The sequence below is a fragment of the Thunnus albacares genome, chromosome 18 (assembly GCF_914725855.1).
Source record: "Thunnus albacares chromosome 18, fThuAlb1.1, whole genome shotgun sequence".
Lineage (NCBI taxonomy): Eukaryota > Metazoa > Chordata > Actinopteri > Scombriformes > Scombridae > Thunnus > Thunnus albacares.
The window spans coordinates 17,035,973-17,108,061 of NC_058123.1; the positions used below are offsets into that span (position 1 = coordinate 17,035,973).

At 39.8% G+C, this 72,089-nt stretch overlaps 1 protein-coding gene across 1 annotated transcript; it reads left to right on the forward strand.

The window, feature by feature from the left end:
* Positions 1 to 11,430: 11,430 nt before the first annotated feature.
* On the forward strand, positions 11,431 to 31,443 carry fgf10a (fibroblast growth factor 10a). The gene is made up of 3 exons (XM_044334609.1): positions 11,431 to 12,186; positions 27,217 to 27,320; positions 30,598 to 31,443. The coding sequence occupies exons 1-3, from the start codon at positions 11,748 to 11,750 to the stop codon at positions 30,796 to 30,798; spliced, it is 744 nt and encodes a 247-aa protein (XP_044190544.1). The 5' UTR covers positions 11,431 to 11,747; the 3' UTR covers positions 30,799 to 31,443.
* The last annotated feature ends 40,646 nt before the right edge of the window (positions 31,444 to 72,089 follow it).

Genomic DNA, 72,089 nt, shown 5'->3' on the forward strand with positions numbered 1-72,089 from the left:
TTAGTCCTGAGGTAAGTGTTTGTTGTGGTTTTGAAAACCGCAGGTTCATGTGTGTGTTTTATGTGCGTCTCTGCCATCTCTGGTAGCAGCGCTTCTTCTTCTTCTCATGGTGTGATTGTTGTTGTGCGCCCCAGCGTGGAATCAAAGCAAGTTACAGCGCACAATCGCAGGTGTTCACACTAGCCTTGTAAAAACGTGAAACACAGTTATTACAGACAAATGACAACTTGTATCATCAATCAACCATCACAAACACATTGAAGCGTGAAGGGAGACTGCAGTGTTCATGTGAATGTGAAAATACATCACTTTTCTACAATGGAAACAGACACAATATTTTGACTGTATAGATTATTGTAGATTTAGTCACAGTTTGCACATTGTGCTACATCAGCAGAGTGGGACTTTTCATGGACTCTTTCTGGGGTTTGAGTGCACAAAGTTCTGTGAAGGCAAAGTTTATAATAGTTATGCAGTGGAATTTGAGAAAGTAAGCATAGGATTTCGGGATGATTTACAGTGCAATAAAGAAATATTCCACTGACTATATTTTAAGATCATCAGTGGACTACTTGTCACTTTTGAAAAGTTTGTAGCTTGCTCTTTCAAGGAGGAGGGCAGCTGTAGTCAGTTTCAAATGACAACAATTACAATGGATTCCAATCACAGGAAAAAAGAAAACTGTAAAACTGTCATCCATTCCTGCAGCATAATCTGCTTTTCTTCAGTGTTTCAATATGTACTTCATTGAAAAGTAATATGTTTTTACTGGTTGTCCAATTTGGATAAGTAATTTGCATTCCCCATTTGTCAATCTACCTGCATAAGACAGTAATGTAAGTGGTGGATAACACAGATGAACATGTCAAGAAAAAAACAACTTAAGGCTTTGAGTTGTCTCTGTATCTAATCTGCTCTAAGCATAAAGAAATCTGTAAAACAATCTTTCTTGACTGATCTTTTAAGTGGAGTGCCATTACTGAGACAAGTGCTCGACAAGTTAATTAAAGTGCTTCAAAAGTACTTTCAAAGCATTTTCAGCTCAACTTTTTTTTCTATTTTTTATTGTGTCTTCATCTTCTCTGTATGAACTCTTTTTGCTTTGGTTCGTTCGCGTGTCTAGACAGAATGCATTTCGCAGTGCTTTGAGTTTGCCGTCTATTGTCTACCTGTGTACCTGGGGACGGTTGGATGGCTTCACCACATCACAGCCCTTTGTGTGCCTCAGTTTGTTCTCTCATCAGAGACTAGACGTAATTGCCTTTCAACTCCTGTCGCCCTCTCTTCTCCTCACTAATGTGTCGGGCAGGGGGAGGTAGTGGGGGAAGGTCCCTAACTGCCGTGCGTATACATGTATGTAGAGGATACATGATGCTAAATGAGCGTGTGCAGAGAGGTTGGGGAAAGGGGAGGGAGGGGGGTTATTGGCACATTTAAACCTGACACCTGAAATCCAACCTCAGTACATGGAACAGTACAGGTGTCTGGTTCCAACTATGGCCAAAGTAATGGACCGGGGTGGTGGTGATGGGGGGGTGGGCTGGTGCGTCTTTATCTATGTGTGTGTTTGTGTGTATTGTGAGCTTACAAAATCCTCTGTAACATTAGGAAGGAGCTGAACTTCCCATGTCTCACTCTTTCCTCTGACCTCTCACCCTTATCTGACCCTTTTGCAAACGCGTGTGTACATGACTGCACCTGTATGTTTGTGTTTATGTGTCAGTAAGGTGCATTTGTGTCAGCGTCAAGGTCAAAAGAGCTCTGAAAGCTATCTTTAAAGTCAAATAAGGTGCTGCACTGTGTTGTCTAAAGCAGGACATTCTTCGTCCCTGAAAGGTCTGGGAGCATTTTGGCCAAATAACCCTCGAGTTTCTGCTCACAAATGCACACCTGGCCTCCATTTTACCTCCTGCCTGACGCAATGCTGCACGTCATGGCAGTCGCTCCATAGACGTGTCCCCTACAGAGGATTTCTCAAGTAAACTTTTGTTACTGTGAAGCATGGTGGCACAGATAAAACCTGAAGAAACAAACAAATATTGTAGCACTGAATGTGTTTCCTTCCCCTAAACTGCTGTTCAACAAGGATGTATCATTCACATTTCCGGGTCTATATTTTTATTCTGGGGCTCTACTGATGTATCTTTGCATGATTTACAGTTCAAAAAAGTCCTTATTTGTCTTATACTGGCCCTTTATGTAGCCCCTCAGTTCAGCCTCTGTGTGAAACAGGCTGTTTTAGCTCCTGTCTCTTTAAGACTCCCTCTCCATGAGCCCAATCTGCTCTGATTGGTTAGCGAACATTAGCACTTAGATTTAGCTTCTTTTCTCGTTCTTTACTCAAAATATAAACTTTTCAAATATATCCGTACATGTTCAAGCCCAAACCTGACCCAAAATATGCAAGTACACAATGTCAACAACACATGGAACAACTGTACCAAACACCTCAGCAACAACGGCGACAGAACAGACAGTCATTTGTGGGCATGCACGAATAATGTTACGACAATTCGATGGGGGAACTTTGGTATCTTAGGTAACTTTGCAAACAGAGTGTTCAGAGCAGGCTAAAGTCTGGGATTTTGACAGGGAGCATTTTTACACACATTCACCTCAAGTTTTGAAACTTTGACCATGTTTAACATAGACATCCAACAACATAACAGTATAAAAATAACGGAAAATCACAAGAAGCATGATATGTCCCCTTTAAATGTGAAAGAAGGTGTAAGACAGCTTCTGTTTCTGATATTAAACACAGTCAGGACGTATGTATGGAGTTTGACTTGAAAACAAAAGGGCCTTCTAAGAAAATACTGTCTAGGAATTTGTTTTAGTGATGAAAGTGAATCAATCCAGTAAGAAAGTTGCAACTATCACAATGAATATTTACATCATTGAAAGTGTAGAAAGAAACTTAAAAGCGTTAACTACCTGTTTTGACAACAGGCTTATAAAACTATTGCATTTGACAAATGCAGGTTTGGTTTAATGTCACATGTCTGTTTGCCTGCCTGACAGCAAGTCTGCCTCGCTCTTGTTCTGCCTCCTAATGAACCAGCCGATGATTGGTTCTGGCACTCATCCTGCCTTTTAATGATGACCACTGATTGGTCACAGACCTACTTTGCTTTCAACCTCCCGCCTGTTGAAATAAACAAGAACACCATGAGAATCATCAATCATCAAAGACAATTATCTCTTTCCGTCCTTTTCTGTTTTTCTCTCCGTCTCCTCCCAAAACCTCCCCCTTCTCACCCGTCTTGTATACCTCTTTCTTTTTGTCTCTCTTTAACTACATACATGTCTGGACTGTGACAGATGGACCAGTGTATGCAGAATGTCAAACTTCATTATGGTCACATTAAAGGTGCTCACTTAAGTCAGTTAAATGTGATGTTGCAAATCATCGCTGGGCTTTAAAGGCAGTCAGCTACAATAGATTTAAGAATACAATACTTCCATGATATTTAAGGTCTTTACAACACTTAAGTCATGGAAACTGAGGCACACAAAGGGCTGTTAGTTACATTACATATATTACATACACTACCAGTCAAAAATTTGGACACACTTTCTCATTCAAACAAAGGGGAAGGTGTGTCCAAACTTTTGACTTGTACTATACATAAAGGCTCCAGGTCCAAAATTTGACAGAAGACAGATCTTGAAGGTTTTATTTTGGTTAGATTTCACTTTTGAAAAGTTACTTTTTATATTCTGTGTGTTAAATTGTAAATTCGTGTGATCACCCTTTTCTTTCTTTTCCTTTCCCCCCCCTTTAATCTTCTTAGAGAGATGGATGGAAGGAGCTATGATCATTAATTTATTCATCTGCTCGCTCTCTCTGAAACCAGAACTAATCCACCTGTTGCATTATTCACCCGGAACCAACACTCCCAGTCCCCACATCAATATTTCAGTGAAGACCATGCACCTCCACTGAGCTCTGCCCACACAGTATTATGAGATAGATGTGGATGTTGGTGAGGTGTGTGGACAGAATCTAAGGATTTTGTTCAAAATGAACATAGTAGAGTTGCAGTATGAAAGTTTTATTTTGTCTTATTTTTTATGTCCAAAGTCTAACAGAAGAGATTCACTGAATACTAAGAGATGATGTGGATGATAACAAACTAAAGATATGCACCAATTTGTAAGTTATAAATAGATGTTAACATAATTCATTAATCCCTTCAAAGGGTAACTTAATTTGTCTTGCCTGTGTGACGACATTTTTACATTTTTAAACAAAAATCTTATACAAACGATGGGATGAGATCTACTGTAACTACTCTATTCAGCTAAACAAGTCTAAATCTAAATATCTAAATCTTTTTTTCAAGTTTGTCTTATGTAAAGAAGACACATCCAGCAGCACACAGTAAAAGGAGGCTGGGAGTGGATAATGTAAGCATCATTTATGGATCTGAAAGCAGCTCTCCAGGTCAGCGAGTTCATTTCATCGACACTAAGATGGCTGCCAGTAAGTTAACATCCAGCCAAGTGATGGAAATGAACATCACTTTACTGCACAAGGGGCTGAAAATTAATTTGTAACCAAGGCAAATGTATCATCAGAATTAGCATTCCAGTGGCTATAGTGTTTAACATTCCAGCTCCTGCAGTCTCCTGCACGGGCCAAGCAGTAATTAAACATTTTTAAAATATAAACTTAAAAGCAGGACAGGCACCATCTGATTTGGGGAATAGCAGTTTGAAATTTAAGCCAGTAGTTGACAAATTAAGTATGAAACTGACTGCAGACGGATCCTATTTTGTGATGTCAGATTTAAGAGTTGAGTCTGGTCCAATCTTGAGTGCACTCACCGCTTAAACATAACTGCTTCTGCATTTGGACCATGAAGGTTTTGCCATAAAAACCAGGTGAGGCCGGTTGCATCCATTTAAATTCGATGATTGAATCCTGCCTTGTTGGCACTGTGTTTCCATTGACAGCGATTCTAAACCACATCAAGCACTAACGATGATGTTAGTTTATACTGACCGAACCGAGCCATCACACAAAAGAAGCAACAAATACTTCCGATCGAGGAGGTCATTAATAAAATCAACACCTGCCGTGCACACTTCCTATGTGCTCTGTGAAGTTTATGTTTCTGAGTGTTGTTTGTTTGACTGCATAGCTCATTATGGAATCAGTGCAGTTGGTGTATAGATATATCTGTAGGGCAGATGTCAGCGGGTTATGTCTGCTTCACAGATGCTAGGTTTGGTGTCTGAAAACCAAAATATGGCAGCACTTTCCTTCAAATGTATAATTAGGTCCGTTATGACTTCATATTGAGTCATAATTTTCGGCGAGGCCCTCAGAAATAAACTATTCCTTCTCTCTGTCGATTTCAGAGGACAGTTGCGGATGAAGAAGAACAGCAGCCCAGCACCAGACTGCTCTGTGTCGCTTGTTTCCATTGGAAATGACCCTTTAGCCCTTCGACCTTCATTTGCTCTGAGTGATCACAGTCAATTTCGACAAATTCCCTTATGAAAAACTGGATGTGATATCTTCATTCAATAATCATCTGGATCAGCCCTGACAGCCACACGTACTCACCCCACAAAAATACTCATGTGTGATTCACATGATGTTGCATAATTTAATTTCCAAACAACAACACATTCCAGTCACTGACAGAAACCAGATCGTCAGGAGTCTAATATGTGATGATAGTGACATTAACTGTAAAACAGTGCAGAAGACAGTGCTGCCTTTATGTGTTGTGTGTAGCTTTTGTTCGTGATAATAAACCAGCTTTTTTGGAAAATCAGCATACTGAGACCATCGGAAATACTGCGGTGTGTGAATCATAAAACATCCTGAAACCAAAGCATCAGTCTTATTGTTCTATGTGACAGTCTCAGAAGATCTTTGTTTATGCGATCTGAAGGTCGTTTCTCTTCGCACAGGAGTCTGGCGTACCTTCTGAGGCTTCCTGAGAAAGAGGCGTTTACTCATATTTCTCTTATTGCTGCAGTTAACACACTGGTCCGTGTTTGTTTCCATTTCGAGTGCGTGTAGTACATTCCAATGGAATGACAAAAATAATGTGCTCAGCGTGGAGAGGAGTAAAACAGTGCTTTAAAAAGCACTCAGTACTGATTAATTTAAAATCGAGACTAGATCTTTCATGCTTCGAAATGAAAAGCTTCTTCAGAACAGACTGTAATCAAAGCGCTTTGGATTATTAAGATTGTCACTGATGCTCTGCATTCACCGAGAATTATCCATTCAGCAGCTTGACCGTAACTGTAGTGTATCTGTAAGTTAGCTTAGAGTAAGACCTCCTTTTTGTCCATAAGTGCTTTAATGTGTCTGTAATTTAACTTAACTGCCAGGGCCATTTCTGGAGAGCCGGTTTGAAGACTGTAATGTGTTCAAAGCCACCAGCTCAACCGCAATGAAACAATTAGAATCACTGAGCCGAACTGCTGGTCCCTAATGGTGTTTCTCCTTCTAGGCATGAGCAATCAAGACTTATCCAAGGCATGACCAACGGAGCTAGAGGAGACCCATGTCAGCTCATCTAGCCTGGAATCTGCAGAGACCCCTCACATATACTGACCTCAAAATCTGTGTCGCTCTGTGGGAATAAATAAGATCATTTGCTTTGGGTGCTGACCCCAGATCAGCACTTCCACTCTGCAGGACTTTGAAGTCGGGCCTCAGATTGCAACAGCAGGTTAAGCCAAAACCACGAGACAATGAGACTGACTCATTTCTTTCCTACGAGGGGAAAAAAAAAGATTTAGAGAAACGTGCCCACATCTAAAAAAATGATATATTCATCATTAGACAGGCATTATTTTTGCATTACGACCTAAATGTACAAGACTTACAACTGTAATGATGTATTACTGGCCACATGAGTCACGTTTTTTTTGTATTTTTTAAAATTTTTAAATCATGTCATGCTGTGTAATATTGTTAAAATATTTTTTCAGTTGCTGCATCATCAATTTTGAATTGTGTGTTACTTATTTTAAAGCAAACAACATTTCAATGACAATCCTTTCCAGAGAGGGAAGCCCCTACAGCCTTCCTAAGTAGTTCAGAGAAAAAAAAAAGCTGAATATGTGGTGCTTCACTGCATCCAACAAATTGTTTTCTGGTGTGACCAAACATTTTTTTCCCCTCATGGACGACCGACTTCCAACATCTGAGTCTTGTTAGGACTGTTATACAGAATAACAAGACTGTAGGGCGAGGCAATGAAGAGATCAGGCAGTAATTGATCAGTAACTGATAATTAGCTCAACAGCCATTCGTGCTTACTTGTACAACACAATGATTAAACAGTCTGATAATTCAAGTCTGTTAAAAAGAGGGTCAGGGACATACTGTGAGTGTTTGTTTGTGTGTGTGTGTGTGTGTGTGTGTGTGTGTGTGTGTGTGTGTGTGTGTGTGTGTGTTGTCATTCTACACCCAAAATTCAAGCCACTGACCAGATGTTTTTTGTCTTTCTCCTCCTCTCTCTATCTCTTGATATTTTCCTGTCTCTTCTTCTCACTCCTGTTATTTCCCAAAGAGTTTTATTGCTTCACAGAGGCCAATTTTTAAATTTATTTAGTCATTGTTTTGTCTTTAAACAAAGCTGCCATATTATGCTCAGTGAACTTCTGTGATAAACACTATCCTGTAGAAAACTACTTATATTCAGGATTTACATACAGACTTTCAATGAATGAAAAGATAATATTTTTCCATTTCATTGCAGTAGTTATATAATTTGGCATGCATTAGCATGTACATGAAGGAGAAATGAATGTGAACGAAAATCTACACACTGCCGAGGTTTTTCCTTCTACCTTGATGTATTCACGTGTCGCACTGAATCAACACTGTCCTAGCTGCTTCTTCAGAAAGGATCATGTCCGTACATGTACTGCACATGCTGCCACAGAGGAGCTCCTCACACCAGACTCAATACAAAAAAAGTCAAACATCTTGACACAAAGGAAAGTTAACGACGTCTAAGGTGAGGGTCTTCAATTACATGCAGCATGTTGAGGAACCGCATCGTAAAGTGCTGTCCGTGGTGCTGAATTTGATCAGCAGGTGTTGACATGTAAATGTACCACTGACACTTGGACATATGATCATACTGTGAATAATCGGCAACTATTTGGAGCCATTTCTCTCCAGTTTTAATTGTAAGGCTTTCCTTTGTCTGGTGTGATAGTGATTTGAGTATCTTCGTTGGTTGGACAAAAGAAGAAATTTGAAGACAACATATTGGGCTTTAGGAAACATTTTTCATAATTTTTTGAGAAAAATTGAGAATTGAGAATTGAGACTAACTAATAAACATTACTTGCAGTTCTATTTGTAAATCTTAGATATTTAGAGCAGAGAAATTAAAAACACTCACTTGTACACACACAGTATTTTTACTTCTTGATCCCAGTGCCATTTACCAAACTAAGAACTAAAATTACCAATTTAGTATCATCAGTGCATCAAGAAAAGGATGTCATGAATCACTGATGACCCATTACACATCCTGTTAAATTCAGCACAGTAGTTGGTCTTTCACCAATACATCATCAAATCAATCTCTGCCATCTGCAAAGTCAGGCTCTCAGCGGGAAATAGAAAGCTGTAAAGTTGACATGACTGACAGATTGTTGGCAGCACTCAACATCTGTATAATCTCAGTTAGATTTAACCGCCTTAGAGGGACATGCTGGCTGACTGAGTGTACAGGTCTTTCTTTTTTGCAGGGCTATTGCTATGCTGGTGCATCCCAAAAAGGAATTGTTTAAAAAAAAACACACACAGAGGTGCTAATGCATGATAGATCGACAATGGTGGACAAAATGAAGGAAGAAACGCAGAAGACGAAGATATCTAAAATCTGTAAGTGCATACCTTGGATGAGAGTCTGTAGTTCCAGTAATAACAGAGAAAGTGAGACGAGAAGAGAAGAGAAGAGAAGAGAAGAGAGGAGAAGAGAAGAGAAGAGAAGAGGAGTGTATAAGAGGAGGCAGAGGCGGAGATATGGCTGTTGTCTGACAATGTGAAAAGGAAATTAAACAATGCTGAAACCAGACAGTAGACCTAGATTCTTGAAAGGTGAAATGCAGTAACACACGTAAGGTACAACTTATTTCATCCAAACACACAGAGATGTTTATCTAAAGGGTAAGCTCTAAATGATACAGGTAAAGAAATTACTAGATCGTATCTCTCAAAACAGCTGAGGGGAACTGGACTCAGCTAAAAACGATCTTCAAAAAAGAAAAAGGAAAAACTCTATGGATAGGCAATCATGTATCTTCGATGGAGTTAATAGGGGTTTTTTTTACACAGGAGGTAATTTCACAGATGAGCACCCCTTCAATCGAAGAAGAACACCTACAGTAATCAGGAAAACTACTGTATTTCCTTATTATACATTTTTACAACTGTTTTAAAAAGACAGGAATGTTGTTTGACTGTCATTCACTCAGAGACACTTTCATCAATGAACTGACCATTTAAATGGCGTATTATTTTAGATTTAGTGGGAAGGAATCCAAGCAGCAACACATATACACATTAAGTCTTAATTAAATCAACATTACCGAAAAAATTAGCACAAAAGAAGGAGGTTTACATGAATATGATTGAACATGATGAGTCTGCTGGCAGCCAAACAGCTGATGAGTGAGCCAGTGATTGTGAAGCATGATGCTAATCAGCTAATGCAAGCATGACTTCGGTGCCATCTTTTATTTTTTAGGTGAACTTATTAATGTCTTGATGTCATTTATTTCAGAAATGGCCCAAGGGATTAATAATGACTGAAAAACTAGTAGAAATGATGAAAAACACCTTAAAAAGAGAGCTGGATATTGAATTTCAATGTTGCTTTAGTAATGACCAAAATCTGTCTGTAGCTCAGATTTCTACTCTTGTTTACGTGCTCTCTTCTTTAGATAGTTCATGATTTAAAATACATTTTTACATTTAATTTTGAATTTTTAAATTGAACATTTGAGAATTTTGGTTTCTTTTGCTGAATGAAAAAAAGTGTTTTGTAGAAAAACATTTCTCAAAATAAGCTATCAGAAAAAAGTATAATATGGTATCTGTATCCTTTAATCATATCGGCACTTGTATTGAAAGATTTAAAACGATAACAATAACCTCGATCAACAGGACAAGAATATAAGAGAAATGGTCCAACAGCTCTGAAAAAGGAGGGAGAGATATGAAGGAAAGGTTTTCTTTCCTTCTTTCGGACCTGCTCTGCTCAACTGGTGGGGTTTGGTCTGGGAAGGGGAGGAGACAGAGAAACGGGGGAGAGGGAGAGGGAGGGAAAGAGAAAACGGGGTGGGACAGACCCCCCCCCCCCCCCCGGCACACACACACAGACAAACACACACACACACACACACGTACATGTGCAGTCACACATGCACGCACACATAAATGCACACAGTTCTTCAAAGCCAAGTGGTTTTCATAGACATCCAATTACACTAAGAGATGACATCTGGGGAGCTGCAGCAGATAAATAAGGTGAAAGGAAAGACAAGATTCAGTCACCTCAGAGAAACTCCAGATAACCAGAGAGAGCACTGCTGATAGAGATAGGGGAGAGGGAGAGGCAAAGGAAAGAGGGAGGGGGCCAAAGGAGAGGGAGCCACACACAGGAGGAAAGAAGAGAGGCAACGCACCGCTCCAGCGCTCAGACTCCGAGAGGCAAGGACGGAGGCGAGATAGGGAGCTCAGCTCACTGACAGACGCACAACAAGAGAGGGGAGAAAGACGAGAGCTCCCGGGCTCAGTTACACACTCAAGTAACTTCAAACCAGCTCCGACAAAACAAGAGAAACAAAGAGAGAGAAAAGAAGAGAAGAAAAGAAGAAAGTCTGGATTCTTTGACTCTTTATTTTTGTGGCCTGCCTTGCGTGGATTTCTCTGGACATTTTTCGAGAAGCAGCGTTAATCCTTTTTTTTTTTTTTTTTTTTTTTTAACTTCCTGTTTTTATTTATTTATTTTGTCCTGAGCAGTTTAGCATCTTTTATCTCGACCTCCGCCGCCTCCTTGATATCCACCTCCCTGGACTGGAGAGGATAAATGGTTTGGGACATGTGTGTGGAGTAGATTTTAGCAGTGTATATGAATGAACTGATATTGTGTGTTTTTTGTCTTTGGATGCGAGAGTTTCGGTGTGTATTCAAACTTTAAAAAAGGGATTTTGAGCGTGTGTTGGTGTGTGTGTGTGTGTGTGTGTGTGTGTGTGTGTGTGTGTGGCAACCAGAAGTAAAGAGTGGCTGTCCTTGGGAGGAGAGGGAGGAGGAGGCGAGAGGTCTTTGAGGCGAGCCCCCAGTTGTTCCCATTGCGACGTGATCTGAGTTATGGATGTTGACGCATTCCTGCGGCGCTGCTGAGGAATAAACAGCACCGGGGACTACAGCAGAGACAGCCACAAAACTGCAGGCTTCACCACCACCAACAGCTGCATCTCCATCACCACGAATATTACCGATAAGTGTACATCTGCTACCACGAATCCTGCTCCGATCACATCTACTGCAGTCAGCTCAACCACCGCTACCAGCCATTCTACAGGTTTTAACGCCTACAGTCCCGGAGAGGTTGTGGGTCCCCAGACAGAGGAGGTTTGGTCGGTTAGTCAGGGGGGGTTTCTCCCACTCTCGTTCCCTCTCCCTGCACCCAGCTCAGCATGCCCCAGCCCCTGAGCACCTCCACAGCTCTGCCAGCTCCACTACCATGTGTAGATGGACAGTGACACAAGGTGCACCGGTCGCCTGGTTCTCCTCCTGCCCCTGCCGCAGACCTCCTTCACTTCTCCTCTCCCTCACCTTCCTCCTCCTGCTCGGAGCGTCCTCATCCTCGCCGCTCTCCGCTTTGTCGTCGGACTCTGACAAGAACCACAATGCACAAGGAGGGACCCCTCCTCACTTCTTCATCTCACGCCCACCACCTCCTTCCTCACCCGCACCGCTGCATGCATCCTCTGCGAGGTTGCCACGGGCGACCAATGTGTCATCGTCCTCCGCGACGGTCGTCGGGCGTCACGTGCGGAGCAGCTACAACCACCTACAAGGAGACGTGCGCCAGAGGAAACTGTTCTCCTACCAGAAATTCTTCCTTCGCATTGACAAGAAAGGAAAAGTTAATGGCACCAAAAGTGAGGACGATCCATACAGTAAGTCAACTAACTTTATATATTTTTATGTGTTTCATTAGTTCCTTACATTGTAAACAGCATCTAACCATGACGATGGCAACTTATGAGGATTTGAAAGCAATCTTGGATTTTTTTAGGCTTTTACTGGATACTGAAGATCATGTATTATTTATCAGGGCTTGACAGTATCCAATAAATCAAGCGTACCATTAGCTATTTTGTCACCTCCTAGACTTCTTAGTTGCACTAGAAAAGGATGCAAAAAAAGCCGAACACAAAGGGTAATCCACTTTACTAAAAACGCACATATCCGTCAACGAGAAGACATCGGTAAAAGACGCACTGGTTGTCCCCTTCTCCGTCTCGTGTGTTTATCTGTGAAGAGAAATGTTTCTGTTTTCCCTCCCTGGGCAACAGTGCACAATAAGACAGGTGACTAGGCAAAGGAACAAATAACAGAGCTGCGTGCTTTTCAGCCTTTTCACCATGTGCAGAGGCAGGCATATTTGCCAGATTACAGAGAGTTTGGGAAAGGAGAGCATGACAGTAGGAGAGAGGGAGAGGAGGAGGAAAAATAAAATGAGTAAGCCAGGCAGATAGAAAGAGAGATGATCCACTGGAACCAATTAGAAATTGCCCAGAGAAAGTTCTTCCTCTTTGAGGAAATATCTAAAACACAGCTATTACCAAACCCCTGGGGAGAATTACAAGTACACTTACTCCTTGTTGCTATTGTGCCACAGCTATAATAGTGGCGGGCATATGCTAAGTATGAGGTTATACTTAGATGTAAAGTAATGATCATGCCATTCCTGCCCCTTTTTTCTAGTTGTGCATTTTGCGGGCTGCGTGATTTTAACCTTTATTTATCCTAAGAAGGGTCACTGAGCACACATGCCCTTTTGTCAGCACCACTGAGCCTCACATTCACACAGTTACACTCTGTCACACGTAGTATATCTCGTATATCGTCTTCCATTGCTGGGCACTGAGTAAGTCCACTGATAGGAGGCAGCTGGATGTACCTGAACTAGTTTTTGAGAGAATGCCTGAGTGAATGTGTAAGTGTAGAAAGAAAATAAATGTGCAGTGGATTAAACTGTTGATAATCTATAAAGATGTGTATTAAGTTCATTAAAATAAAATAATGGTGAAACTTTGTTTTCAGTTACTTAAAAACCAAACTGTACCACAACAGCAGGGATAGTGTTAAAATATAAATACTTTTAATGACTTATAAGGGTTATCATAATTATTTATGACTGATCCAGAACAGAAAATCAGCTGTTATCATTCTGTAGCCCACATCTTTATCTTCTAGTTAAACACATCTGGAAGTTCTCCAGGGCGACCGGTCTTCGGGCCTCAGAGGAGCTGCGCCGCCTGAGGGCACATTGACAGTAGTTGTTGAGGGAGAACAGAACATTACTCCCACATTTACCTGCCCAGAGTTTCCCTGCCAGTTCACGGAATTAGATGGGAGACGTCCAAAACACGAGCTAATTTCTTAAAGATTATAAAACAGGCTCTCGCTGCTTTACGTCTACTGTATGTGTCGCAGCATGTCAAGCGTGTGTGTCTGGGAATGTAATCTTCATAAATGGATCTTTATCATTCGCACACCTTCATACACATGTCATAGGTTTGTATGCATCTGTCTGTGGGTCTGTGGTGCTGTACAAGCCTCTCCTGCTGAGAGCACACACACACACACACACACGCGCACACACACACACACACACACACACACGCACGCACACACAAGCTGGAGCACAGAGAGGCCAGTCTTGCACATGGCCTCCATATGGCAAAGCCCACTTTTATTAGGGCCGGGGCCAGTGTGAATATGTGTGTGCATGTGTGTGTGTGTGCATGCTTGCATGTGTGTGTATGTGTGTGTGCCACTCAGACACCAAGGCTCTGCCAGACATGGCTGAAGGAATTTCAATTAGCGTCTCTTCCTCCCTCCCCTTGCCTGCAGTCCTCTCTGACACACACATGCGCGCACACACACACACACCCACACACACACACACACGCTTTTACACACATGCACGTAAAGAGCTCAACCATTAGGGTGCAACGTGTCACTAACTATAATGGCATCAGGTCATGGCATTAGAGGCACAATCCATCAATTTCAACAGTTCCTGCAACTTGATTGTAAGTAAGAACTTTCTGGAAGAAGAAAATCTAAGATATCAGGACTTGGCTGTGGAGGCCAAACTTTTAGGCCGTATTTTTGTCTTGGCAGCATATTAAGTAGGTATTTCATCAAGCCGTATCTACCTGACAGCAAGTGCAGATGTTTAACATGTTTCAGACAGTAAAAAACAGTGGGTGGAAACCGGAGAAATTTGACTGTGATGAAATAATCATTAAACTATGTGTGTGTCTGCTCACTATCATACTACATACATACTCTATTGTTACAGTATATGCATCCGTGCACAAGCTTGCATGTACAGCAGTTTGTATGCTAATGCACCACCCCCTGCTATTTATGCATGCGCTCTAAAATCAGCAGAGAACAAATTGTACCCTTTCTAACTAAACCAAACACAACGTATTCACATTCCCCTCACTGAGAACATGGATGTGGTATTTGACATGCTAGACGTCATGTTTTTCACATGATCATTCGTGCTCTCAAGTTTGTTTGTCTGCGCACATCTGCAATAAGTTTCCAATAAGCTTATTTTTAAATGCTACAGATTACAGCATTGTTATATAGCATTGTTAATTTATACTGTATAGGTGTAGAGCTGCACACAAACTTTTTGGAAAATAAGTTCTTTGATGCAAATTTCTGGCCTTTATATGCTTATTAAAAACACCTGGCTCCTTTGAGCAAAGCCACATAGCTTTCGTTATCTACTAAATATAACATACCGATATAATGTAATATTCCTACAAGGGCTTATTAGTCATAAAAACATACCGTTGCTTTAGGGAAGCATCAAATTGAAAACTAGTGATGCAGTAGATGATAGTGTGGCTATCATGGTCTAGTAGTCTGGTAATGTTCAGGAGGTCAGATTGCAAATGAGTGTCATTAGATGGTGTCAGAGGTGATGAAGAAGTTGTAGGTCCAGCTCCGGGGTCGAGCTTCTCCTCCTTTCTAATCATGTTGTCAGAGTTAAGGGCAGCGCATCACTCAAGGTTTAGGGTTTGTATTGTTAACATGCGCTCAGTAGTGCGTGACCATGTTTGTCCATTTGTATTCATGTGATCAGTGCCCATCTATCCATCTCACCTCATAAGGCCTTTAAAATAAGGCGTGCTAACAGTCTGAATATGGAAACCCTGCCGGGCTGCCATGCGATTAGCATTGATCCTTCCACTGACCATGAGCAACAAGACTCTCCTTGTTTTCTTCCCTCGCTGTTGTCCACGGACTGTCACATCTTGTTTACAAACAAACGAATAAAGCAATGAAACAAATGGACATGTGTTTGCAGTTGGACCGCAGACTTGCGGTAACGCGTCGCTCAATTAGTATTGAATGGTGCCAACTTGACTATAGCTGGAGCTTTGAATCTCGCTGCGGCCACCCGGATTGTAAAAGCTGCCACACATCCTTATTGTTAACATTTATCACAGCAGACACATTACCCACGAACATGAATGAATCCAACGCACAGCAATTTATGGATAGTCTAATACACTGGACATTATTCTGATTTAGTGAAGGTTTTCCATGTCCAGGCTAATTACACAGGTCTGCCCCCTCTGGTTTGACCCTTACCTATTGACCCGAGTCAGGAAGCTTTGGTAATGGAAAGGTCACCGCTACACATAGTGCATCACTTTGGGCTCTTCTGTGACTCTTTTAGCAGTAGCAGTGTAGCTGGGGATGAAAAGTTCTTGTAGTTTGACTAATTTTGAGATGATTTTGGTGTGCAAGACTACAAAAAAATATAAATTTTTGATGGTGAAATGATATCTAAATTCTGCAGAAGAAAATGATTTTTCATACACAGCAAAAATCTCCATCTTACTAAAAACTTTTTTGGTCGATTACTGAGTTTTAAATGCGGTGTTTTCTTACAATATATGTGTAAGAATCTGCCAATACATATCAACTTTTTTCAAGATTCAGTACCTTCAAACAAAGATATGTTCCACAATACAAAAAAGTTAATAACATTAAGAATCGCCATCATCAGATTTCTTTTTCATTAGCAGAATGTAGAACAAAGTTGTGTTCAAGAAACGTCTGAATAAGGTCGACCCAACAGTACTCTTTCTACTCTGCATTCATGAACTTCTAATAACCCAGCAGGGTTACAACGCTAAGCAACAATGTGACAAGTGTTTGCCCTTCTTGAATTTTTCAACATCCTCATGAAATTAGTCCCAGTCTTTTCACTTGCTGTTTCTGGATCTTTTTTTTTGTTTTTGTTCCGTCTGCCTTACTCTTCATCCTCCTCTCTGCTCTTGTGGTTGATGAGTGTGTTTAGGTTTCTCATGGGAAAAGGTAACAGTGTGGCCCATAAAAATGAGTTATGAGGAGATATGGGATGTACCAGAGGTTAGTGTCAGAGTTGCTTTTCATTCAAAGTTACTTTGACATCTTCATGGACTCTTCTCTCCAGCAGTCGTAAATAAAAGCGGTGTGCAAATGCCACGAGCTACAAGCTTGTTCAGGAAATACTGAACCTATCATCCACTTCTCCAAAAGCTGCCACAGCCAAGTACAATTACATTCAGCTGTGCTCTGAAAACATACAATAAACCTATACTACCTGTGCACTCCCTCCTATGTTTGCTCCCTCTGATCTTTCTTCCTACTACACCGACGTAAATTTTGCTTATGGGTGTAACAAACAGGTGCTTTTTACTTCTTACGAGACCTCCTGATTGGGGCTGTGACGATATGAATTTTTTTATTACCATGATGAAAAAGCAACAAATCCCTGCGGTTTACCGCTAATGCCAACCCCCCCCCCACACAGTCTTTTTTTATTGGTCTTTACAGTCCAAAAATAATTTTAATAAATAAAAAAGTCTGCATTTGACTGCTAAAACCTCCTCTAATGCTGAGCAGTGCGCAGAGATGATCGCCGTGTTCATACACCAGCCTTTGTTAATATAAACACACAGGCCATTGCCTCGAGTCTTACCGGACAACGAAGCAACCCTGTCTGACCGGACGGTGGTTAGCCCGGCTAGCTCATGTAGCCACGTCGTTAGGTAGTCTAGTTTATTGTTGATGGAGCAGACATTGGTGAGGAAGATTGACAGGAGAGCTGGTCAACTAGGGTTAGCCATAGCGCTAATGCGACTATTGTCACAGCCCTACTTCTGATTGGCTGGAAATAAAAATGGACAATCATTCGATCTAATCTAATCTACAGCCACAATTCAATGTATAGAGGAGCATGTTTTTCATTGAACATGGCACTCCTCATGGTGATGTTTTGTTAATAATCAGCAGGAGTCTGGATCAAATCATGTCAGTTCTGATTCATGACTCGTTTTACTGGAATCCACAGAGCAAATGCTGTCAATTTCCTGCAGAAATCTTACATAATATTGATTATAATCTTACCTAAGAGCGATGGTATTTTACTGTAGCTGACATATACTGTATCTTCGCCTCGTAGATTTAGAAATTACTTTATGGTTAATGGATCCAAGCCAAAGCACCAATAATGTCTTAACCTTTTGAGAAAGACGGATTAATGAGCCATTTACATGTATTTTACCGAATATTTAATGGCACTTTGCAGAAGTTATTACACAATCTTTGATGCCTGGAGCCTCAGCTGTTTAGTTTGGGACAATATTTAATCTGAGCCACAGAAATCATGCCCTTAAGGTCTAGAAAGAAAAGACTCTGAAACGTTCCCGCACTGAGAAAACCAGCATGTTCTGATGTGCAAATTACACTGTATTTTTTTCGTTGTTGAAGACTTACAGTTATTAAATGCAACAATTACAAGTTAATTTCTTTTAGTGAATCTAAAATAAGTTGTAAATGAAAAAAACAAAAGTCAAGTCCTTGCATTATCAGATATAATAAAAACAATATGATTTACGCAGCTTCTCTCCTCTCTCTGCCTTCGTCAGCACTATTCTCTTCTCATCTCACACACAGGGGTGAATCCAGAGGTCCAGATGTATGAGTACCCTTTGACCCCATTACTGCATGTACAGGGTCATTAAAGGAGCATGTGTGTGTTCAGGCTTTGGGTGTGTCAGGAATGTTGACGAGCATTGAAAATGATCACAAAAAAAACCCTCCGGAGTTAACATTTCCCATCAAGATATTACGATATTTCTTCATTGTTAAAGCGCAGTTTTTATACTTTTCAAAGCTGGGTGTTTTTGCCAAGAGTCGCCAAGGACAATGACAGGATTCGTCTCATTTTTCCATCACTGTTTACATTTTTCCTGTCATCACTGCTTGATATTTTCCCATCAATTTGCTCCCCTGTCCATTAATGTGTCAGCTACAACAGGACTGAAATAAGAGCCAGATTTCTGTAGGCAAACTGAGGCAGCCCTGCCACAAACCCCAAACGCTCAGGCACCACCTTAAACAAAAGTCTTTCAGCAGCAAATCATGTTTTTGAAACATCTTGCGCTGCTTTGGAGCAAATCGTCTCTCCGAAGAGAAAATAGCTCCAAACATCAAGAGTCGATTACTATTCACAAAGAATCTGAAGTTGGATGGGGTTTTTTTTGTTTTTTTTGTTTTGATGAACAGCCTTTTTCATTGTTTATGTTATGTGGAGGATTCTTGCGAGTACGATCAGAAGAGAGGGAGGTAAAGAGATAGAGACAGGAGGAGATATTCTGATGTATTACTAATTCTGAGGTATTAACCAGATTTCCAAACTATCAGCTTCAGCGTGAATCATCATTTCCATGTAACTGGTATGTAGTATACAAATCTTTTGAATTGATATAGTGTTCCTACTGACTGGCTCCTCTGCTCTGTTCACATTCACATCACTTTTCTCCCACTCCCTCTCTCACACTTGCTACGCACACACATTACACACTACCCTGTTCCTTAACGGAGCTACATTACCAAAAGTAACCCTATTGATTTCTGAATGACGTTGGCGTTAGTTTTGGCATTAAAAAAATATTTTTTTTTGGCCTGGAAGGGTTCTGGTGTACTTTAAAGAAACACTTGAGATGAATTTCTGAACACATATAGGAGCACTGATTCATATTCTTGTTGTTTCATACGCTCATAGTGTCCATTTTTTACAATATGAGAAGCATTTACGCAGTTCTTGGCCCATCTCAGTGCTCTCTTGACAACAATCCAACTGTTTGGTGTTGTCTAAATAACAAATCATTACATTCGACAACAAACTGCTAAACAGAATCACAGAAATGGATTCACTTTGAAGTAAACAGTGATTTGATGGTTGTTTGCATAGTTTACAGTTAAGTCATAGAGAAAAACTGTGGTGTTGCTGACATAGCAAATGCTGCGTTTTCCAGTTCCTAATGATTTAATGTGTGATGTCAGTGACATAATGGAGTTCATTGGCAAAGTCGAAGGCAGTATTACTTTGTTCTAGAGGTAATTCTATTTGGAAAAAAAAAGATGAAAATCACATGAAAAAATAAAATAAAATCAATGTAAAATGTGAGACTCAGCTTATAAAAATGCAAGTGAAAATATTCTGTAGTTGAATCTTTTCTCTTCTCTACTCTGAGCAGCCCTTGACAGGACCTTTACTGTCAGTAAAGTGATTGTGCTATTTCTTTAGAAATTCAGTTTTTAAAGCTGAAGGCTTTGGTCAATTAACAGAGAATTAATCTGTAAATATTTTGATGATCAGTTAATAATTTAATTAATTAGAATACATTTTTCAATCTGAAGTACTGAACATTCAACAACACTGAACAAGCATTTTCTGCTTTTGTATGTTTTATATCACTGAAAATTAAATATCTTTGGGATGTAGACTGTTGCTCAGACAAAACAACAACCTTTGAAGATGTGTATTTTTCACTATTTTCTGATGTTTAAGATACAAACCGATTAATCAAGGAAACAAACATCAAAATATTCTACAAATCGATAGTCTCAGCCCAACTCAATTCCTTAACAAACCTTTTAGAAAACAAAAAAAAAAACAACTTTAACTGTATTGTAGCATAATTTTATCAAACTTTCTCTACTAGCAACAATACTGAAAAATGCACTGGAAGCCTAATACTGAAAGTGTCATTTTGGTGTTAACCTGGTGCATGTGAACAGGCAGATTTCATGACCTTTGAAGCAGTGGGAGGTGAAGAATCTGTGACAGATAACAGGGTTGCTTCCATATAGACACCATGTGCTATAGGAACCCCCCCACCACCAAATACACACACACACACACCTCATGTTCCTGCTCTCTGCTCTCACTCACCCCTAACCCTGCCCTACACACACACACACACACACACACACACGTTTGCAGAGCTATCCTTGCTAGGACATTGCCTTGACTTCGATTCACTGTGGACAGACTAACCCAAACCCTAAACCTAAACTTTAACCAGGACCTCAGAAATGACGTTTTGCCTCATTAGGACCAGGCTTTGGTCCCCATGAGGACTACTGGTCCCGACAAGGTCGGTGTTTATACCAAAAAAGGTCCCCAAGAGGTAACTAAAAATACACACACATGTGTACACACACACACCATGAAAGTGAGGCTCTTAATGGAGTCATCAAAGGTAGAGCTGAGAGCTGAGAGTTGAGCCCAGAGAGGCATCTGGACAGCCTGGTCGTTTGAACAGAGCAGCCAGCAATGCCAGCTAATTACCCCGTGTGTGTATGTGTGTGTGTGTGTGTGTGTGCGCGCACTATGAGTACGAACATAAATGCACGTTTAAGGCGAAACAAATAAAGTAATACAGAGAGAGAAAGATGCATGTGACAAACAAAATAATATTTGTACATGCCTGTGCATAATATTTGTGGTGTAAAATAACACGATTTCTAAAGCTTAAACTCCAGCGCCAACAACTCAAACCACAACAGTTGGGCAACATCACACTGGCAGCTGAACTGTAAATGAAAAATGTGTGAAATGCAGACGACCGTCACAGCACATTGCCTGAAAACATAACTCCTGCCGTGTCAGGCCTGTGAAATGTTTTGACAGAAACTGGCAGCTTTGGCACTTTATCATGTTACAAAGTCAACTGTGTTAAAGGAATCACAATAACTCAGGTGGTAATGGTTTTTTTTTCTCCTCTCCATCAAAATCACCATTAACATTACTGTGAATTTCTTTTGGTTTCCTCCCAGCTGCTCTTAAATGTGTGTGACATAACTTGCTGTGGTCTTGCTGTGCTCGGTAAACTGATCTCAAATTATGCGGATTGGAATGACCCGCGCAGACGAAACTTAACGCTATCTGTTGGCTAGGCGGAGAGACCTCTGGTATTATAAACAGAGGGATTTCACTCAGGTGATCCGTTTTGTTTGATTTTTGAATAATCTGGGTTTGTTTTTCTTTTCCTACCTTTGCCAGTTTTGAAATCACACACAGCTTGAACAGTGTGGTTTCGGCTATTTCAGTCCTACAAGAAAGAAAGTGATGTGAGTGTTCCTGTCAGGGAAGGAAATAAAACCATTATGGGGGCGAGAAAAAGTTAAATAATACAGTGAGTGCAGGTCAAATTGAACAATCCTACTAATGAAAAAAGTACTTGAGAAGAAACTAATTCAATGTAGTATGCAAAGGGCACATCGTATCTGTTTAATATGATTTATAACCCAGAAATTTAATATGTGCAAAACACATTTTGAAAACAAATCCGTTTACCAAAATTTCTATTTGTTTAAAAAAAAAAAAAAAAAAAAAAAAATTGGCCATACTGAAAATCAGAAACAGGCCTCTGTTTTTTCCATCTTCGGTCAAAAACCGTCAGCCCGGCGGGCTTTGATGTGGCCACTTAACACAGGATGATACTGTTGTCAACCACATCAGTCTAAACCAATACCTCAGCGCTCCTCAAAACACATAATATAGCCTACAGCAGTTTCTACTCCAACCCAATATCTTCGCCAGCACTCGCCAGCAAACTGCACAACCAAGACATGTTTGTTCTCTCTCAGGCTTCATAAAGAGCCGGAAATCTTCGACCAAACTCCAAAGAAAAATAATGCAAAGGAAATAGTTTAATCCTGTCAAAACCACGGGTGGCTTGAAAGCAGCCAAGAAGAGTCTTTCTGCATAAAAACCTTTGTGTGAATGCATTTTATTCATTGTTATTGTATTTGAATGACCAAATACAGGGACATAGTTTTATATATTCAATTCATATCTAATTTAAGTATATTCGTGGTCCATTTTTCCTTTCTGAATTCCTCTTTTTTTTTTTTCTTTTCTTTTGAGTCTCATGCGGTTGCATGGATGTACACTCATGTCACCATGAATATCAGACATCATCAGTCACTCTGTTGCCATAGTTTCAAAGAGAAAAATGATCTTGGTGTTTAGACCTTAACTGATGCAAATCAGATATTAAATCTTTTTTATTTTTTAAAAAAATATACAACAGGGGCATTTTTGTTTCATAAAAAAAAAAAAAAAAAAAAAATTGCATCTCAGATGTCACATTTAAATTTAGAGTGAGAGAATTAGTTGTTGCAGAGAAACACAGGAACAGTCAGGGGGTTCATCCAAATATCTGAGCGCTGGACCTAGAATAAAAGAACCGAACCGTTCCCATTCATCTCACTGAGGGGAGTTCATGACACAAGCTAGTGACAATATTTCACAATAAAGAACGAGACCTCTCCGGGCTGCAGGCACGCAGTCGACCCACTCACAGCTGGTCACCGTGTCGAGGTCACAATGTGAACAACCGCAGTATAATCTTCAAAAAAGCCCCTGGATAAACAGTGGAAACATTTTCACAACCTCCCTTAACCTTTAGGTTCAGCTGGAGTCTCACTAACAGTGTTTCCAAAGAGGCCGGCTGGGGGTCGAGGGGAGGTCTGCATATGTGTGTGTTCCTCTGTGTGTGTGTGTATGTGCGTGTTCCTGTTTGTATCTGTGAGCATTTTTGTATATGAGTGAGATTGTGCAAGTCTGCGTACGTTAGTTGTTACTCATGCGATCGTCTTCCTCAGTCTGCTGTTCAGAGCTGTAATTATTAAATATCTCAAAACTTACGATGAGTATTTTGTCCTAACTTGTAAGTGATGGTTACACTTTGAAGGAGGTACAAAGGCAAGTTATTACCCCAACTTTTATATTTATTAAAACTAATGGCTGTATTTTCTATGGTATAAGGTCAAAAGTACATTCAATTCTGGTGGTGATGTTTTTCAAAAAAGTGAAACCAACCAACCAAATAACTCTACAGCAGGCCTCTCTGTATTCTTTCCAAATTGAGACCAATACTTAATCAAAAAACTGGACTTTCTGTGCCACCGAGCCTATTGTTACTGAATGCCAGTGTGTGTGTTATGAAGCTACAGCCTTACAAGATCTCAGTGACGACATGTCCCAAATTTCAGTCATGTTTAAAGACTGAAGTCTACCGTGTGGAGAGGGAGGAAAGTTGAAATTTTGACCAAGAGGGAAAACTTGAGAGGATTAGAGTACAAAGAGATCGATTTAAAGAGAATAATGGTGAGGACAAAAGGAGCATTGAGGGGAGGAGGGAAGAGAAAATAAAAGAGACTAGAGATGAAGCACAAAAAGATAAATCAGAGACAATAAGTGCAAAATGGAAACGCTGGGAATTTTAAAACAAGTCAAACGATCGCATCTCACTGCGCCCTCTTCTTCTGCGACTCTAATATCCACATAACAGTACGGGATCGAAACGCGCTTGAATTTGCATTTTCTTTCGCCAGTATTCTCGAAATTCTGTCAAAATTAGTGGTAAATCTGGATGGAAACTTGGCTTGTGAGGTTGAGAAATTATACCACATACTAAGCAGAGGTTAGAAAGTTTAAGGGAACCAGACAACAAAGCAACAACAAACATCCACAGAATGTGGTGAGCATAACAGTCTCAAGACACCAGCACTCCTGACCTGCCAATACCACAAATAACCACTACTATTACTGAAGCTATAGATCAAAAAATGGTTTAAGTTTACAAAAGCTGCTGTTGAGTTGCTGTATTCTGTATGTCTGATTTGTATTGCACTTTTTAACAGGCAGATTTCTGGTCATGTTGTGGATTAAATATGGTAGTGGTCTTTATGAAGTGGTTAATGAACAGTTTCTTACTGTTAGAGGGCCAGGTTGTGTTTATTTGTACTTGTGGCTCTGTCAGTGTTACGGTTTGGGTTTGACTGGCAAAGACCCATTTGGCTTGTTTTTATGAAAGTTGTAGTGTTGCCCTGTTACACACAGGTGTTTGCCCTTGGTAGTTTCTTCAAAAATGTTGATAGCGGAAAATGTCCATGCCTTTTATATTAAGTGAATCCTGTGTGCTATTTGTGCTTTGGGTCATATTTTTTTCCCTTTACACTTAAAACATAAATTCATAATGAAGTTGTTGGGCTGTGATCCAGGGAACACAGGGAGGAAGAAAACAGAGTTTTTCCTCTTCAGAAAAGGGAGAAAAATACACGAACAGGCTCAAGACATCAATATGACAAGGTGTTGAATGAGGAAAATTAGAGTAAAACAACAACAACAAAAAGCTTTAAGGGTAATGTAGATCTAACACAAGCACTTTGAATCATTTGCTCAAGTGTGTATTTGCACATGCCTGTATCTGTGTGTGTTTTTATCACAAAAACCTGACCTGTGTTTTAGGCTCTGGTCCTGTTTTTCTCCGTCTTCTTGCCATAAACTCTGTTGCTGCAATCTAAGCCTTTTGTTGCAGCCTGGCCTTTTAACTCACAAGCAGACGGGCTGCTTCTGGTAACTGGTAAAGGGGGCCATAAAAGAACCCTGTGCTTTGGTTTCTGACAAACCACATCAAACAGGATGAGGGGAAAAGGGTTTGAACAGGTGGACCGGCCTCTAGCACAGCACAGACAGATCTTATTTTGACAGATCACAGCTTAGAAATGTCAGCTGTGGTGCAGCGAGATGGAACATTTTGAAGCTGATAGATCAGTGTTGTGTTGCGGTACAAGCGACTGCTTTTATGCGCATCTGTGTGAGTAATGGACTTAACAAAGCAAGCCAACATGATGCACTTGTGAGCTACAAAAATCTTCTTGAAGTTTAGACTTTTAACAACCTTTTAGTGACCAAATAAGGGAATTGAGAGGATGGATTAATGCCAGTACACCTCAGCCAAGGACTACATTTAACAGAAAAGAAAACCAAAACAGAAACAAAACATAAGGCCAAAAACAGTTAAAAATAAACCAACTGCAGACATACAGTACACACGGGAACACTGTCACTGCAAAAAAACATCACAGCTCATTTTTATACCCTTTTTTTTTATACATTTCCAAATACAAAAGTGTCTCTCATTTCTTTGAAATAACACTGAGAGACAGACTGGGAGACAACAGTAAAGTTCAACTTTCAGGGCAGTTAGTGGGTCGATACTCTCAGTCGTCTCTATCTGAAGTTACAACAAGGCTCCTTGAGTCTCGTCCACTCATCACACCAGGTTGTTGGATGTTGCAAATCTCTATCTGGTGGGTCTATCAGGTGGACAGACAGGTAGAAGTTATATGAGATTTAAAGTTTAAAAGAACAAAAATGGGAGTCATTTGCTTGATCTACAACACTTTCATCCTCTCACACTATTTATTGTTTCCTTGCTTTTCCTGGTCTTCAGGATTTATTTGACTTCCTCATTAACAACCTTGGGGAAAATATGAACATGTGTGACTCTAGAAAGAAAAAATAATTAACAATAATTAACTGTTCTGGATATTTGCCTCGAGTCATGTTTGGTAACCTGATCACTATGACTAATTCACTTTCTATGGAGGAAACAGGCTGATTAAATGGATTTTCAGCAATGCTGCTTGGCATAAGGTTGTCCGTTCATTATTTGAACAAGAATCTGACACTTTGAAAGCTCAGGAATGACAATGATAGACCTTTAGAGATACTCTGGATAGACTTTTCCTGTTTCTCCCTCCATCCTCCCTACTATTCCTGCAACCAGGCTCCACTTCCTACTGGCCCCTGTTAGCTAATCCTCTCAAACCCCTGATAGTTTTATGGCTTGGTGTAACTGACTTTAGGATGAGAGAAGAAAGGGCCGGAGACCACAGCTTAAACCAGTAATTGGTTCAGGCTTGAAAACTGATACGGACGCCTTGACCTCTTGCCAAACTGGCAGCCAGAAAGCCTCTCTCCGTCCTGTCCGTGTGCCTGCCTGCCTGCCTGCCTGCGCTCCCCTGGTCAGAAAAACAAACATAGAGCGGAGAAATGTTTTTTCCTGGCTTACACCTCGGTCCCAGGGCATGCAGCCCACAAGCTAACCAGCAAATGAACAGGGGGCAAGAGGCCGGTCTGAGGTCTGACTGTCACATAGTGAGGCAGAGGGAGAGAGAGAGAGAGAGAGAGAGAGAGAGAGGGGAGGGAGACGAGACTGGGGCTCACTTGTGAGGAAGAAACTGAGATGATTCAGGTTTCTCCTACAACATTTTAAGGTTTATAAGCTATTTTGAAAAATTACAGAACCCGAGATGCACCTTTTTTTACATTTTAAACTAATATTTTTTACAATCAAATACCTGCTTTTGTGGTGTTTTAGATCCCACAATCTCTCAACTTTGTTAATAAAATATGACTTACACTCACAAGAAACAATTAAGTCTATAAACTTGAGAGCAAACGCAGAAAGAATCTGTCAATCGATTAGTCAATGGACAAAAAAAATGATCAATGTTCAAGTGTGAGGATTTTTTTCTTTTCTCTTTTTTTCCACTTGTCTTTAGGTTTTGTACTGACGCTCGAATAAAACAAGCTATTTGAAGACTGGAAAAATTATGATATAGCTTAATAATGACAACAAACATTAGTTGTAGCCCTATTTAAGACCATTTATGTTCATAAAACCCAGCAAAAACTGAGAAAATGACCAGCTTAAAGTTTTGACATCTGTCTCTCTCTGTCCCTGCTGCACCAGGTATTTTGGAGATCAAGTCAGTGGATGTGGGAGTTGTGGCCATCAGGGGCCTCAGCAGTAACTACTACCTGGCAATCAGCAAGAGGGGAGACCTATACGGAGCGGTGAGTAGTTGTTTCAGAACCTTTTCACAATGATCTGCCCCTTTATTATGCAGGATATCCGTTATGTGCTCATCCATTCATCAATCCTAATGAACCAAAGATACACTTTTCTCTCTAAACCTGTGACTCTGCAGTTTTGAATTTTCTTGAATGCTTTTTTTTTTTTTAAAAAAACAACAGACAAGGCAGCAAAGACTCTTTTCCAGAAATACATAGGAACCACAGTTAGTCGACGCGAGCTCTCCTCTCTGCTACCTATCTCTCCTCTCCATTCAGAAACAGGAAACACAATCCTTCAGTTTCTCTATTCTGCTTCAGTCCCTCTGGGGGAGAGCAGCCCTTGTTTCATCTGTTTTCTCTCTTTCTCTCTCTCTCTCTCTCCTTTTCTTCATCTCATTCTCTCCCTTCCTTTTTTCTCTTTTTTCCTTTACTTTGAAAGACCTAACTTTCAGCGTGTCTCTCTGGGAGCCACACCACAGATGAAATGACACACGGTAGAAAGAAAGAGGCATTCTGTTGCATGGCCTGAAACTGAATTCCCATGACGTCTTCTGCTCGGTGCAACACAAGCCACAGTAACACGGCGCTGAAGGGCTGGCATTCGATTACACTTGATGGGTTTACACAGTGACTTCTTTATCCAGTGATAATCAAATGAAATCATTGTTTCATTATATTGCCAGATCAATACATGTAAGTGACAAAGAGGATTATGATCGCCTTAAGGCTTTACTGGGATTCAATTTATATAGAATTATCAAGGAAAACAAATTTGCAGTGCGGTCTGTGATGTAAGATTTTATTTTTAATAGTTTCTTCTGTATTAAATGTGTAGATTTTCTTGCTTTTAACATCAGCCCACTAAGCCAGTTTGTAAAACGATACTGACATTATTATTTCTCATGATTCATTACCATAATTTGATGTCACTTATGATTACAGTTTCTTTTTTTTTTAATCCCCTTCTCTAATCATTTAATTGAAAGGCAGCCAGCACACACACACACACATACACACACACACACACACACACGCACACAGTTTGGTTGTACCCAGAGACCAGCATTAGTTAAAAAACTGCACAGTGTCTGTAAAATATTCTCATTTTGCTTTGGGAACATTCAGTTTTACTTCTGGAACCAATTTGAACAGCTGTGGCTAGATACAGAGAGAGAGAGAGAGTTATACTGTGCATGTGTGTGTGTGTGTGTGTGTGTGTGTGTGTGTGTGTGTGTGTGTGTTGTGCGTTCGGGGCAAGTACATTTTTGCTTGTGAATATCAACTGCATCCAGTTAACTGACTGTTTAAGTGACATTCGCCTGAAGCACAAGGGCAGCTTCCAGTAAACTGACAAATGTTACTCTCTCAGATCATTTTCTCTTCATTTACCAGTGGGTGGTCACTGCGGTAATGTAAGCCACAAACATGGTGTCACGATGCTCTTTGCTGGCAACAAACCTGAATCTTTAAGAAATCAGATCTCATGCTAACCTCTCTGCCCCCCCCACCACCACCACCACCACCTCCACCACCACCACCACCACCACCCCACCCCCCACATCCCTCCAGCGCCCCCTCAGTCATCCAGTCCACTGACAAACAAACATCTACAATAATTTCATGTCCAGCCTTTTACAATTGGCCTTGATTACACTGGGGATTACTCTTAAGCAATAGTCGACCATTTGTTGATCTATGTTGTTACAAGAATATCGACATGTTGCTGTGCTCAGACAAGGTCCAGAAAAAGAAAGAACATTAATAAAAATGAAAATAACAAAAAGCAACAGCAGTGACAAAGTCTGAGATGTGACTGTAATTTTCCAGTAATACAAATCACTTACAGCTACTAATGATGGTAAAAAAGAAACTGATGGTAATGAAACTGAAAGATTATGAAGATGAACTGAGGACAAGATGACAAGACTAGGCTCCATTAAAAGAGTGACTCATTCCAATATGAAACCATCTATTGACATGATTTATGCACTTACAAGAGCAGTAAGTCAACCAGGTTAATAAAACATACAGCGATTAAGCAAACACAGCTGTACAGCCTCATGACTTGATAATTAGTTATTCAAACAGGGAAAAATACAAACCCTGAGATATCCACAGATCTCATGCAGCATCATCCAAGACCTGATATTGTTCCATATTTATATCTGTCTTCATAAACCTGCTCTCAAAAGCATTAAAACTCTAACTTTACATTATTTTCGTTATTGATTATGACATTAAATGATTCATCTGACAAATTTCTTCTTCAAAAACTTCAAAAACACAAATCATTTAGTCTATGAAATGTCAGAAAATAGTGACAAATGCTTGCTCATGGGGGAATTGTTAAGTCTCTCTAAATTAAAGAGTAAAGTCTAGACCTGCTCTATGTGAAAAGTGCCTTGAGATAACTTTTGTTATGATTTGGTGCTATATTAATAAAATTAATAAAAATGTCCTTAAGCTCAAGGTGATGCCATCAGATTTCTTGCTTTGTTCAATCAACAACCTGAAACCTGAAAGATATTCAGTTTACCATCATATAAGAAAGAAAAGCAGCAAATCCCTCCATTTGGAATTAGAGAACATTTGGCATATTTGCTTGAAAAGTGACTTGTGATGTTCAGTTACTTTGTTAAAAATTGTCTTAAAATGACATCTCCTTCGTCTCCCTCATTGAAAAATATTTACATATTTTTCGTTTGAAACGTCTATGCTCAGTGTTGTGTGCGCTGGAGGCTTCAAGTTTCCACATCACACGTGTAAAGTTGCATAGTGGACTACAATTGGCTTCTAGCTAGTTGTGATGTCACAAATCACAGCGTTGGTACCCTTCATCTCAGATTGAAGGTGAGCACAGAGAAACTTTCCCCCTTCAGCAGATGAATGTGAAAACAGCCTACTAGTGTCAAACACTGCAAACATATCTGAAGAAACAAGAATAAAAACACAATTTTGACTGGAGGGTGACTTTGAACAATTCATTTATTATCAAAATAGTGACAGATGAATTTTCCGTCTAACAGATCGACTAACTGATTAAATCAACTATGGTCCCACAGCATGTATCTCTGTTCAAACTGAACCTCAGTCACACAGTCAGCGTCACATTATAGCAGAGTGGAAAGTTTCAAATCACTGTCTATTTAGAGTTGGCTCTCTTCTAAGCAGAAAATGCATCAAAAAAAATTGAAGATCTTCTGAAATCTTTGTCTCTTTGCTCTGATTTATTTTTGCATATCTCTCATTTACACTTCTTCTTCCTCTCTCTCTGCAGAGGGACTTTGGTCCGGACTGTCGTCTAATTGAACGCATCGAGGAGAACAAGTACAACACCTACGCTTCAGCGGAGTGGCGCAACAAGAAGAAGCACATGTTTGTGGGACTCAATGCCAATGGCAAGCCAATGAAGGGGAAGAAAACACGGAGGAAAAACACAGCCACTCACTTCCTGCCCATTGTGGTACAACCGCGATGATTGGACATATCAGCCATGGGAGATCTCTGCAGACAGCAGGACATCAGACATTATTGAAGTGACAGTGATGGCTACATTGGACAGATCTGAATCAGATCTGAATGATGCACTGAGGAGGAAAAGAATGGAAACCTATAGACATTTTATCTCTGTTGGATAAAGACATTTCTATTTTTAAAGAAAGAAATAAGATATATTGGTATACAATGTATATATTATTTTCTGTTTTAAATTATAAAGTACATTGGCACAGTAGAAAATATGAAAAGAAATGACTTCTGTGCCAAAATGTGATTAGTAACTCACATTTCTAGATTTGTGTCCAAGTGAAACGCTTGACTGGGAAGTAAATGTAATAAATAAATGGCAAAATGTGTAAGAGGAAAATGAAGAGGAAGGAGGAGGAAGTATTGACAGAAAGCCGACTGACAGGAAAGGAGAAGAAAAGACGAGAAGAGCGGGAAATGAAAATGATGAGGGAGAGTCAAGAAAGTACCAACACAACAGCAAGTCTAACACTATCATGTTTTTTTTCTTTAAATTTATTTATTTTGTGTAATATTTAACAAAAAAGAACAAAAACACAAAAAGGACAAATTCTTGTCTTTTTACCATTTATGCTTCTCTTTTTTGAATACTAATCATTTAAACCTGAATAAATATAAAAAATATATTTGTCTTTAACTTGTTTGACTGACTTTGAATTCTTTTTAGATATTTTTATGGCTCAGTTATTGGTTGCTCTATTGTAAATATACCACAAATAGATAGAAATAAATGGATAAATAAAACATTCAAGGGAACTCTTCAGTTGACACAGATAATTTATTTACTGTATTTTTTTTTTACCACCATGCAAAGTGCTGGGAATCACAGTAATAAACATCATGTGACAATGTTACACTGCAGCAGAATGTACAAAACTGATTACATAAGTACAATATATGCAGTAGTTAGATTCCACTTTAAATGTATTTAATTGTAATTACACAAATTTTATTTGATATTGATTATTTGACTAAATAATCTTAACTAAAGGTCTATTCACTGGCTTTTTCCAGAGCTTTCAACAACTTCTTGCAGTCTGCTCAGCGTTCCTTGATGGAACATACGGCATCTGCTGACGAAAACTGTTAGATGTAGTTAGAAGCTCTGGAAAAGCCAGTAAGTGAACCTTGAGTTAAAGGACCACTTTGTCCATTTTCAACCTTATTTTTTTTATATCTGAATTAGTATAGTAGTGTGAAAAACAACAACAGTTGTGTTTAATGTGTTCTGTGTCTCTGCAATATCTGGTGGTTGGGGGCAAGGAGGAACTTCAGACTATGTTGGTAGGAGGTGCCTTCTAAGACGGTCAAATGTGGGTCTCTCAAAACACTCCGCCTACCATGTTACACTAGCGATAGGGAAAAGCAGACACTAAAATATCATACTATTAAATACTTTAAAATATCACCACATCTAGTAGAAAACTAGTTTCATGATACGAGGCTGAATATCGTGCTGTTGAATCAGATACGACACAGGAAGAACCAACCGCCAGACTGGAGCTATGTTACAGAGAGGCGCCTGCAGCCAGACAGGCGGCTGCACCATCGACCGGTGGAGAGAGAACCGAGACAGAACAGAAAACTCTGCACTGCAACAAACTTTGTGGTGCTTTGGTAAACCTGACTTTGTTTTCTGACAGAATATTATATCGGACTTTAACTCTGAATACAGAACAACAGTGACTGTGTTGCCTGTAACGAGGCTGCATCCAAGCCTTGACCACGATCTGGTCCGGCTCCTTGTCCAAAACGATAAAAGAAACAGCATTTGGTTACAGTTTTTCACCCCATCATCAAAAAGTTGAAATGGAGACGGCCGAATCGGAGGCTTTTGACTGTCCACCGGCAACTCTGGCAGCATTCAGGCTTGTGTAACGTTACAGCTTTTGGTAAGTTTGCATTGATCAACATAACTAACTCCAGTGTGCCGTTTCATTTTATGATCTTTGCATACCAGTAAGATACATCCAGACTCGATGAAGAAAAAAAATGTGTAAATGAAAATAAGCCTCAGTAAAGAGAGATGCTGGCTGTAAACACACCGTCAGTAGAGTCAGTCGGTCTGAATGGACAGGAAGCACGCAATGCATTCTGGTTAGTGTGGGATTCTACAGCCTTTTTCTCAGTTTTCTCCTGTCAAAGGGCACCAATTTCAAAAATAATTGCACATTTCTATTACATAGGTGACCTAGTTTTAAGAAATCATTTTATTCACAGCGGTGAATTTACCCTTTAAGATAATTTTTCTAACTGTTATTTCAAAAGGTCAAAAATGGACTTTCATGCTCAAAATTTCAAACTATTTGGCAACTCTACAGCATTAGAATCCTTTCTTCTAAGTAAACCTTTATCTAAGTAAACAAGGTCTATAACAAACTGTGAATAAGTGTTTGGATTAGTTTTAAAACCAAGACGTGAATCACAAATCTGCAAGAGATTAAACTTTTGAAAGAAGCCCAGCAGACAACCTGGTTAATGAGTTCAGGGGTTTTCATTTCTCTGTGCAAAAAACAGCTCCCCTTACAAGTACACATGGCAAACATGGCTTCCTGGAGGATAAACACTGTCTTTTATGTGATAACAACAAAGACAAAACAGGCTTTTAGAAATGGCCGACACACACGCACACACTCACGCACACACACAGACACTTGGGCGGCTGGGTAAAGAGGTGTGTGCATCAGTGTGGTCTAGCAGCTGGGGAAAAGCCTCCGCCTTGACCTTACTTGTCTGAAAACCTGTTGCTGTGCCCCTCGAGACAGAAAGACACATGGAGCGGGGCATATGGTATAACGTAAATATCACTCCCTTGTTTATCACCTGATTCTAATTAACTATGATGTCATGTTTTCTTTATTCATCTCTCACTTTCCCTCTCTTTTTCTTTAACTCGTTCTCTTGTGTTTTTGCCGTCCGGGTCCTGCGATTTCTCTCTGTGCCGCATTTACGTTCGCACTTTTTTTTTTTTTTTTTTTTCCCCCTCTTTCTCCAAACTTTTGTCATGTCTTGGTAAAGTTCAGACAGATTCCATCAATTAGCGGGATCAGACCCGGAGCAAGGTTATCACACAAACACACACACAGCCTTCGCTCTGCCCAGGGCTGCAGCAGTTGTAATTTGTTCATTGCATCCATCACTTTCAACTCTCTGCCATCTGTTCCCCTGTGTGTCTCTCTGTGTGTGTAAGTTAATTTCCGAGTATGATGAAATCCACCAGACTCGGTTCATCCCCGCTGTGTTTATTGCAATACAGTCCTAGATTCTCTTTTTGTGCTCAGGAATCCTCAGTGTCTAACACTCATGTCAAAACGTGAGTAAGCATCAGTGGGAGATTCAAATTTCCTTTCATCCTCCCAGGGCATCTAGTCCTTTGTTTATATGATTACTTGGGTGTTCTGTAAACGACATATCAAGTACAATTACTCTGAAATGTGTTCAAGACACTGATCCCCTCCTCCTCCTCTCACCCCCCCTTCTCCCTCCCTCATAAAGTTCAAGGGCTGGCATTCCTGAGCCAAGATGTCCTTATTATTTGGTGGTACAACTTCATAGATCTACATATGTAAAACTTCCCGTTTAAGTCCGCATTAGAACACGGAAATTTGGACGATATTTGAGACGACTAAGTCCACTTGTTCATTCAACGGACTTGGAATCGAGTCTGCAAATATATCAAGTGTACTGTAGACCTCTTGGAATAGTTCGATGTAGTTTTATTGCAACTTTAACATGACTTAATGTGGTCTTGCCTTTAACCGTAATGCATTACAAGGCCAGACTTAAAAAGCAGGGCATTTATTCAAGACAGATGTTTCACACTGATTATCAACCCGAGTGACATCTGAGTTAGTCTGTTCAGCGGCACCGAGCCACGCATCATTTCTCCCATTTCTACAGTGTGCCTAACATGTTTCTAAAAACTGTTTGCCAATGTCATTTTTTCATGTTGTGCTTGGGTATGTTTGGTTAGTGTTTGGTTTGTTGAGGCATGTGGCGAGGCTCAGTATGCGGTTTCTGTTTTGACTACATCAGGATCTATCGGACCTGTGTCGGACCTCAAATGAAACGTACACCATCGGCTTCACACGTTCACAGCTCCTCTGTTTGCTCAGAGAGTCTTGTGGCCGTGCGACGTGACCGCAGCAGCAGCTGTGAATATTTTACATCCTGGGGAGAAGAGAGAGAGAGAGTTAGAGAGACAGAGAAGGGGATAGAGAGAGAGAGAGAGAGAGAGAGAGAGGGGTTGTAAGCTTTGAATCAGAGAAAGACGTGTGGGTTTGGAGGAGAGGTGAATAACTGAAAAGAACCACAGTCCTGGGGGCATTTACGGCAGTCGGGGGTGGGAGGGGGGGTTGGGTGAGGTGGGGGGTGTTTGCTGAGAGGGCAGCAGCGTGGATGGGATGCCAAAGGGTGAGGAGGGGGGGGGGGGGGTGAGTGGTTGAGAGGAAGAAGGGGTGATGGGGGCGATTAAAGAACTTGCCAGAAAATTTGGGGTTGGAGGGTGGGGGTGGTTTGAGGGTTATTTGCAGATGTAAAGAGGGTTGGAGGGGTGGGGGTAGGGGGGGGGGGGGGGGGGGGGGGGGGGGCAATCATTGGAAGCAGACCAAGGGAGTTCCTGGAACCCAGGAGGTGAACCAGGAGCTCTCCTCCTCCTACACTAATGTGCAGCTCCTTTTTACTTAACTTCTTTTTCACCATTGAGTCTTCTATATTTCACCTGCTTGTCATTGTCTTTATTGTCGTTACTGATACAGCACACCTTTACCTCAAGTGCATTAAATCTGAATTAATCAATATTTTGCATATTAACAATAAAAACAATAAAGCAAATGATTATGTGTAAAGTAAAAGTGGTTGTTTGTATCAAGAAACTCAGTCTCACCGCTGCCACCAAAAAGTCAATGTAAAGATGAGATTAGACACAAATTCGCCCAGGGTGGCGCAAATTGTCGGGAAAACATGTCTGTGCGAGTTGAAAATGTTTCAACGGAAATTTGATGTGTATAGCTTATTAAATGTACAGAGTCGAGAGTAAAAAGGAGACTGGAGGGAAATTACACAAGAATTTCTGGTGAATTCTGAGTTCAGTCAGAAGCTGAGCTCAACACAAACACGAAGGTGGTGATTAAAACGGAGCTAAAATGAGTCATTCACACATAGAAAAACTTTTCTTTTGAGTGGTTTACTAGAATGAAACAATAGTAATCATTGTGTCAGCTGTTGAGCACATACATTATGTGCTAGTGGAAGCACTTATCTCAAAAAATCTGGCTCGGTGTGCCACCCAATAGAGGAAATGAGGAGAAGATGTTCATTTTGAGATGCTTGTGTCCATAAAAACAATTGTACTTTTTATTGTCATTAGATAATATATATATAAATTATATGCTTAGTATAAACATGTGGCCACCTCCTTACCTTTACTTTATTACTGTTTAGTCATGGTTTTTAATTTCTTACAAATGACAGTGTTATTTTACATTATGACAGTTTTTGTTTAAAAGCAGGTCAAAATCTCTAAAACGATGAGTTACAGGCTTCTCAGCCTAAACTGAAGATCTGTTCTTTTCTCTTTAGCAAGGTGTCAGCAGACTTAAACGGCTTGAAGTTTAAATATAGAAAGAAGAATCATGGCATCTCATTTGTAAACGTGCTTACACACACACACACACACACACACACACACACACACACACACTGTCACATCAGGTAGTTCATCCCCTGCCTGTTTTCCGTCTCCCTCTCTGTTCTGGTTCAGAGGCGACCTGTACCTGGAGCGCAGCCGTAGCTCCAGCTCCGTCTTCACATCTCCTGAGGGCTTCAAGTTTCCTGCAACAGGTGGCTCAAACATTTGCCTTGGCCTGCACTGAGGTGAGGCCTCTGTTTATCGATTCGGAAAGAGTGAGGAGAGAGTTAGGAGAGGGAGGGAGAGACAGAGAGAGAAAAAAAAAAAAAAACGATAAAGTGAAAGCACGTCGGCAGCAGAGAGAAATACTCAGGGAAAGTCACCCTGACACAAAGGTCCTAAAATATGAGTCACTCAAGTAGAGTGTGTTTCATCTTAATGCATTTGCTACATGGAGATAAAAACAAGAATGTAAACATGTATTTTGTACTAATATTTTAGTCAAGGCTTTGATAAACCTATGAAACATTTTCCAGAGCCTGAGCCAGAGCAGAGCCAAACCCCCAAAATTAGTCTCCTCTCTCCTCCTCTCCAACAGCATTTTCTCTCATCTCTCATATCTGCCTCACTTAATTCATTTTGTTTCTCCTTTCTCCCCTCTTGCTCTGCTTTACCTCTCCTCTCCTTTCCTCACCTTTACTCCTCCACCCTCCTTCACCCCCCTCCCTACTCTCTAGAGAAATATGCTTGCAGTCTAAATGAAAATATATTTGTTGTTTTTGTTGGCCTCCTTTCCTCTAACTCCACTGGCGTGATTTAGCCTTAGACCCAGGGTCGCTGGAAGCGGCTATGGCAGCAGAAAGCCTCTATTAGTCCTTGATCACTGGCTGCCTGACAGCAGAGTCAACATGCAGAGTATTAGAGCCTGACATGGGATCAAATAAAGACTAATTTATTGGGTGCCTGTATATAGTAAAACCACATTAACCATTCCCTTTCCTGGTTTTGTTTTTTAATAATTAAATTAGCTAAAATGAATAAATGGAACAACTAAATGAGCAAGAGGGGCAATTATTTTAACTGTAGCAAAAGACAACGAAGGAAGAAAAATGTTTTTATTATACTAATGTTAAACATAGATATGGAGACGGGAGTGGACACAGTGAAATATATCGTACATATCGTCTACCAGAGATGAGGATTATTGCGTTGTTGTGATTCATAACTAGTATGAGCATTAACAACAGAGGATTTGACACCCAACAGATTTTAAATCCTTTTTTGTGAATATCATACTGGTTTAATTTAAGGGCAACATGACTGCCAACCAGATCCCCCCCCGAAGGCATTAGTTGATTTAAAAGAGGATTTGGTTGAATGTCATGTTTACATCAAAGGGTAAAGATTTTGATACAAAGCACTAGACACTGTTATGATACAGAATGCCTTTAACATCTGCTATTGATTCATGAGGATTTTCATGTAGGAAAGTGTCATCAAACTAAAAATCTTACTCTCCTTGAGGGCTTTTTTTTTCTTCTAATTGCACAGACCTCCAAACTTGATGTAAAGCTCTTTGTAGGATGAAAACATCACTGCTGTGAAAAAAACGTACCTCATACTCACAAAGTGATGATGACAAGGTTATGCAAGGTCATTGTATTGGCGGTAATGCCTTTGTTTCATCAGTACAACAGTATCTAAACTCACAAGTCAGTCTCTAAACACTTTGCTCAACTAGAGACTGAGGACCATCTCCCAGCTTTTGTTGTTAAAACTGGGTGGAAACAATTAGAGTTTTAAAAAAACACGCATTGCAGAACCAATCCAAAGTCTTTTGGGCGGCCCTTCATATTGGGGCGGTGACATGCAGTTCACTATGGAGGAGAAGAGGGGGGAAAGCATAAATTTATGGTAAGGCGTGTCCTTGACAAAATGTAAGAGGCATAGGTTTGTTAATGGCCACCGTTTGAGCAGCTACCGTGCATTTAGAAATCCCAAGACGATCAGGAGGCGGCGAAATCTCTGATTGTCTGGTATCGCAAGACTACACAGTATCAAACAAAGAGAACTCGAGTGCATCTTCACGTTCCAAACAATTTTCTTCCCTCCATCGAAGTTTATCATTTCAAGGCTGTATGTTTGGTAGCTGCAGGGTATCTCAGAAGTTGGTTAAATATTAGACTGTGAGCCAAGGAAAAGCTGATTCGTTTAGGGCAGAAATAGCGCTACCACATAGTCATTTATGAAGCATTATGTTTTCATTCATAACAAGTGAACAGTGAGATACAGAAGCAAAATTTTGCTTTTCTTAGATTCCACGGTTCAACATATCTATTCATGTAGGCCACGCCCATTTCCACCACCAAAGATTTTCTGGTCCTTTTATTTTTTTTTTTTAAACACACATTTTATTTTCTACAAATATTTTGCCATCTTTTTCAAATTTGCTACATCACATATTTGGATGGCCGTGAAAATTGTTTTTATATACTGTACAATTCCCTATAATTTCTCGTAGGTGCGGATTAAATAAGATAAAATAACATAACCTTTACTGATCCTTGGGGGGAAATTTGAGGTGTTACAGCAGCAGCTTATGGGTACGAACATGAGCAGAGCAGAACAATACAGCTATACAACCTGAATTTTAGTGCAAGTGTAATTGAAGTGCAAAGCCAATGAACTAATGGAACACTATGTTACTTGAGGCTGAACAGGTGAACCCAAGTGCAGACTCAGACAGACTGGTAACAGTTAACAAAAGTGCAGGGGATAGGTGGGAGGAAGAGCTGGCTGGAGGTTCGGGCTGACTAAAGGCTGGCAGGTGTGCAGAGCTGAGGGATCCAAGACGGGGGCGGACAGGCAGGCAGGGCAGACAAACCGAACACGGAATTACTGGCAGGTCAGGCAACAAGGCAGGGAAGGCAAACAGGCCGAATGCACAAGACAAAAATGGCTAGAAGCGTGCCAACAGGACAAACAGAGGCTAGGAACTTGTTTGGCAACAATCCAGCACTGACGGGTAGACTGAGCAGGGTATTTGTAGCAGGTAGTGATGACTAGATTCATGGCAGCTGTGCAGGTCCGGGATGAGCAGCAGGTGTGGAGGGAGAGAGACGCCGAGAACAGACACGCCCACGCCACACACACACACACACACACACACACACACACACACACACACACACACACACAGACAGACTGGGAGGCAGAGAGAAAACATCAGGAAGATACAAGGGCTTGGCTGGGATTGTGACACACTAGTTAGTTGGCATAAATTGCCATAATTCTTGAGCAAATCCATGCAATTGCAACCACGTTTCAATGACACATGTACACATTAACTCAGATTTATTCTGCAAAATTTCATGCTGTTTTTTTCCCATAGAAGTGCATTTTCAGAAACATGGCGACTTTAAATGGGCATAAATTCGCCATGATTATGATTTGCTTAATTATGGACAATTAGTCATGGAACAAGGCGCTAATAATAAAAATGATCTATCACTGAATACTTTGATGCAGATCGAAATAAATAACTTCTAAACATTTTGTATAATAAGACTACAATTATGTATTATAGACTTGCTGGAAATATGCATTCTCTGAGTCCTTTGTAGTTCTTTGCTTGTTTGTTTTCTTGACATTTTGCCTTAGCACATGCGGTGAAATATACACTTCTTCTAGTCAAAGGGTTGGTAATATGAGGGGTTGTGGCTAGGGTCTGTGTGTTATATGTGTGGTGAGAGTGTGTGTAAAGTAAGAACAGACTGAATGTGCTCTACATGATGTAAGGTGGCAAAAGGAGTGAGTGGGTTTTGTGGTAGTGTGGGGGGATTTCTGTGGTACAGGCCTACAGCTGGTGCTGTGGCTGGAGAGTGCTATTTTAGGGGGCTCAGTGAGTGACTGTATATGTGCTGGAGATGGTTTACTCAACATTTACATGAGGTTGGTCTTACAACATTTTTAAAACTATGAAATGCAAATAGATATATGAATTGTGCATGAAAAGAGAGAGAAATATGTTCTATTTTAAAAACGCTGTACCCTCTAAAATGCCTATATGCATTATATCTGTTTTCATTTCAGAATTTGCATGCACAGCCTCAGACACTGAAGGACAGATTTACTAAGAAAATGGCACAGCACAAAATGTGTGCAGCAGTTTTCACTAGTTTGCGTCCACAATCTGTATGTATTCAGCGTGTTATTTACTAAGATCATTACGCAGTCAATCCCTGGACTGGGTGGAGATGGTGTTGACATCAATGTTAATACTGAGGTAAAATGCAAATAGAACACTAAACAGACACTTAAATGTCTTAATAAAAGAAAAAAAGATATAGTTGCAGCTTGCAGTGATTTTACAGTTCATTGACAGTCAAGGTTGATGAACACAAACCAAAACTACTATTCTTTTGCTTTACAGCAATCAGATATTATGCTCATAACATCCTAGTTGATATAAATAATTGAGTTTTAGTGATATACAAGCCTATATTTAATGCATGTTTCTTTTCGTACTACAACCTTCCGTTCTCATTCACACCATGTTTAGCATAATCAATTTCTGTTAAAATGATTCCTCCTTTTATTTATGTAATCCTCCCTTAAACGCATATGCAATGAAGAGAGCGAGGGTGGAGTTCGATAGAATTTATCAAATTCAAATCCAGTAATGAATCCAATTATTGAACCTGAGTCCTTTCTAATTCCTTATTAAATCTTATTAGGTTTACATTTCAACATTTGTAATAATAACTAAATGATAACATAACTAATTCAAATATGTCTTATCACCTTTGGCTGGCTAAGAAGGCAGCAACACTGCAGTTTATAGTGACACCCTAATTAATGTTAACATGTATCTACAACCTGGAAATGAGGTGAGCAGCATAATATATGAAAAGTGAATGTGAATGTATCTGATCCATTGTAAACACTTGCACAAATCTGGCCTAGTACACTTGTTTGATAAATACAGCCCATGTGTTTAGTTCAGAATGGATCAAACCTGTGCTTAAAAAAAAAAGGAAAAACTAAAAGACTAGCAAGATCACCTTTCTTCAGCATCCTGAATAACTGCTTCTGTTGTTCCTGCATCTAAAACAACATCTTCCCTCTTGTTTTTGTACAGAGCATGGTCATTAATTAGTCAATGAATTGCGACTATTGAACATGGTGCAATTTCCAGGTAAGGATTCTCAGGAAAGGCTATGTTTGTATTCTGATAAACATGGAAGAGTTGTTAATGTTATTTCTTAACAGGAATTATAAACACACAATAAAGACACTGCAGGAACTCCCTGTAGGTCTTGTCCACTTAATTTTTTTGGTGTCTCACCAAATATGGAACGTAATACATTAAGAGCCCCGTTACATATTTTGTTAATAATTACATCATGTACTTGGGAATCTCAACCACTCACTAATGTCTTGTGAGTTGGAATTATTAGAAGATTTTTTTCAGGTTTGTTCTCCCCCTTGAGCTAAACTCTCACTGGCTGTTGCTAAAATTGAGCTCATTCTTGGAGAGTCTTGGACTACTTCAAGACACACAAGCCAAGAAAATCTACACATTAAAAAAAAGCGACTCATGTATCGAGTCTTGAAATCTGTCATACATGATCATTTACACAGACTGTAGGGCCCAAGTGTCTCTCGATCCCAGATTCAGCCCGATGGTTGGAATGTCTCAGTCGGGTTTCAAATCAGTGTAAAAATAGTCTGCTATGACACAGAGTTAGTGTGGTAATAAAGCAACATGAGGTTTTGCACCGAGAGAGGTCTGCGTGGGTGCACCACATCAGGGTTTCAGATGGCATAGTGGAGCCTGGAAACATTAACTTCAGGATGTATGGATGTATCACTTTTGAAGGCTGTGTTGAATCACTGAATATCCACAAAGCTACAGACACCAGAAGGATGTCTCACGAGCCAAGTTCAACATAGTTTCTTAACAATAATTGACAACGAGACACAACGACGATCCCCGCAAACTGTTGTTTTAGAAAGATTATCAGGAACTTGTTCTGTCAACTCAGGATTGCTGCTGAGAAACAGGTGACTTAGTATTTTTCAGCCTCATTTTAACACTAATACATACTGAACACACAACCCTCTGTTTTCAGGTAAAAGTAGAATAGGAGCAGTACTAGAAGTAGTAGTAATAGCAGTAGTAGTAGAGTTACTACTTTGAATCATAATCCCATAGCTTCTTGTCCTTACAAGTCCCAATTTAACTCTTGACAGCTGACTTTTTTAAATAAAAAAGTGGTGTGTAACCTTTTACTATATCAAAACACAGGGAAAGTTAAACTTCATTAGGAAAATCACTTTTCAAACTACCTCAAGCTGATCTTCAGATGTGCTTCAGCTCTAGGGATGGCAGTGTTGCTCTGACAGCTGATCTTTCATCCAGACTGATACATCTTGACATTCATGGTCCCCAGAGGATGATCACTCTGTAACTTTTCCTTTAGCACCACCATGAGGTTGACATTTGTGATTCAGAGTGAAATGCCTTGACAACTATTGGATGGATTGTCATTAAATTATCTACTGATATTTATGTTCGCCAGAGGATACATTTTATTGACTTTGGTCCTCTGACTTATCTCTAGCACCATCATTAAGTTGACATTTTTGTTTTTCATTGAAATACTGGATTGGACTAAACTACTGGATGGATTACCATGAAATTTGGTACAGATATTCATGGTCTCCAGAGGAGGGATTGTAAAAACTTTGAAATGATCCCTTGATATATCATCTAGTGTGATCATCAGGTCAAAATTTCTGTTGGCCCAATACTTTGGTTTATGACCAAATACCTACACCAGCCTCAGCTGCTGTCAGCTTTGTGTTCAATGCTCATTACCAAATGGTAGCATGCTAACATGCTAAACTAAGATGGCAAACATTACACCCGCATGAGCCTCACAGAGCTGCTGGCATGGTTGTTGACTCTTAGTCTTGTTTCATAATGGTATCTGCAAGTGATGTCCTAAATCCTTTGAAAATAATGTTGAATGAAAGTCTTTAAAATTATTTAAAGTTGACAGGATACTCTTGGAAAGGTGATGCCATGTTTTCAGCCGAGGCTTTTTATAAATCTGCATTTTGGCAAACTGTTAAAACATTACCTGCTTGAGAGCAGATTAGTTGCACAGTGACCATGATTAAATGATCATGAGCTGCATTAAGCACTAAAAGGCTACGTTAAGCTTTAAGTTCACTAGCTAACACACTAATATCACTTGGTGAGACAGGACATGGCCCCGACAAATTAATTGTTTCAAATTACGCCCCATGGCAATGATGGAGAGGATAAATGCTGTGATGGTTAGGTTGTGGTGTACAGTATGTGAGTACACACACACAAACACATGCCTGCACGTGGTCCTAACAGCACAGAGCCCACAGGAACATTGATGAGGTTTTCAGTGATTCACTTTGCCTTTCAGCACAGTAAAAGACATCCCATTGATGTCATATTCTGCAAGTGCTTCATGACAGTGAATCATCACTGTACTACAGAAACTATCTTCAACTGATCTCCATTAAAATTCTTGAGGAACAGGAGCACTTCAGAGTCAAATGCATGAGAAAATAATGTTTTGGTTACTTTGGATTTCTGAAATGGATTTGTTTATACTGAAATGATAGTCGAATCACAATCTACAAATCAAAAGCAGCCAAATAAATTTACTTGATAAATTATAAACAAACCACAGCCGTACTCATGCAGGTGAGGCAGACAGTGTAATTTTAGACTTTAATTTTGTTACAGTTTAGATTTTACTTTGTATGTATCACAGTCTGTTCTGCATCAATTCATTACAAAAGAAAACTATGTAATCCATTTACAGTGTAGAAACACAAGAAGGACTAAAATAAAATAGTGCGGTTTTCATGTCTTTTTTTCATGGCTGGTTGAAGTATTAGTTTAACTAACAAATGATAACAGTGTAATAGAGGCAGTGTCATGATGTCTCAATAGTAAGAGCATCATGAGTGTACATACTACAGTAAAAAAAAAAAAAATCTCCTGGCAAATGTGAAACACATGTTGGCTCCATATGAAAGCAATAAACAGCTTCTGGCCCCATGTCCCCAATTCCAGCCGTCATACAGGGTGAGCGTAGATAATAGCAACGATGACTGCCTAAAACACATGTATTGCATTTAATTATTTAGTATGGTACTTTCAAGCCCCCAAGGTTATATGAGACACAATTGTTTGCCATTAATCACACAGTTTGAAATTGTAATCAAAGTCATGTGTGAAAGCTTTGTGTAATCTTAGTAATAAGTTGATTTTGCTATTATATGATTGTCAGAAGTTGACGTTCATACTGCTATACTGGCTTAGGATGAGAAACTGAAATGCAATAATGTAATTTCATTTTTTGATATTGGATGTTTATAGTTTAGAGTTCAATAATGCAATGTTCCCCACAAACAGTGACTATATTTGATCTTAATAGTTTTCTGTTTTTTTCATAGCAGTCAGATATTGACTTGTACATATGAATAGCAATTATTGTACATATTTTGCACACAGGTGACTTCACTATAACCTGTGTCCTTGCTGATACAGTAGCTACAGTATAGTGTCCTTAGGCGACACCGGCTGGCTGGTGCCCTGTGGGCGTCCCCACAGTCTGGCACCCTGATTCACACATGGACACACAAATCAACACTGCTACAGCTTTAACAAATAAAACTCAAGACAAAACTGTTCCACAGTACATTCTTGCTCATATTTTTCTAGACACTGTGGACAATAGCACCAGACATTAACTTCAGAACTTGAGCGTAAAACAAGAGAAAACAAAAGGAAAAGCCCTTCCTGAAAAGATTTGGCTTTATTAGACTGTCAAAAATGATGGCCGGCTAATAGGAACCGCAGCTCGCTTGAGACTTTGTGGCCTGGATCTAATGCAGTCAGCCTCACAGACTTTTTACTGTGGGGAGAACGGTGGTTATGGCAGAACATGACTAGGACGGGCAACCACACTGTCACTCGTAGTGCTGTGCCCAGACTCTCTGTGGGTATGTCTGAGTGTGTACAAAAAAAAAAGGCTTTATACGTGTTCTAAAAGTGCTGCATGAACATCTGTGAGCATCTACAGTATGTTTGCATCCATGTGTTTTGTCTCTTATCCGTCATGCCAAGTTGCAGCAGGACAACTAACAACCCCACCGTTTGATCACTATAGCATAAAGACCAAGCGAGGACAGTGGTGGTTTAGACTGGCATTCTTTGTCTATCGCCTCAGGTCACCTACAGATCCAGATGTGCGATAGCTCGTAACCTACTGTGACTCTGGTCGCGTCTGGTGGGGACCTCCAGCAGATCAAAGTGTTTCGAGCTCGCAGCTGCTAAATTTGGCGGGAAGTGTTATTTTGCTGGAATTAGTTAACCTCTGTTGTGCTTGTGTGTCAAAGTCGAGCTTTTTTAAAAACTTGTGTGTGTCCCATAAAGGATGTCAGACTATTTCATAAAGGGCTCCTAAATGCTGTGCTGCTGCCGGCTGTTTGTTTAGAGAGAAAACAAGCCGAATGAGACAGAGGAAAGAGACTCTTCAATTTCCTTATCTCTGATTCTCCCTGGTAACTGTCCAATATCCTCAGTGTGTGTGTGTGTGTGTGTGTGTGTGTGTGTGTGTGTCTGCACTCTGTCTTCTCCTGCAGAGTCCAGTCTGTGCGACCTGCATTCACAAGCAGCCTCTTTTGCTTTGCTTTCCATAGTAACAATCTCCATATGGTGGGTGTTATGATGTGCTTTTTCTTGCATGAAATGGATCGGATAGAATTGATGACGGCCTGAGTTTTTTCCAGAGTTTTTACGGTACTTTACGTCACATACACACACCCAGTTACTGATATGGATATATCTATACAAACATTGGCAAATGTACAGTAAACTTCAAGGAGATACAGACACACATAATTAACATCCATATGCAATCACATACACATATACGTTCAAACAAAGATTTACACATACACACAAAAACACAAACCAGTGCTTACTACAGGTTTGGCCCAATCATGCTCACTTCCATGTGTCTTTGATAAGGTAGACCAACCCCTTACTGTGTCTGATTCCTGGTCTATCTGCCTATTTCAGTTGCAGTGTGTGCGTGTGTGTGTGTGCGTGTGTAGCCTCATGTTTATCACCTAATGAATCTCTTCTGTACCACACCACACTGAGCTCATTAGGGCTGGGCAATATATCAATCATCATGATATGAGACTAGATATCATCTTAGATTTTGAATGTACGTATGTGTGTGAATATATCATTATATGTGATATGTGATAAGTGTTGTCTTTTCCTGGTTGTAAAGGCTGCATTAATGATGTAATTTTCTGAACTTACCAGACTGTCCTAGCTGTTCTATTATTTGCCTTTACCAGCTTAGTCATTATAACTACATTACTGATGATTATTTATCAAAAATCTCATTGTGTAAATATTTTGTGAAAGCACCAATATATCATCCCTACAATATTGTCGCAATATTGATAGAGGTATTAGAGCTGTCAACATTGGCCAAAAATGACGTTTGATTATTCCTTCTAAAAAAACTCATAGGTTCAAACCATTTGAATATCTATTTTTGCGCATTATGTCCATAAGAGGGCAAACCAATACAACGAGAGACATAACTACCTGTATAGGTATAATTATTTCAACATAAACATGTCTTTTAAAAGAGCTACATACCTACACATTACAAAATAGATCAAATGAATGATTTGTAATTGATATGTTATTCGACAGCCTAACTTTTACACAGGTTAGGTAATCATATTCATACTGGTTACCAAAATCCAAAGTATTTCCAAACGGGGCTTTTTAGGGTGCTTTCATTGCTCTTCAGTTCAGTGCTATTTGTTCCGAGTGCAAATCACTGTCTGCAGCTGAATATCTAGAATATTTGTTGCAGCCCTAATCTCTCTTAAAGTAAATATAATGATGATAGACTTTTTTTAAAAACAACCTTTGTCATGCATTCAGATATCTCATCACATTCATTTTTTAAATTTAATTTCACCTATATTTAAGGCCCACTAAGGGGGAGACCTATTTTGCAAAGACTTGACTAAGATAACTGCATAAAATGATGCACATAGAGATGGTGACTGAAAGATTAACTGTGGGATAAATTTACAAAAGATAATGAGGATTATTTCACATGAAAATATACCACAGCCAAGCTTTCAGAAGCTTTGGGGTGTACAATTATAAAATCTTAGCTCACATTTTCAGCTCCTCTTCTCCAAACCATTGCCTCGCTGTCTTGCTTTGCCTGCAGCTGCCCTTACCCTGACATCTCTCCTCCTTTCTCTCTCCTGTTGTTTTACCAGCAGAGCTATCCCAGCCAGATGTACTCTGTAGCCTGAGTTTATCTTACCTTGGCTTTAAAACTCAGGTCCTCCACATGATTAAAAAGAGTCAGGGTCTGAGAATAGACTTCAAAAGAAAGGGATGATGGACCACAGGGAGAGAAGGAGAGAGGGGAAAAAAGGACGGACTGGGTATCTAATGATGATGATACATTTATTTTTGTGTGTGCATTCATTTAGCACACTAATGCTACATGCTATCAAATGTCAAGAAAAAATGCTAAATTCCTCTTTGGAAATACAGCATAGATGCAAGGAGGACTGTTTTGCCTCAGTGTGTTAGGACAACTTTTTAATGATTTGCTAGGATGCAGGTTTCTAAATATGTACATGTGTGTCTAATAAAAGCAATACTTCTCATGTCATGTGACCACTAAACAAATGACAGCCTGCAATTCTTTTTGTGTCCTCATATAAAGAACCTGTTACAAATTCACGATCCATATGAATATTAGTAGTGCTGCTGCTGCAGTGTCTTCAACAGCAAGGGAACTATAAAAATAGGCTAACAGCTGTCTGGCCACAAATCCTCCACCCTGATCTCTGCATCTTACATTTGGAGGATGCCCTCAACCATCAGAGGATAGCTCCATGAACTACTGCTGTGCACTATTATGTTATGACACTATCTGACCTGTTCAAGGGTCAGATAAACTGCTGCTGCTGCTGCTCCTGTGGTTAAGTGGATAAGACACTGATCCAGCCCAGTCTCTGATGGATGCAGTATTGCCTTCAGATGCTATGAAGACCACAGCATAACGTCTGAATGTTGCAGTCTTTTATATCATTACACCACAAACTGTACAGAATATTGTCCATTAAATCAGTTCATAAATGTGTTTCCCTCCCCCAGAGCTGGTTGACTGCTTTATAAAACATCCCACAAAACAATTTATGGATCACTGCAGTGATCCATAAATCCATGCACAAGGACCGCCAGAGAAAAATGGCAGGATCCTTTTATTTACAGTGCGGGAGGTACCCTCGGGGGAGTTTCCCCCTTTGAATTGTTACATGTATGTGGTCACAAACCTTGAGGTGTCTTTGACCTATAATTATACAAAGCTGGGTGAATGAATGGTCCAAGCACCGCCGCCAAACTGAAACTCCCCACAGGGTTGTGATGTGGTCTTGCTCCTAATTCCTGTTTGAACACAAGCTTAAAGTTGTTCAGGCAAAATGGAAGCAAAACTGAAACTGGGGTAATGGATAAATCCCACACTGACTGCTGCAGCTTTGTTTATGTACTCCGTCATGATTGCTCCATATGCTGCTGTGTGGACTGTTATCCTGATCCTATGCTCAAGGTTGATGCCACAGAGTTTGGGTTATCTTTTGGGTTGTAGGCGAGATTGCAGCTTGCTCTGCGGGCCCAGATTTAAAAAGCATATGAGGCAGTGGGTGGGCCTGGCAGACTGATTCAGGTCTTTCATTTACACCTTCTCTGAGCTGACCAACCTGTTCACACAGAGTTGTGCCTCAGATTTGGTCGAGCAGTTTCAGAAAGGAAAGTCTGCTAAGTTTTCTCGTCCTTTTGTCATTCGGAGAGAAACAGAGCAGATGATTGTGGGATTTTTTTGCCCTAAATGGAGGGAGGGAGAGTCTTCCCAGTGCTGTACATTAGGCTCAGCAGTTACTAATCACAGGAGAGTAGAGAGGGAATCAAGTGGAAGATTTCAACCCTCAACTATTATGTTCTGGGATGCCAGTTCATCTTCCATTCCGATAATGTCCTGCTGTAGGGTGCCAATGCACAGATCACTTGCCTTGGCTCACATGATTTTCCATTTAGACGAGGTGCACACAGTGAGTTGTTAGTCGACCTGATGAAGACCTGGTGGATAATTTTGATTAATGACTTTAACATATAATTCCATACATAATATATATTGTAAAGGCTTATAAACTAATTGAATTTAACTTAATCCCTTAAACTCAATCTCAAACATATTAATCTAACCAAAAGAAACACTTAGATGCAAGTATTTGACAAACCATTTGTACAACATACAACTAAACATTACCAGACACTCGTTGAATACCATCTTGTATCCACAAATATTCAATATGCAGCTCCATGTTAAGTATAAGATTATTAAAGGTTTTATAACACATCCATTCCCATGTGAATAATGTGGGCCAGAGGCCTGATTGCGAATCCCCTTTAGTCTCTGAAACCCAAATCCTCTCTGATACACCAAGTCACACACAAATGCTAACTGTAATAAGTAAACGAAGATGTTTGTTGGCTGAATATGACAGTGGTAATATGCAAATGTAGAGAACCTTCTGGCTTAATATTTCTTTTTGTAATGATGATTCGACTCACGCATCTGTTTGTGTGTGTCAAAGTAACCATATACCTGATATCAAGTAATGGCTCACTGGTCTGTACATGTGAGAAGGCTGGAATTAAGGAGAGGGCTTGGCAACAAGACAAGACGTTGGAGTTATCAAAATGAAGAAAGGAGTGGGTGAAAATGTTGTGTAATTCTGGCAATGCTGTTGCTGTGTTAAAGTTACACAAATAATGTCAGTTACTCCAAAAGAAAATCAAGTATAGACAAAGTGTAAACCGACCTGCTCCCAAATCATGACAAGTAATGTGAATGATATGCAGCTGCATATTCAAAGGCTGCTTTCACTCAGGTAGCATCCAAACGGCTTGGAAAAATAAAAGAAAATATTGAGTTTTTGACTCAAGTTTAAGAGCTAAAGCTTTACTTTATAGGTGTTAAGAGAGACCTGAAGAACTAAAGTGGGTCTCAGGTGAACTTGACCCTTTTAAATATTATACAGTGGAGATAAAGAGTAAATAGAAAAAATGTTAATGACAGGTGACAAATCTTATGAGCATCTCACACTAGGACTGTGCGATATGACAATATATATTATGTGCCGTCTATCATTTCATATTATGCTTTAGCGTTTATTTCGTTGTATCGCAAATCACACTCTTTACGCCAATATTTTTCACATTTGTAGTCTGTCCATCTGCACAGATTATATTAATGTATTACTCTTCTTGGCTTTTTATTCATGAAGCTTTTATTGCACTGACAGTAACATAACGAGTGTAGTTGTTGTCAACTCAAGTACTTCACCTGTTTCACTGTTTCTCCTCTGCTGCGCTGTGTGCAACACACATGGAGGGCTCAGCCCAGCCTGCAGTGAACCACAGAGAGCAGAGGAGAGCAGCGCGACCATAAATGACAGCAAAATGCAGTAGAAACTATGTTTATTTATGTTATTTATATGCACTTGTTTAATTTCACATATCGGGATATGTACTGTTATCGGGATATGAAATTACCTATATCACATCATCAGCCCTATCTCACACTACAGTAGGGCTGGGTGATATCTCAAATAAATTTGATTAAATAGTTTTTATTTTTGCACAATATGTAATATGTCTAAATCATGAAAGTTATTAGTTATTACAATACACACAAAAAGGTTATTTTCAGGCAGCGCAGATGGTAGACATTTGCTGTTTTGAGTCACAACAGTACCATAAACTGTGAAGTGATTAGTTACACTACATGCGCACCTGCTGCAGTTTATGGACTGTTGCGAATCCAGGTAGCAAGCTGTCTCTGGCTCTCTGAATTTAATGTTAACATCTACAAGAAGAACAACTGAAAATGACCCCAGACACGGGTCTGCGCTCTTGGTTTGTGTTAGTTGACAAGGTCTCTGGTTATGAGAGTTGAATCACTGAGAGTCGACTTAACAGTTTCCAGATTCTACATTGTACAGTTGTCCCTTCCTGCTGGGTAGCTAATGCTGGCTAGCAGCAGTCTGAAGATTTCAGGCTGATGTCTTGTAAAGAAACACAAAAAGAGCAGATCAGTTTCTGAGCAGACCTTCCTGCTCTGTCTGTGCTGAAACTCATTATTAAACTGGATGTGCTCTACTTAGTTAAAGGACCTGGTACTGACAGTCAATAGCTGTGTGAGATAACCTGTATTTTATGTATAATGATGACCTTGCAGGTGTCGCAGGTCTTTTATTCTTGCTCAACTGTCTTAAAATATACAATGTTCCATTCCTGCATTTTGCAGGAAAACAAAAATGGATTAAAATTGTGTGATTGAAACCCCAAGAGGAAGAGGAAGATGCAGAGTTTAGGAAGGGATGGAAATGGATGATCCACTGTGGCAACCTCTAATGGGAGCAGCCAAAAGAAGAAGAAGAAAAAGAAGTAGTAACTGGTCAGACAGTGTCAAGGACATTGCATGAAGCCAACCTCTACAGACGATCCAAGAGGAAAACCGTTGCTTACAAAACGGCACAAAACTGCAAGATTAAACTTGCCAAAGAACATGAAAAGAAGCCTGATGAATATTGGCAGCACATTCTTTGGTCAGATGAAACCAAATAATAATAAATTTGTTTGGATCAGATGGGGTCCAGCATGTTTGGCGTGGACCTGGCCAGGACTACCACAGTGACTGCATAGTGCCGACCATGAAACACAGAGGTGGGAGTGTGCTGATATGGGGTTGCGTTGAGTGCAAAAGGTGTAGGAGAGATGACATTTATAGATCGCAATATGAACACAAGTTTGTCTACCCAAATAGTGAACAAAAAGATGGCTACCAGTCTCAAGAAGGTTGGTAGGAGAGGAATTTTCAAACATGACAATGATCCCAAACACACCGCAAAAATCAAATAAGAGTTTTTGACTCCAACAGAACCCCTTTAGAGTATTTTAAAGACGGACGTAGAGCAACAAAACCCCTCCAGCAAAGAGCAGCTGAGAAGAATTATCTGTGAAGAATAACAGAACATCTGTTCACAGATTTGGTATCATCTATAACCAGGAGGATCAAATCTGTCATCAAAAATAAAGGCAGGCATACAAAAATATTGAAAAATAAAAGAACTGAGTCTCACTAATGAAGGGTATGCTGACTTTTGTTGCAGTTCATCTTTTTCAGAATTGGCTTAATTCTTCTTGGGTTTTGTCTAAAAACAAATGAAATTGTATTAAATTGACAGGATTTGTAATTACATTTTAATGATACTGACCAGGGGTGTACTCAGTTTTGTTATATATTGTATGCCCCCAGCCTCCTAATTCCTCAAATTCTGTTTTCACAATGCCAAGGGGACTGGTAGGTGAAAAAGATCCACTGCATATTTTTTACCAGCCAAAATAATGAATTGCCTTTTTTTGTCACATATACTGCGGCAAGTGACGGTTTAGCAGAGAGCTGCGATGTAGAGTAGCTGATGTCCTGTATGGTAAACAGCACTGCAAAACTAGGAGCACTCCAAACGGTCTATGGCTGGCGCTCCTTCACTTCAGACGGTCTCGAGCATTCTTACAGTTCCGCGGCACTGTTTACACGCATGTAAAAAACACATATGGTGTGCGTGTCTACACTGTATAGGAACAAAAATGAGTAATTTCCTCCGAGCCATCATGATAGATATTTTATTACATGACTATTTTGGTACAAACATTTAAACACCAGTGTGGTGGATAGCCTTCCCAGATTTACTTGTCAAAAATCTACCTGCATTTGGTGCTTGGCAGGTGTTAATTTCAGACCCTGGACATGAGAGACAGAAGCAATGCGTGGAAAACTACAAACACCAGAGTATCATCCAAGTGTGAAGCATCTTACAGAATACAGCCTGGGTCCTTGGACCAACCTGCTCATCAAAGACAGAGCGGGAATTACCCCGGACTGGTGGTGAACACATAACACACATATACAAACACACACACGGACACACACACACACACACACACACACACACACACACATTCCAACAAACACAGACACAGGTCTAATGAGTCCCAGCTGTGAATGGTTGCGTGATACAGCAAGACAACAATTAATGTGGAGAGGAGGCAGGACATGTTGACCTACTAAACAGCGAGAGAGAAAGTGGGGATGAGAGGGAGATGGAAAGATGGAGGGAAGGTGAGAGTGATGAGGAGGAGGTAGAGTATGGAAAAAGAGTAAGACAGTCCAACAAACACAAAGACGTACACAGATGAAGAGTCTTCCAAATTAAACAACATAATATGTTGTTGGTCGATGCCTTACTGAGTATCACATGAGCATCTTCTGATCTGACTGCGCTATCAACAGGACAACATTGCAGTTTCAAAAATACAACAATTTTCTTACGCTGCTATGGTTAAGGTTTGGTTAGGTTTAAGTACAAAAACAACTTCATTAGGGAGAGATCATGGTTTAGGTTAAATAGCTACTTCACTGAGGTTATTTGTCATCCACCTCAACCTCCTCCACCTGCAGACTTTGTGGCTCTATAACAAAATTACAATACATCCTCCTTTGCTCCTGACAGACAAGGGCAATTAACTGGAACATAAACTTTTTTGTTTTTGGAGCAGCTCCTGAAATGACGGATGCTCTCGTTCTTCTTAGGACAGTCTCAAAGTGACACACTAACGACAACAACTGTATGTACTGCGACGATTACAATAAAATACTTCACCGTACGCTATGCCCTCTCAAATATTTGATGATTAAATATCAAACAAATGAAATGAATTACTCCATATAGTCTAATCCCTCAGCAGCTGTTGGAAGCATGTAAGTCGATGTCAGCTTAATCACTCCTGACAAGCGCCATATTGAAGAGAAAAGCCACTCTAAACAGAATTACCATGTGTTATTCTGAAGATCTTACACAGCACAGATAATCACTGTGAACAGAATACATCTCTCACAAAGCTTGAAACCAGAGAAATTAAAAAAGAACTGAAGGCTCAATGTTTGTGTGTTTGAACTTTACTGTGCATCCTTTATTTCACAGTGGTGTTGACATCTTTGAGCCAGGGAATGTGCCCATATCCCCATAAAATTTCCCGTGGTACTGTCAGTGCCTGTACAGTCAGTTTTTCATTATCTGTCAAAGGAGCAACTGTTTGCATTGTTAAAGTTTGCACATCTTGACTTAACATTACACATGGGCATGGCAGGTTTGTGGGAATTTGATTTTAGTGCGTTTAACCTCTGTCTGGAAAATACAAGTGAAGAAAAGCTAAACAGCTCACAAGTCAGGGTGACCAATTTCGAAGCAATATCAATATAGTTCTGGTCTATTACTTGTTCGTATTCCACTTATACATGAAATACAACTCAATCAGCCTATTAGTATAAAAATGTAATTCATGTCTTACAAGTATTTAATTTTCCTAAAAAGACAAAGTGAATTGAAATGAACACAAGAACACAGATGATCTGTATTTTTCTGAACCATTCATGCTAGAGTGTATGAAGCAATGAGGTTCAGCCTAATTTATATATTTAAACACGCTTTTTATCTTTCATTATGCATATGTTGTGGATTTTTGGTATGATTGAAATGAATCAGCCCCAGGCAAATATTGAGATGAGACATGGAACATCCTAAGCAACAAAGGCAGACGGACGTTTGTGGGCATTGCAAACAGAGCGTCCAGAGCAGACTGAAGCCCTGGCTTTTGACTTTCAGGCAGCATTTTTACATATGTTCACCCTAAAGTTTTGGAACTTTGACCATGTTTGACATAGACATCTGACATTATAACAGCATAAAAATAACAGAAAATCACAAAAAGCATGTTATGCCCCCTTTAAAATTTGGCAAAATTTAAAACAGCAACTGGTCTCCAGCTTGTGACAATTCTTTAAAATTGGACAGTGCTTCAGAAAACTTTTTCTTTTTTTTTTGTAACTTATCTAGTCCTGTTTGATTGGAAATAAGAGTCAAGAAAGAAGGAAAAACTGTTGGTGAGACCATGATAAGAGCACATGTTGTGCAACCTCCCAATCTCTTCATCTACCATCCATCCATCCTTGTTCTCTCTTTCACTCAGGCTTCTCCGTGCTGCACCAATGGCCATCGTGGGACCTCTCTTTTTCTCCCTTGGCTGTTGGAACCTTATTCCAGATGTCTTGGAACTGGATCTTCGTCCTCCAGGAGATTCAGACTCACCTCTTGTCTCTCTCTCTGTTTGTGTGCATGGTTTCCTTGTCTCCTCTCTCTTGTGTGTGAATAGTGTGCCTGAGTTTTGCCTCTTGTATGTATGTATTGTCTGTCCTCTTTCCAGGTCTCCATGGTGACAGGAGGTCATGTGACTCAGGTTCTATCTGTTTGGCAGCACTAGAACGTTTCTGTACATCCTCCCTTTCATACATGTTTACAATTTATCTATCTATTTATCAATTTGTCACTCTGATTTTCCATATTGTCAATTTGCTATTTTGGTCTCAAAAGAGACAAGACACAAAGATCAAGCTCCTCCACTTTCTGTCTTCCTCTCTCATGTAAGTGTGCTCGTGAAATATGTTTTTTGCAACATTTGCACAATTCTGTTTAAAACGCCAAAAACAACAAAAAGGTGCACAGCTACACCTGCGTTTCACCTGTCAGCAGGTGAAAACATAGCTGGTTGAGATTAACACTTGCCAAGTTTACATTTGCAGACTCTGTAAAACAAACAACAAATAATGCAATAATCACCTCCCCACCAACATTTTAAGAGGTGAAGTCAACCACACCACAGCCACAGCAGCTGGTCCAAGCTGGTCCGAACACACACTCACACATATGATTCACACAAGAAGGCTACCACATAATATATAAACTCTCTGTTAGGTTTTTTTACTCTCTCCATGCACTAGGGCTGATTCAAAATCGATTCACATAAAAATCGCAGCTCTTATCTCCTACAATTCTGAATTGATTCACAAATGTCAAAAACTGATTTTCTAAATGTTAGTTAATGAAAAAGGTGGAACTCAACTGTGAAGGCAGTGCAGCACCCAGACAGTCTACAGCACGCACATGCTAGAGTTATCTTGCAGTTCATCTTCAAGAAAGGCAAGTGTTTAATGACTAAATAATTACCTTTGTGAGACGAACATGAAGTATATTGTGAACTTTCTATGACATCACCCAGAGATTTACGTTAGCGGAGCGGAGCAGTTGAACTCCAGCAGTAACAAATGAGACCAGTTGACCGACACACACTGCAGCATTAAACAACGTAAACTAACTCCGAGGTCAAGAAAATAGCTTGGTGCTCAGTCTGTGCCCGCTCAGATTCACACCCCTACCGTGCACACACACACGCTCGGCACACACAATCACGCTTTCAGATTTGGCCACCCAACACTCATCTCGCTAATAAAGATTTGGACCACAGCCCAGAGAGGGGCTGGTTTGAGGGGCTGTGCAGAGTAAACAGAGCTTTAAAAACAATAACAAGTCATTTGCAAAAGATTCTGAGTTTGCAGCGGCTCTGTGGACTAATCAACTTTGTATTAGCAGGTGACTTTATTGGGACTTTGGGGGAAATAATGTGGATGTGTTTGCTTGTGGAAGACAAGAGGGATCAGACAGCCTGGTGTTACCAACTGCAGGATGAAGGCAAACACACATGCTTTAATAAATGTATACACAGACGCATAATCACTAAGACAAAAATGCATATTCATGGCTCATCATTTTCATTTTTACAGTTTTTCACCATAAAATACACACAAACCCATTTTTTAAGTGTGTAGATCAGCTTAAAATAAATTTAATGTCCTGATACTAAAATGTTGCTGTAAGAATGTTGAAGTTTATTGTAAACAAGGTCTTTTGGCAGTTAGTGCTGCTAGTGAATTTTGAATCTAGTGAATCTAGAAAATAATGAGAAAAGTGGTTGCCTGGCAAAAAAGTTGAACATGACTCAACTTTTGCTTCAAGGCAATGTGATGTTGTCAAGCAACGCACAGCATTGGCCAGTCAAGCAGGCGCACATTGCTGTAGACAACTTTGTAACATGAACAGTGTGTTTCTGCTGTTTACCAAGCGGTCCTCACAGTGGATGGTAAAATGACTGTTGCCATGATAACTTTCCAGAGTAGTAAAATCCTTTCTCACAGAATTAAAAACCACTATGCAGTGTGTTGACATCTGATAAGCCTTAAAACTCTTGGATGCGTCAGTCACCACATTTTTCTGGAATGTACATCATCAACTCAACAACTTGTGCTTTTCAAAATAAGGGTTAAAAAAGATGAAACAGTGCTTATATGGTTCATTATTTTTTTTTAAATAAAATTTGGATTTTGTTTAACTGAAATTTTAAAATCAGATTTACACATGATTTTTAATGTTCAAAATAAACTTTTAAGACTGCCCAACAATACATCCATTGAATTTTTGTTCTCCTTGGATCCCTCAGCTAAAGCAGCGATATCCTTTGTATTTTTGAATATTTATCTAGTTTGCGTAACACTTCCCTAGTTATTCTGAAATCTGCTTGGGAGAATGATTTAGGATTGGATATAACAGAGGACCAGTTGGAAGACGCCTTGGAGAATGTACATACAGCATCAATATGCATTAGGCATGGGCTAATACAGTTAAAGGTACATTGTCTTCATTATTCCAAAGTAAAACTTGTGAAAATATATCCTAATGTAGACTCTATTTGTGACTGATGTAGGCATGTTCTGACTCTGTCCTAAATTATCTAACTACTAGAAATCTGTTTTCCAAACTCTATCAGATGTTTTTGGGCAAGTGACAGAACCCAATCCTTTAATTGCCAAATTCGGCAACCTTTATAATGTTATCAGCATGCAGGCTAATTCTCCTAAACTGGAGAAACCCACAGCCTCCCAGTTATATTTTTTGGTTAAGAGATGTCATATAGCACTTAAAACTAGAGAAACTCAGGTTTATATTTTGGTTTATATATTTTATGCTGAATATAAGCTTTAAATCTCCTCATATTATTTATGGACACATCGCATCAATGAATCATTTCATATTGAATTCTTAAGCAACTTGAACTCCCACTTTTGTGTGTTTTTGTTTGTTTTTAAAACTGACAATTTATTTATTATTTTTTTGTCCTTTTCGCTTTTTTGTTTGTAAAAACACAAAAATGTTATTTGCATTGAATCTATCTGTTAAACTGATAAATAATAAACACAATTAAGAAAAACAATTTTAAATAAACTCCTCTCCTGCTGTATGCATACATAGAGGGGTTACCAAAAAATTAAATTCAAACAAATTATAACTAAGACATCATGTGTTTGGATTATTTTGAACGCAACCCACATAGCTTAATCAGAAGCTACTTGCAGACTCAATTGTTCGTCCATTCCTGGTGAGACATAAACAGGTGACTTCAGATTTGCTGTGGTGATGTGACTGTAAGGCAGTTGCTTTCTTAAAATGCAGCAAACAGCCTTACATTTGTCCATGATATTTTCCATCACTGGTGTTGACTTGTCGAATTAAAAACTTCAACTTCATTACTTGGTGGATGATGGTTTGGAGTCATGATAATCCATTCAACACTGGTCACTCTTTCCTCTATTTTGCGGTAACAAAGAGGTCAATAATAGTTCAGTCTGATCATTATAGATCAAATACTTAATTTTTCCCACATTCAAGAGGTAGTTTTTGTTTTTTTTTTAAAGAAAAAGCCCTACTACACACACACACACACACACGCAGCCATGTTTTGTTCCATTGAAGCTCAGGTCATCCCACCTCACCGCAGTCTCCCTAGACTGGGGTAAAGATGAAATAATGTTCACACTGACAAAGAAAAAACACACTGTCCATCCAAAGAATGAGCAGGGAAAACAGGCGAGCGGCGCAGCTAGTGAGGTGGAAAAGTATTCCTCACACAGAGAATCGGCACAAAAGGCCAGGCACGCTGGAGACTGGAAGATGTAGCCGCAAAACCCTGGCTCTGACAACCACACAAAAAACAATAACTGTAGATCTTTGGAAGCTTGGAGAAAAAAAAAAAAATCTTCCCCCAATGCGTTTTAATGCAAAGTAGTAAAATTAGAATGTCTGTCTAGAAATATCTGCTGTCTTTTTCCTAATCCGAGAGAGCGGAGCCAATACTAATACACCTCTTAGAACACGAAGTCAATGTTATTTCATCTGGATATTGAGTATCTGTGTGTGTGTGTGTGTGTGTGTTTGCATGTGCGAAATTACATCTAGGAATAGCTGAAATGACCTCGAAAAGCCAAGTTTAAAAACCGCACACACACAATGGAATCTGTACTATGTTTGTTTTGTTTTGTTTAATTCCAGACCCCCAGTATGAGAGCTGACAGAACAGTGAAACAGGAGCTGAACAAGGGCCAGACACAGGCAGGAATGAGACCAAAAAGTACTCACTCACACCTTCCTAAGCCTCCGCCGAGGTGCACTTCCATCTGTCATATTTACAGCGATCTTGAAACCATCTCTCAGCAGAACTTTCTTCAACAGATCATTGAACTGAGGGTGGATCGACACTAAGGAAGGTCGTTTTAAGGTCTCCTCGTGGTACCTTGCACTAAAGAACTGAGAGCATTTACACAAGAGACAATATTTGAAGTGATTAATTAACTAGCAACCATTACAAAAATAGACAAACTACTATATAATGATGTGATTTGTTGTTTGATTGTTTCTCAAATGGTTTTGCCATTTCACAAGAATGGCCCAAACATTTTGGATGAGATTAAATGACAAATATATACTGTCTCAAAAAACCTTTTTTGAGAAGATCATCAGAGAAGAATATCAAATACGGATAAAAGAAAGGTCACCACACTTATAGTAGGTCCATGCAAAAAAAAAAATATATATATATAAATACATTCCTTTTTCATCTTTCTGTAAAACAATTTCCTGCATTCAGGAGTATAAACATACATTTATTGAATCAAATGTGATTTGGAGCAACCAGCTAACCCCTCTCATCATATACAAGTTCACTTGACTTGTGGGTCTTAGTAGCGATATCTGGGAATGTGTGTTTAGATATCATTTGGTCAAAACTTTGCTTACATTTCCAAAAGAATGTGGTTGTCATCCATTTATTAATTTCTCTTTTGACCACTGTCTCCTAATCTAAAAACACAGGTGAGGGAGGTGTGGGTGAAGGCCGAATGAGATACACATTGTCTGTGCCACAGACATTTTTGAGCCATCCAATCGAATCAAAAGCTACAGACTAGGGATGTCAACGTTAAACGGTTAACCACTGAGAATATTTTTGACCGGTTACGCATGTCGGTCTACAGGTTAATTTGCCGACACATTCCGCTAACGGCTTCACTGCTAGCTAGCAGTCTGATGTAGAAAATGAAGTGCGCTAAGTAAAGCTTGGTGTGAGACCATTTCCTCCAGAAAGGCAACAAAGTGAAACTCTTCAGTTTAATAGTAGTACCAGCACTATGCTGTGCCACATTAAGAACAAGCACCTGGCTGCCATGTGTGAGGATGGCGCTCAGTCACAGCCAAAGATCACGTCACTGCTAGCCGGGAGGAGAAAGTGTGATGTGCTGAGGCCATCACCCAGTTGGTGTACCAAATGATCGAGACCAATATGTTGCCAATCAGTGTGGTAGAGGGCGAGGGATTGAAAGAGCTAGTTCGGTACCTCGAGCCCGAGTATGTTATGCCATCGAGAGCTACTGTGACAAAACGCATTGAAAACACTTGGAGGAGAAGAAGGATGAGCTAAATGTCAAGCTGGCTCTGACCACTGACTGCTGGAAAGCTTTCACAAACAAAAGCTACGTCACAACTTTTCTTAAAAATTAACCGGTTAATTACCGGTTAATGGGTGGTGGCCTATCGAAAGCAAAATTAACCGAAACTGACATCCCTACTACAGACACTACCGGTAATTTGACTGGCCATGTGTTACTCCATGCCGAGGTTGGTGGCAGCTGCAGGGGCAAGGAGAGAGCGGGCGGCTATCTGCCGCTGCCATTTGACTTGATGATGGTTTAACATTTTCAACTTGCCCCTGCAACTGCAGAAACCACAGCAAGGGAAATGAAACAGGAGGTAATTTTACTGGTGGCCGAGTTCCCTGAATTATACACCTCTTCACCAGCAATGAAGATAAAATGGTTTTGGAACAACAACAGTTTCAAAGTTTGATTATTCAATCTGGGTCAATAAACAGTGTCCATTTAGCTACGTGAAAAGATTGAGTAGGTGGATATCAGCAGCTTGGTGTGTATGGTAAAAGTTGTTAGTAGGATTGGACGTAGCTGGTTGTGCAGCGGCAGAGTTGCCAGGCAGCAGACAAAACCATTCACCATCTGAGAGCACCTTAATGACCATTATTAAAATACAATAAATTATAATAAATCCCACCTGTATTTATGACAAATGCTGCCAATATCATGCCAAATCCACATGCAAAACTTTTAAAATGAACTCTCTATTGATTTTATGAAGTATTAAATGACCCTTCCAGTACAGATATCTTTGGATTTTATCAAGCTCAACCTCCGAGGAGACAGAATTTTACTAAAAATCTATAATTCAATATTCCTTGGTTTTTGGCATCTATGTAGTCTGTTTTTGTAGTTCTTATGCTAACAACTGGGGCTCCATTTTGGACTTCAGGGGTAACAAGCTAATGCAAACAACTTTGATATCATTTCAGGAAGTAACCCCATCAGTTCTCAGGCTTTCTTCAGGGAAAGACCTTGTGTAAAGAGCTATACAAACAATGCTGATTTTGATTTTATTTGAACGACATGAGCCGTGGTCACTGATGGGAGAGCAGAAATCATCCTGCTGCTCCACATCCAAACAGACAGGCAGGTAATTTTAGACCCTGGGGGAACAAATTGGCTTGTTTCACCCACTCAAGTCAATCAAGAGATTGAGGGGGAAGGGAGAAAGAGACATACAGACAGAGGGTGGAACAGTGAACATAGGAGACCAGGACAACATGAGATAAAAGATGAGTGTGTTAAAGAGAAAATTATAGAAAATAGGTTGTCTTAGAAAACTATGAAAGATAACAAACAAAAAGGAGGGGATAAAAAAACGTGAGGAGAATCTGTTTCTCCATCCTCCCACTGGTGGTCCATGATCCCACTGTTCCCTCTCTTGATTTAATTGCCTGGGTAGGAGTGAGATCAGAGCAGCAGTTCAGCACTAGGCTTCTATCAGACGAGAGAAACAATAACAAATAAGAAATTAAGGGGATGAGAGAGGAAAAAAAAAAAACAAGGGACGAGAGAAGAAAGAACTGGAAATGGGTGAAGCCTAAGGAAAAAGTACATAAAAGCACGAAAAAGTGAGACAAAGAAAGGGAGGGACAGAGGAAAAGCAGAAACAAGGACAGCTGGTGGTCCATTTCCTTGTTTTCTGCTATATTTAATTACCCAAGTAGGAGTAAGTTCAGTAGATCAGTAGATCAGCAGTAGGAGTAGCAGGCCTTCATCAAAGCAGCAGTCACTGCTTATTAGAATATTATTACAGAACAGCAGCAGTCAGCCAGTGGGCTGATTACTGACTGGGTCCGATGGGAGGGCTCATTTGACTGGAATGTATGGAGGCTGAAATGGAGAACAGGGATAAACACAGAAATACCATTTATAGACCAGACGTTTTGATATGCTTTTATAAAAACTTTGTGTCCACAGGAGAGAGACTTAAAGACCGGCCGTTCTTTTTCATTATACTGTGGCTTTCTCAATGGCTTTCATTGATCTCTGAAACATGGTTTTTTTCTCCCACTCTCGCTTTCACAAGATCCCGCAAATTTAATCACCAACAATCTGTAATTTATTCTTCCAGTTGTTAAATGTATTGAATATACAGCATTCCTACAGAAAATTACGCAGATAATCAAAGAAATATTGTGTTGTTCATGGCATAGCTGATGGATGATTTCATATAGGTTTGAATAACTTAATTTGAAGAAACTTATGCAAGCGTGACAGGGAAATATTACAAAATATAAAATAAATCAGATCCAGAAATGCATGAAAGCAAAGGTGCAAAACAAGCGCAGTAAATCATAGTTTGTAGATGGACACATTTTTTGTAATTCATATTATAATGTAATGGAAGGTTAAATGCAGGAACAGGGTAAATATACCAGTATGAGCAATGCTGTAAATACTGTAAAACATAATTTAATTTACTTTCATCCAATGCTTTGGAGCACACACAGTGCCAAAAGAAAAGCAGGCTTAGATGATGGGATGGGAAGAAAGTTACAGAGTGAATATTTGAACATGCCTGTGTTAAGATTTTATTGATACTACTACTCTCATCGACACTGCTTATCGGTCCGGTTCTTTATCGATACTTATCGGTTCTTTTTCTTTTTTTTTTCTTTTTTTATTATCATTTAAAAAAAAGAATAAATTCAGAAGAGGATTAGAATATATTTATATTTTAAATATTACTAAATATTGTTTCTAAAGCAGCAACAGTAATGTTTACCACAGAAAGTAACTATATAAACTCTTTAATATCTCACTGGAAATAAATCTTACATGTCTGACATCAAAATACTGAGTGAAGTTTATAAAGAATGAAAAACACAGACATGAGTCACTTTAAGTCCTTCATCTTGTCCTCTGTCCTCCTCCCTCTGCTGCTCATTCTGCCTGCAGGTACCGCTGGTAGGTAGGACGGACTGGTTTGTCTCAGCCTGTAGCTAAGTTTACAAGAATTTGCAAAATTTTAATAAACGTTACAAACTAAGCTAAACAGACTACATACAGACAGCTTATGTTTTAGCTAGCTTGTAAAACTTCGCTATTAGCATAACAAGTGTGCTGTCGTTGTGTAAAACATGCTGGCATCTCCGGATGGAGACTGCCAAGCAGATGAAAATATCACTTTTCTACATGTTTATGCTTGTTGAACAGGTGGTTTGATAAATTACTCATATTGAATTTTTACTCGCAAAGCTTTTATTGCACTTACAGTAACAAACATAGTTGTCGTAAATTCGAGTAAAATGTTATCTTTCACTTCACCTGGTTCACTGTCTCCGCCGCAGCCTCTCTGCTCTGCTGTCCGCTCTGTGCGCGCGCGCACGTGTGTGTGTGTGTGGAGGAATTTAACCCCACCCTTGGTCAAACAGAGAGCGGACAGAGAGGAGAGGCTGCAGCGCAACCATAAATGTCACCAAAACATATAAAAGTACCCTAGGTTCTTAAAATTTTAGAACCGGTTCCAATTCAGAATTGGGTTTTGGAGGGCATCCTTATTTAAGATGGACTGTTTTTATTCAAACCATCCTTCCTCTGTTGAAGTAAACCATATATGCACCAAGAGCTAACAAAAAACTGCCAGAGAAATGGAGAAGTTACAATGAGTGATCAAAATGCAGACCTGATCTAGTAACACCAATTCTATGATGAAACACAAGTAGAACTGCATGCTGGGTAATTAGCATTACCTACAGGAATTCAGATCACATCTCCTCCACCAATCAGGACAGAGACTGAACTTGGGTTGATTGGTTGGTTGACTGGGTGAAATTAGGCAAAGCAATGCCTATTATTTATCCTCAGATTTGATATGGCTGGTTGATATGTATTCTACTACACAACACACACACACACACACACACACACACACACACACACACACAGACGTGCACACAAATACAAGCAGACACGCAAGCTGTACGCCTCTACAACACACACACCAATACAGTATATCTCTCTCTAACTCACACACACACACACACACACACACACAGAAACATACACACACCTAGTGTGGTCCGACCGACGACCACCGTGACTGAATGAGACACAAACACACAAACCACAAGCATTCAGTCATTCCTGACTGAGAAAATATTCATGTAAAAGTTTGATTTGGTAGAATGCGTAACGTGTGTGAGCACAAATTTATCACAGGGGGGAAGTAAGCAAGTAAATTCACTTCTGCATACTGTAGTAAAACTGTGCAACCCAAATACTTTAAAGTTACATCAAATGCACGGATATCCATGTGAAAAAACAGCAACCTTTTCATTTTCTAAAAGGGGTTTTTTTTTTGTTCCAGACTTTTTGGAAATACAAGGTCTCTTTAGGCAGTTGAGTCAAACAACTGCCTTGCCAAGTTGGATATCCCACTATTTGGCATGTTTGCACTAATATGACTTGGATCACAAGTTTAAGTCCCATCCCTGCCAAAAACCACAATGGTGTCAGCCGAGGTGGTGTGGAGGATTTTTTGGAGAATTATGTCTGGGATTTCAGTTTGGGCAATATCACCTCCAAAGTCCTCTGTTTAATCTCTGTCAAATAACACAATGAAGCACAGATTAAAACCTGAATTAAATGTAGTGCTTCCAGTGAAATGCATCAGATGTGTCACACAGACACAACCTGCATCGACATGAATACATAACCATTATGATGTGGCAAACTGTATGTGTGTGCGTGTGCATGTATGTGTGTTAAGTGCAGGCGTAGAGCGAGTCAAGGTTGGCCTAATTGGAGGTTGTTTGTATGTCTGGGAGAACGTGTAAATGATGGAGGTAAGAAGAAAATGAAGGAAAAGGAGGGAGCAGGTGGCCTCCTTCATCTGGACCACAGCTGTACACAGCATGACTCACACACTCCTACCTTGACCAAAAGACACACACACACGCATGTACAACACACAAATGAATATGCGCACATGCACATTCAAACACACATTTGTGACTGCACAATGTTAAAAACCCTTGAGACATCTCAGATCAGACTACAAGGACCTCTGTGTCACCCACTGTTTTCATGCTTTGATGTTGCAAACAACACATTAAATGAAAAACTTATTTTCTAAAAATAAATACACATTTTCATTCATTAGCATCCTTCAAAATAGCCTACAGTGCAATCATTTCACTGTTTACACGAGCAAAAATTAGTGTGTGAATGTGAAAAATTATTTGGGTGATAAACGTCGACAGTCTCTAATTACCATTAAAGGCTAAAATAAAATCTGTTTGAAGATAAAATTGTGTGCAAGCCAGTGTCCATACTTGCAAGAAACTTCACTCTGTAAGGCGGCGTTCACACTAGGGATACCAACGGTTAACCCTTAATCGGATGGTTGGGCACTGAACTAGTTACTTGACATTATTCATGTTTGCTCAATTGGTGCCAAATTTCAGTCCCTTGCGGGACTGTGATTTAGCACAGCCCTGAAATAAGTTTTAAAAACACAAATTTGCCGACCTAAATGTCTAACACAGAGGTTCCAACAGTGACAGGAGCACTAACCCAGATACAAAGAGATGCCATGGATCCATTTTACCAACCTGCATTGGGGCTAGCAGCTAGTTAGCATGGCTAGCATTGTTGGCATAGCCATGCTGTGCTGTGTGTAGCCCGTAAACTGTATAAAAATTAGGTGTAGCTGCGGTGTCTCCGGTTTGACAGCATCGTGCTGGGCAGGTGACAAGTGTGTTTATGGTGTTTGTGTGCTCCGTAAGACTTCACAGTGCAGATATAAAGTCACACAGCTGTTAGCCCAGCTTGCTAATCCTACAGTCTATCTGTAATAAGCCTGAGTATGTCATGCCATTGAGAGCTACTGTGACTAAATGCGCTGAAAGACACTTTGAGGAGGAGGATGAGCTAAAAGTCAGGCTAACCAGGGCAGACAAGCTAGCGCTGACCACCAACTGTTGGACGGCTCTCACAAACGAAAGCTACATTACAACTTTTCTTCAAAATTAACCAGGTAGTTACCAGTTAATGGTTGTCAGTCTATCGAAAGCAAAATTAATCGAAACTGACATTCCTGTGCGAGCGCACATTCCCGGACGATTATTCTGTAACATACACCGTATTCAACTGTTACCTCACAATCGTCACAACAAAAGATAAAACAGTTTTGACACCGTGATAACTTTCTAGAGTTGTAAAGTCCTGTCTGTGAGTATTAGAAATGGCTGTACAGTGTTTTTGGCATCTAATAAGCCCTGATATGCATTAATGTATAGCTTCATCTCATTGTCTCATTGATACCTTAAACAACAAGCCCCCACCAACACAGCATGGCATTGTTTTAACGCAGGGCTGATACTACTACTACTACATTTTTTCACACGTGTCATCTTGTTTAAAGTCACTTTTTCAGTCAGGCTTTACGGGCAGCTGGTTGCTCTGTTCTCTCCTTCTTCTGGACTTTCTGAGGTTCACCTATGGGCTACAGGTTATTTTGCTGTGTGTGTGTGCGTGTGTGTGTGTGCGTGTGTGTACATGTGGAGGGGTGCTTGCCCTGCAAGGCATAGTTAAGGTCCTTTGGAGCTCCAGCTTTTTTCCCTCTCATTTCACTTTGATTCCTGGAACACTTAACGCTGCACATGCATGAGCACACACATACACGAACACACACACACACACACACACACACACACGAACACACACACACACGAGCGCGCGCGCACACACACACAAGCGCGCGCGCACACACACACACGAACACACACACACACACACTTAACTAGACATAGACGCTTTACTGACAACAAGTTGGGCAATGGCTCAAACACTGTATTCAATTAGTGACACACTCACCCCCCGTCTCCCCCTGAATCACTGGGAACTACGTGAATGCTGCTTTGATTTTAATGAATTTTGATCATCAAGAAGGCATATAAAATTTTTAATTTCATGGTGAAATAAATTATGCGCCAAAGTTATCTTTGACAGGAACTTGAGCTGATGATTTGTAAGTCATGCCAAAAGTCTTTGTTGATTTGAAACTGTGAAGAAAGTGAGCATATTTTTTCACATTTGAAATGAATCATTGGTTGGTTGGACCTGGAGCATCATGTAGCATTTGGGTGTTTCCAGGTTCACTTTTTTATAGAATAAAAATTGATCTAATCATTCAAAAGAATGTTTTTCGTTACAAAAGTCTTGCTTTTCATTTAGGACAATTAAAAAATGGTGGTTTGGGGTATTGTTATGGTTACAGGATAATTCCCATGTCCCAAATCGAGGCAATGTCCTCAAAAGTTTGCTAAACCAACATGTGTGTTGAATCTTTAGTATAAAATAGGGCAGAGTGCCCTCCAGACCCCCTCTGAAGATTCCTTCCTTCTCCCTCTAGACTTTTTGTCTACTTTTTTTACAGTCTCACTTTCTTACATTTTTCATGGCTTGTTGAGATTCCATGTCTTGGATTGTGGTTTTCCTTTGCCATGACGGTTATTTGACTGAACCTTGGCATTGCTCATAGTCAGAATTCTTAACATGCTCTTTTCATGGTTGGAGCATTGGAGAATGATTGTATTTTCCATTGTTACAGAAAGGCAATGAGTGCTTGTTTTGAACTTAGTTTGGCACAAAATGTAATCACAAAAAATGTTTTGTGTTTTCCTCTTTTTTTTTAGGTAAGGGCAGGATTTTAATCTAAATTTATTTAATTTTAATTTGCCATAATTAAGGCCGCCTCACAGCTAGCTTTCTCTCCTTGATAATGTTGTACATTAGCTTATTGAAAGATGTGAAAAAACAGACCGAGATAGAGAGACAGCTTGAGAAAATGGGAACATTAGTTTTGCAGGTATAGTATGTGGCGGTAAACCCAAGTATTGGACAAATACAATTTTGACCTGATGATGGCCCTGGATGAAATATTAAGGAATCACCAAAGTTGTTACAATTCATCCTGAGGAAGACCCATATATCTGTTCCAAATTTCATCCCATCTAACAGTTGTTGAGATAAGTCAGTCACTAGCGTGGGTAAAAATGGTCGTACACGTGCGGACCACTGGTCTGATTTTCATGAAACTCAAGCGATGTTGCATCTTGTTACCGATTGGCCCAAGGATGTAAAGAACGAGATGTTTACTTGTTTAACCAGAGAAATTGCAAAACAAACAGAACAGATATAAAACAGACACATAAAAAGGAGCGTAAATGTAAGGTGCAAGACAAAACTATAAGGCAACATAAAGATATGAACAAAAAAAGCATATGTACAGCATTATACTTATTATACTGCAGAAAAACAGTCTGTCTGGGCCTGGATACAGTCAAAGCTATATACAGTGACACTGAGGAACACAAACAGGCCAGAACAGAAACAGCAGCATAAAGAATGCAAATATGCAGAACAGAGAGCCACCATCCTCCAAATGTCACGCATATTAGTCTTGGATACAAGGAAACAGTGCTTTGCATAGACCAAAAGTATGTTTTCCTCCTTTTAAGGGCAAAAGTCTGACTCTTCTTTTGCTGCTTTCTGTGCCTGCTCGCGACTACATAATTACTCTGCTTTGCTGTTTGGTCTTGCAGAAGCCATCCTAAATCTCATGAGCTCAGTTTTTGTTATGAGATATCAATCTGGAGAACATCCACATAAAATCTATTGAGCTAGAAGCTGCATGAATCAGCAAACTCCAGGGAAATGGTTTTATTGATGAGGTGATCCAGCAACTCCCTAGCTTTTCATTCCTTCACAATGTTTTTCCAGTTTGAAAACAGGAAGCAGGGACAGCTCGATGAGTCCCTTGCTTATATGCAGGTGGGGCTTATGTTGATTACAGCATTGAAATTGAGTTGCATAGTGGGAGGAGCTGTTTCGGGCGCCCCTGGTGCTGGAGGTAAAAATCCCATTCATTTTTCCCATAGACAACATCACATGACTCACAGTTTGAGCTCTTCCACAGCTTGAAACTCTCCCGGTTAAATCATCAGTACAAAAGATAAACAACTGCGTCAGAAAATATCTAGTTTTTTGATAAAAAGTCAAAGTGTCAACTGTGTACATGAAAAGTTTGTTTTAAAAGTTAACTATGACTCCCAAAGTGCATTTTGGCAAGAAACGGCCAATGACTAAGCCAACAGACAAAACATGATTTCTCTGAAAACTAAGTTTAAATAATTTAAACTGGTGGTATATAAACCTATAGGATTGTTACATTATACAGGAGAGTCCTGAGTTTCTATGTTAACTAATATTGAGGATGTCATTTAAAGAAAAAAATTAAATGGGTATTAAGAATGGGGAAAAACACCTCTGGTACCAGCGGCCACTCCTACTTCACATCCACAGTTGAGGAAGAGTCAGTGTAAGGGCAGAGGGATTTTACCATCCACTAGGCTGAGTTTTAAAGCCTCTCTGAAGGAAATGCTAATAACTGTAGCTGAAGAACAACAGAGCTGTACTCACTGAACAAACAACACTGAGAAATTGTTTAATTGATTTCACAGCACCAGAGGCTTGTTTGCTTTCAGCGGAGTATTATCCTATATAAACTGTTGCCTAGACTATGACAGCATGTACGGGGTCTAACATGGAGCATGTGAATGTGTGTGCATGCAGCAGCAGAAATAGATAATCATGTTGTCATCTCTGTGCTTTCTAAGAATTAATTCTGAACCCTGACACCAGGCTGAATCCCTGACTAAACATTTCACAAACACAGATTCCAAAAAATATTGCTGAAACCAACATTGTGCAAAGAAAAAACAACAGACTTACTTGAAGTGAAGTGAGTGACGAAAGGATTTGTTTATGTTTAACTTAATCTCAAGGACAAATTGTGCTGACCTTTCTTTTGTTAATAGAAGTCATTGTAATCATTAACATGTAAAGTATAAATCCCCACATCTCCAACACTCTGTATTGTTGTCCTTGAAACACAGACTCTACTCAGGCCTGGTATTAGGTTGTGTATTAGATAGCAGCAGTCACCTCCTTTCTGTGGTTATTCAGTCCTCAGAAGGTAATCTGCCTGAAATCAGTGTTACAGACAGTTTTATCAATATTGATATAATCTCAAACTAAACATCAGTGCAGGAATGGAACATTTTCCCCTTCCAGTCTCCCTTTATCCCTTCGCTTCTTCCTTTCCACTCATCAAAATGAAACTGTGGCGCACATGTAAAAGGGCAAGGTTTTAGAAAGAAGTGAGACAGAAAAGACTGAACAAATTCTGTTTTTTATGTTAATTTAACAAAATTTTATTGGAAGAACTAAAAAGGTTCAATGTCAGATCATTGGGCAGACTACAGTATTCATTTCTGTTTTGTTCCAGTTTTTGGATTTACAATTAGGCACCACTGAGTGCCAAATTATACTCTTCAGTGTATCAGTTTCCATCTTTGTTTCTCCCACCTGCCTTTTCCCTGTCACCTCTTTTTTCATCACATGTTTTTCCCAAATTTCCCTCATTATGTCACTCTTCTCCCCTCCACATTTCCCACTCCCCTTTCTCTTGTATTTCTCCACTCTTTGTCTTTTAGCACATTTTCATCGTCCCCTCTTCTCTATCCATCTCCCTTCCAATATCTCTTCCACCCATCCCTTTCCCCATCACTCCCACAGACCCATCAGTGCTTTTCTGAGTCCAGGCTTGTATATCCATTAGTCAGTGCTTTCTTCATGTCAACAGTTCCTCTC

Bases quoted from the DNA above. Each gene is read 5' to 3' on its own strand.
- fgf10a (XM_044334609.1), top strand. From the start codon at position 11,748: ATGTGTAGATGGACAGTGACACAAGGTGCACCGGTCGCCTGGTTCTCC. The intron at 12,187-27,216 runs GTAAGTCAACTA...CTGCTGCACCAG, and splicing joins AAGTGAGGACGATCCATACA to GTATTTTGGAGATCAAGTCA. The intron at 27,321-30,597 runs GTGAGTAGTTGT...CTCTCTCTGCAG, and splicing joins GGGGAGACCTATACGGAGCG to AGGGACTTTGGTCCGGACTG.